Raw genomic sequence first — 72,089 nt, 5'->3', positions numbered from 1 at the left:
AGGGGTGGTAGGGTGGGTATGGTGGGAAGAATCACTATATTCCTAAAGTTGTATTTATGAAAAGCCTGAAGTTTGTATTCCTTAAATAAAAGGTTTCTGGGGGAAAAAATTCTCAAAAACTGTCCTTGAGAAGGCCAGCTAAAGGTATAAAGTAATCCAGCCCACCCCAGTCAACATGACCAGAGGATTGGATTTATAACTGCAAGATAAATGTAACTCCAACCAGGTCCTTTTTGCCTGGCTGGAAGCTAATATGCAGCTGGGCCTTTCCTTTGTTCTCCTTGGTCCCTATGCCCCTTTTATCTCCCCTTTGTCCTTTTAGAAGTTCTCTTACTAACTTACAAATGAAAAAGAACACTTTTAAAAGTTTTTTCTCCCCTGCCCCCATGCTAGCTTTTTAAATAAACCTGTACCCTTACATCTAAAAAAAAGGAAAGGAAAAGAGAGGAGAGGAGAAGAGAGGAGAAGGGAGGGGTAGGGGAGGAGAGGGAAGAGAAGGGAAAGAGGAAGGGAAGAAGGAAGGGGACATGCAGGAACTGATGGTCAGGATAAATATTACAGCCCCCTGGCAATTTTGTTTGCTTAAAATTATGTCTAAATGTGAGCAAAAAAAGAATGATCCAACAAAAGTGGCTAGTTTTCTAAGTTCACAATTGACAACAAATTTCCTCTGGTGCCAGGGGATCCTTGGCATTTCTTACTGAAGCACATAGCTCATGAAGGGCACTGAAGATGGTGATGTGAAAAGAGTCCCATCTTACTGCCATGGAGAGGAAAGAGAACCCCAAACAAAATAGAAAATTCCCTCGTGCTCCCTCTCACTCAGTCTCTCTCCACCCTCCCTAGGCAATCATCCCTCTAATTTCTGTCACCACAAGTTCGTTTTGCCAGTTCTGAACTTTATATAAATGGATTGATATAGTATATCGTCCTATGTCTGGTCGCTCTTGCTTAACATACTGTTACTTCAGTCTATCTGCTGGAGCTCAGGGATGATACCCCTGAGTGCGGTGGTTTGACATGGTGGACTGAAGAAAATCTCAGAACTGAGTCTCTGACCTCCTTCACCCCTTCTCTGATCCTGATTCTGATCATCATCTCTGATCCTCTTTCTGGAAGTGCAAGGAGTGGCCTTCTCTGAAGTTCTCTTATCTGACTTGAGGGAAGATAGCTTCTCAGAATGAATGCAGTTGCTAGGAAATCTATCCGGGAAGGATGAACCACCAGAGAAGAGCCTCGAAATCAAAGGCCACACTTAAGAGTCTGGGGGGACTTTGCACATATGTGTGTCTTACATAAACCTATGAGTAAATGTAGCTGCTACTTCTGAATTCTCTTTCCTCAGCCTCAAATTTTACCACTTTGATATAATGTGCTGAATATTCTCAGCAACCAAAAATTGTTGCCCATAAATATTTCTTGTGAGTGAGCTGATTTATTCTCATCTATTATATCCCTTTTAGTAGAATTTATACCTCTTTGGGAAATCAGTTGAAGCAAAAACATCTTCTTGCTAGACTGGGGCCATTCCTAGTAGAAGAGGCCAGATGGTGAAATCCATGTTTCTCAGAAGCCATCTTAACCTCGTGTGTGTGAGGGGTACCATACTTCATTCCTATTGCTCCCGGACTCGCGGAAGAATGACACTGGACCCTGCACTGTTCTCTTTCCCCGGCCCTTCCAGGGTTTGCTGCCAATCCCTCCCCCCCCCCGCCCCTGCGGAGGGGCGGCACACCGCCGGCCGGCTCTCTCAGGGGTTCCTCAGATGTTCCTCCTGCATGTTGTCTCTCTCCTCCTTTATAGTCCTCTTCCACCAATCCCAACTCTGCTGGTGTTCTCTCCCCACGCGCTGAGCACGCTGCTCTCCTCCAATCAAGGGCAGGATCAGCTCCTGCAGCTTGTTAGTCAAATTGGTGAGGCAGCTGTGTGGAAGTTGTTTACTCCCTCTCAGTGCCATATGGTGGGAGATCAGATGCATAGAGTTAGTCTTAGCAGTTCCAGTAGTTTAGTCTAGTCTCGGTAATCTCAGTATTTGTCCTCAGCATTTATTTGTCCACAGTCTTAGTACTTATTTGTCTCCCAGGCGATGGGCCCTGTCATGTTATGGGAGACAGGCCCTGCTCCCCACAATTCCTGATACATTTGGGTTTCTGTGTTTGCATTGAACTCCAGGTTTTCTTTGTTGGCTCTCAGTCTGGTCAGATGCTATGTTCTTGAGAAGTGGGGACCTACTTGTTACCAGAATGGCATCCCAGAGAGGAAACAGTGTTAATGAAGTATTCAATTAATATAAGACATGATTTATACCTGAAAAAAAAGACTTTGAAATTGCCCCAGAACTTGCCAATATGTGGTAGTCTTTCTGATATAGTTGTATGGCCTTCAGTTACAGTTCCCCAGTGCTCCACAATCTTGAAATCTTTCATGGGTTTAGTGTGTGGAGGGCAGGGGTGCTAAGTGGCTGTTCAAATCTTTTGTTTATTAAAAAATACTGGGATATGGGCAGGCATTTGGTGCAGCACTAAAGATACCATATGGGGTACCACATCCCATAGTTTAATGCCTGGTTCATGTCCCTACTCTGCTTTGAAATAAAGCTTCCTGCTAATTCACACCCTGTAAGGTTATGGCTCAAGTTCTTGGGTTCCTACCACCCACATGGGGGACCCAGGTAGAGTTCCTGGCTCCTGGCTTCAGACCCGTACTTAGCTGTTGCAGGCATTTGGGGAGTGAACTAGCAGATGGAGTATTCTGTGGGTCTCTGTCCCTGTCTCCTTTCTCTCTCCCTTTCTCTCTGCCTTCCAAATAAATATATTTGTAAAATTTGGTTTATTATATTCTTATATTTATTGTAGAATGTTTTTTAGATAAAATTCCTTGGTCAAACACAAATACTAAGAATATTTTCTCTCAGTCTGGGACTTGCCTTTTCATGTTCCTAGAGGTTTCTTTTGTTGAGCAAAATCTTTTCATTTTGATGAAGTGTGATTAATGTATTCTTTTATGATTACTGCTTTTTGTGTCCCAAGAAATCTTTGCCTGCCAATATATATATACTCTTGTGTTTTCTATGAGAAGTTTTATATTTTAACTGTAGGCTTATGGTTGACCTCAAATTATTTTATATGTGATATGAGATAGATATTGAGATTGATTTTTTTTTTTTTGGTGTTCATTTGGTTTTTGTTAGCACCATAAACTTTTCATTCTCCACAAATTGTTTAATTTCCAAGTAGTTGGGGCTTATCTAGATTTTTATTAGTAATGATTTCTAATTTAATATGGTAAAAAATCATTATCTAAGATTTCAAGGAGCCAGTGTTATGGCACAGTGGGTTAAGCTGTCACTCGAGACACTAGCATCTCATATTGGAGTGCCAGTTCAAGTCTGGCTGCTTTGATTCCAATCCAACTCACTATTAATGCACCTAGGAAGGCAGAAGAAGATGGCACAAGTACTTGGGACTCCTTCCACAACATGGAAGACCTAGATGGAGTTCCATGCTGCTGTCTGTTGCAGCCATTTAGGGAGTAAACCAGTAGATGAAAGATCTTTCTCCCTGTGTCTCTCTATCTCTGTCACACTGCCTTTAAAATAAATAAAATAAATCTTTAAATAACAGATTTTGAAATATATTTTTATTTACTTTAAGGCTGAGAATATGGCCTATCTTGGTGATTGTTCCCTTTGCATTTATAAATAATTTGTATTTTGAAGTTGTGACGTGTAGTGTTCTATAAATAATAATTAGATCAAGTTGTTTAATAGTTCTGTCAATTACTGAGAGAGGTGCATTAAAATCTGCAAGCATAACTGGACTTATCTACTTGTCCCTTTAGTTTTGTCAGCATTTGCTTCATGTAATTTGAAATTGTATTAGCTACACACACATTTATTATTGCTATGTCTTCCTGATAAAATGATTCCTTAATATGAGATGCTCATCTCTTTCACTAGTAATACTTCTTGCTTAGAAGTCTGCTTTGTCTGAGATTAACAGTGACACATAATTTTTACTTACTTATATCTATCATGTATCTTTGTCCATTCCATTACTTTGAATCCATCTATAGGTTTTTGCACTTAAAAGTATGTCCATTTTAGACAACATATAACATTTTCTTATATTTTTATGCAGTCTCTCTCTCTCTCTACTTTTTAATTGAGAGTTCATTTCATCTTTATTTAATGTAATTAGTTATATGATTGGATCTAAATCCATCATTTTCCTATGTGTTTTTTCTTTGTCCTTTCTGCTTTTTTCTCTATGTTTCTTCCTGCCTGCCTTTGTTTGGGTAAACTAAGTATGTTTAGTCTTCCATTTTAATTCACATAATTGTTGGCTATTCCTCTTTTTAAAACAAATCTTTTCTTAAAGATGTATTTATTTATTTTAGAGACCCTGTTTTCCTTTAAATTCTTTAGCACATTTGTCATAGCTGCTTTAAAGTTGTTGTCTGCCAGTACTGTAAATTGATCCCTTGGTATTTGTGGGGCATTTATTCCAGGGCCTAATACAGATACCAAAATCCCAGGATGCTCAAACCTCCTATATAAAATGATATATTATTTGCATATAACCTATGCATGTTGTCCCGTATACTTTAAATCACCTCTAGTTACTTTTAATACCTAGTGCAATGTAAATGTCATGAAAATCATTGTTATACTGTACTGTTTAGGGAATTGTACAAGAAAAACTGTGCATGTCCAGTACAATTGTAATTTTTTAAAGAATATTTTTAATTGGCCATTGATTGATTCCATGGCCAAAAAGAACTAAAGAATTTGGATTATCCTGGAGTCTGTTTCTTTTGAGTGCTTTTTCTCTTAACTTTGGATCACATTTTCCTATTTCTTTACATGTCTACTAATTTCTTGTAAACTGATATTATATATGATCCCTTCTAGAGGCTGCATAATGTCATCCTTTAGAGAACATTGATATTTGTTATAGCAGGCATTTAAATTGCTGGCTCAACACCTCAATTTGTGAAGGCTTAAGCTTACATTCTGTTAGAACAAGTTTGTTTTTGTTTTGTGCTTATCCTTGGGGTGAATTCCAAAGTCTTTCTTGCTGTAGCCTAGCTTCTTTTGGAACTTACGTGGAAAGTACAAGGTTTTTACCAAGTCCTTCTAACTCATTTGAATCGTATGCCACCTCTGTCTCCACTCAAGTGAACTTCCTGCCCAGCCTTTCAAATCCAGCTGGCCACTGGGCTCCTTGAAGCATGCACAGTTCAGAGTCTGCCAAAGGACTCATATCAGTGGATGTGCAGATTTAGAGGCTTCCAGTTCAAATGTCCTCCTTCAGCTCCCATCTACTGTCAGCCCAAACTGTCATCTGGCACTTTAAATCAATACACTGGACTCTTTGGCTTGAATTTTTTTTTGATTTTTTTTTTGATTTTTTATTCCCACCCCATAACGTCCCTCCCACCCGCAACCCTCCCCTTTCCCACTCCCTCTCCCCTTCCATTCACATGAGGATTCATTTTCGATTCTCTTTATATACAGAAGATCAGTTTAGTATACATTAAGTAAAGATTTCAACAGTTTGCTCCCACACAGAAACATAAAGTGAAAAATAATAGATGATTTTTTAAATGATGATGAAATCAGATCAGACCTATTGTCATGTTTAATCCCAGTGAGAGTCAAGTTGGGAATTGATAATTTCTTCTCTTTTTTTTTTTTTTTTTTTTTACAGAAGATCAGTTTAGTATACATTAAGTAAAGATTTCAACAGTTTGCACCCCCATAGGAACACAAAGTGAAATATACTGTTTGAGTACTCGTTATAGCATTAAGTCTCAATGTACAGCACATTAAGGACAGAGATCCTACATGAGGAGTAAGTGCACAGTGACTCCTGTTGTTGACTTTACAAATTGACACTCCTGTTAATGGCATCAGTAATCTCCCTATGCACCAGTCATGAGTTTCCAAGGCTATGGAAGCCCCTTGAGTTCTCCGACTCTTATCTTGTTTAGACAAGGTCATAGTCAAAGTGGAGGTTCTCTCCTCCCTTCAGAGAAAGGTACCTCCTTCTTTGAAGACCTGTTCTTTCCACTGGGATCTCACTCACAGAGATCTTTCATTTAGTTTTTTTTTGTTTTTTTTTTTGTTTGTTTGTTTGTTTTTTTTGCCAGAGTGTCTTGGCTTTCCATGCCTGAAATACTCTCATGGGCTTTTCACTTTGCTTAAATTTTGGTTGCCCTACATTTCATGGATAGCAGAGAGCTGCCAAAGTAAAACTATATAACGGAAGACCTTACCCAGTTATTTCAAGGATCAAATCCTCTGCACTTTTTACCTACTTTTGGTGGTTCTCACTGAATTACAAATGATGGGTTTTTATATTTTATGAGAAGTCTATCATTATTATCTATGGGTGGTTGGTATAAGAAAAGCTACTCTTCCATTGCCAGAACAAATGCCTTCCTATACTATTTTTAATGTTCACCTATCACAAAATGTCACATTGTACTGTAATTATGAATTTTAATTGTGCATTTCTCCCCCCAGACTTTGAATTCTTTGGGCATGCTCTACTTTATTCAAGTTCACTTGTCCTCAATAAATGTCGATTGTATAAAATAAGCCTAATAAAATTAACAAGTTTGATGAATGGTGTCAGGAAGGACCTGCCTCTTTAGCGACTCTCAGGAGAAACACTGGTCAATTATTAAAATGAAACTCTGATTTGAAACAGCAGAGATGGTGGCCATGACCCTCTTCATTCTTGCTGGAGAGAATAGGGAGAAAGAATAAAATATAAATCCAGCCCAAATATACATTTCCCTGTTGTGTGGAGTAGCAGTAGATTCCAAATCAGATAAATGGAGGTCATTGCCCCAGCTTCTGTTAGTTCTGATATAGTACCAATCAGTACTTGACAAAATGACAATTCCTGATTCTCAAAGGAAATATAAACAAGTAATTGTGGGATCTCTGAACCTTTTACTCAACATAACTCTTCCACATGTTCTGCCATTTGTATGGTGATGTTGCCTTACTGCAGGTTGTCTATGTGAGAAATGGACTCTATGCCTGTGTCAGTAACCTGCAAGTATTCACTCTACCATCAAGAGGCTTTGTACCCTAACCAGGCTTGTTTTTCGAAGGTGGGAGGAAATTCTATGTTCTTGTTTTCTAGAGATGATTAGCCGGAGATAAGCACAGCTAGAAGCAGTTTCACACTTCAGTTTCCTTTAAGTCACTTTTCAGCAGGATGGGAATACTATCTCTTTTATAAAAGTCATTTTTAAAATGATTTTAAAGCATGGATATTGAGGAGGCTAAAAATTTATGATTTATAACTGAAGAGTTATGAATGACAAAAATACAATTGGAACTACCTTAAGTTAAAAGGGATTTATTGGCTCAGATAATTAGGTTAATGGTGAACCTTCAGTCTCTCTCTCTCACTCTGCTTTTCTTTATGTACAGAAAGAGCTCCCCATTGAAGGGTGCAAAATGGAAATTCAATAAGGAGCTCCAGTGATTGCTTCCCCCAGAAAAAAAAAAAAACAATTTTAACAGCTATTCACACACCAAGCCATTTCTACAAGAGCTGAGAAAGCCAGTAAAATAGTGACAGAACAGCATAAACCAACAGAGGAAGAGGACAGACACACTGCTGTGGCCACCGACACTGACAGCTACAGTTTCTGCCTCACCTGTTTCCAGATGGGAATGTCATCTTGCTGAAAAAAAAGGTAAGAAGGCATTGCCACCCTCTCTGGCAATATGGAATAGCAGCCATGGCTCCAAGGAATTCCATAGTCCTTGTTGACGATAAATCCAGCCTGGAATGACATTCCTGTATTCTAGCAGGGAAGACAACTCCAAAGGTCAACTGGGCAGGGTGGCCCCAGAGCCCAGACCCACAAAGCACTCTCTACTGTGCAGTAGACAATGATGACAGGGTAGCTGGGATACACAGCCCTTAGGACTCTGGAAATAAGGAGGCACATCTCATCAGAATTAGGGACCATACTGTTTCCCACTGACTACCCTCCCCAGACCACTTGAAAAATAGTAGGTTGTAACTGGGTTCCCCTGTACCTGCCAAGTCTGACTACAAAGTCTCAGAGGTGCTGAAGTATAAGCCTTAGGCACTCCACTTAGCCCAGAAGCAACTTGACTCTCTGTGCTGAGCCTAACATAGTACAACACTATGGTTTGTTGGGATATCTGGCCCACAGGTTCTGCACTTGACACAGGCCTGGTGTGCCACTCAGGGTTCCAGACTCCATCTCCTTCCACAAAAGCTGTCAGAGTTTGCACTTGATCTTAGCCAAAAGGCCAAGAAGCAGTGTCAGAGTTTAAATACTGCTGTTGATTCGATGCTTAGGCCTGAGGTAACTGCACACAACCCAACCCAGTAAACATCACACAGACAGAAGCACAAGGCAGATTGTCCTGCTGTTATAGGGTCAAAGTTACTCTCACATATCCGACTCACTCAGACAGCATCTGTGGGCCCTAACTCTTCCACTCAACATTGTTACAACTCTTGAAAGAAAGAAATACCAGGTTACTTTTAAAGGAACTCCAATCATATTGATAGCAGATTTCTCAACAGAAACCCTAAAGGCTAGGAGAAAATGAAGAGATGTGGTCCAAATTCTAAAAGAAAAAAACTGCCAACACAGAATGCATTATGCAGTGAAGCTTTCATTCATAAATGAGGGTGAAATAAAGACCTTTTAAGAAAAGCAAGCCCCAAATGGTAGAGTTAGAAACGTGCCAGGGTATTCCAATTCAATCCCATCAAGGTGGCATGGACCAATGCCATCTCACTAACCAAAGTGATCAGTTTCAGTTCACAATTGATCATGATAGGATTAAGAGTCAAAGGGATCACATAAACAAGACTAGTGTCTGCTAATACTAACTGATAGAATTAAAAAGGAGAGAACAATCCAACATGGGAAGTGGGATACACAGCAGACTCATAGAATGGCAGGTGTCCTAAATAGCACTCTGGCCTCAGAATCAGCCCTTAAGGCATTTGGAACTGGCTGAAGAGCCCATGAGAGTATTTCAGGCATGGAAAGCCAAGACACTCTGGCAAAAAAAAAAAAAAAAAAAAAAAAAAAAAAAAAAAAAAAAAAAAAAAAAACCTAAATGAAAGATCTCTGTGAGTGAGATCCCAGTGGAAAGAATGGGCCATCAAAGAAGGAGATACCTTCCTCTGAAGGGAGGAGAGAACTTCCACTTTGACTATGGCCTTGTCTAAATAAGATAGGAGTTGGCGAACTCAAGAGGCTTCCATAGCCTTGGCAGCTCATGACAAGAGCCTCGGGTGATTACTGATGTCATAAACAAGAGTGTCAATTGTTAAGTCAACGACAGGAGTCACTGTGTACTTATTCCCCATGTAGGATCTCTGTCCTTAATGTGTTGTACTATGTGAATTAATGCTATAACTAGTACTCAAACAGTACTTTACACTTTGTGTTTCTGTGTGCATGCAAACTGTTGAAATATTTACTTAATATATACTAAATTGATCTTCTGTATATAAAGATAATTGAAAATGAATCTTGATGTGAATGGAATGGGAGAGGGAGCGGGAGATTGGAGGGTTGCAGGTGGGAGGGAAGTTATGGGGTGAAAAAGCCACTGTAATCCAAAAGCTATACTTTTGAAATTTATATTTATTAAATGAAAGTTAAAAAAAGAAAAAAAGAAAAGTAAAAATTGAAATAATTTGTCACCACCCAAGCCAGCCTTATAAATGATGCTTAAGGATGTACTACCTACAGAAACAGAGAAAGGCAACCAGCATGATGAAATAGTGTGAAGGCAGAAAACCTCCTAGTGAAAAAGCAAAGGGATTCAAAACAAACAATAGGAATCTTTGTAGAAAAATGGCAAGAGCAAGTTATCAATAATAACCAATTCATCAATAATAACCTTTAATGTAAATGGACTAAAATTCCTAATTAATAGATATAGACTGGCTGAATGGATTTTAAAATAAAAGCAAGACCCAACTGTATGCTGCCGATAAAAAACACACTTCACCAATAAATATACACACAGACCAAATGGAAAGGATGGAAACAGATATCTCATGCAAATGGAAATCAAAAGCAAGCACAAGTAGTTATGCTCATATAACACAAAATAGACTTTAAGACAAAACCTGTTAAAAGACACAAAGTTGATCACTATGTAATGATTGAGCAATCAATTCAACAAGAAGATTTGACTACTGTAAATTTATTTGCACCCAACACTGGGGCACCCAGTTTTAAATGACAAAGCTTAATGGATCTAAAGGAAGACAAAAGCTCCAATATAATAATACTTGGGGACTTTCATCAGATCAACCAGACAAAAATCAAAAAAGGAATAACAGAGCTCATGTGCACTATAGACCAAATGGACCTAATGAGCACCTACAGAACATTCCATCACCCAGCAGCAGAATACACAGTCTTCATTAGTGCATGGAACATTCTCTAGAATAGGCCATATACTAGGCTATAAAACCAGTTTCAGCAAGTTAAAAAGAAATGAAATCATATATCTTCTGACCACAATCAAATGAAACTGAAAATTAACAACAAAAGAAATTCTAGAAATTATGAAAACTGAGCAATATGCTCCTGAATGAACTGAGGGTTGTAGAAGAAATAAAAAGACATCAAAAATTTTCTTGAAGCTAACAAAGATGAAAATACAATATATGAAAATTTATGGGAGATAGACAAAGCAGTGTTAGGAGTAAAGTTTATAGCAGTAAGTGCTTACATCAAAAAACTGCAAAGCTATCAAATAATCTAACAGTGCATCTCAAGGACCTAGAAAAACATGAACAAATCAAATCCCAAATTAGTTTAAGGAAAGAAATAATAAAAAATTAGAGAAGAAATAAAGCAAATTAGATATCAAAAAACTAAGCAAGATATCAATGAAATTAAGAGCTAGTTTTTTTTTTTTTGAAAAAACTAACAAAACTGATGAACCATTGGCTCAATTACCAAGAAAAACAGGGAGAAGACTCAAATTAATAAAATCAGGGATGAAAAGGAATTACAGTTGATACCACAGAAGCACAAAGAATCATTAGGAATTATTATGAACAATTATATGCCAACAAATTGGAAACTCTAGAAGAAATAAGCAGATTTTGGAAACATATAATTTACCAAAATTGAGACACAAAGAGATAGAAAACCTGAATAGACCAATAACCAAGGCTGAGATTGAATCAATAATAAAGAGCCTCCCAACAAAGCAAAGCCCAAGACCAAATAGCTTCACTACTGAATTCTACCCAACTTTTAAGGAAGAACTAACACCAATTCTTCTCACACTATTCAAAACTATTGAAAGGGAGGGAACCCTTCTGAACTCATCCTTTGAGGTAGGCATTAGCTTCATTCCAAAACTAGACAAAGATAGACCAAAGAGTTACAGACCAGTGAACTTAGATGCAGAAATCCTCAGCAAAATACTAGCATTTGAATCAAACAGCACATCAAAAAAATCATTTACCCAGGCCAAATTTTGTTTATTCCAGGGATGTAGGTATGGTTCAACTTATAAAACCAATAAACATGACACATAACATCAATAAAATGAATGATAAATAGCATATTATTATCTCAATAGATGCAGAGGAAGCATTTGCTAAAATACAGCACTTTTATAGTAAAAAAACACTTTTGGCTGGCACCATAGCTCACTTGGCTAATCCTCTGCCTATGGCACCGGCACCCCAGGTTCTAGTCCCTGTTGGGGTGCCAGATTCTGTCCTGGTTGCTCCTCTTCCAGTCCAGCTCTCTGCTGTGGCCCAGGAAGGCAGTGGAGGATGGCCCAAGTGCTTGGGCCCTGCACCAACATGGGAAACCAGGAGAAGCACCTGGCTCCTGGCTTCAGATTGGCGTGGCATGCCAGCCATAGTATCCATTTCGGGGGTGAACCAACGGAAAAGGAAGGCCTTTCGCTCTGTCTCTCTCTCTCTCACTGTCTAGCTCTGCCTGTCCAAAAAAAAAAAAAAAAAAAAAAAAAACAACTTTTAAAAAGTAGGTATAGAAGGAACATACCTCAACACCATGGCAATACTTTAAAAAGCTACATCCAGCATCATATTTAATGGGGGAAAGGTGGAAGCATCTCCACTAAGATCCAGAACCAGACAATGTTCACTGTCACCACTATTATTCGATATAGTTCTGGAAGTTTTAGCCAGAGCCATTAGGCAAATACTAACGATGTTATGTTCAGAAAAAACTTACAAGATTAGTCCTGTTCATAGTAGCTACAAAAAAAAATTTAACTACCTTGAGATAAATTTAATTAGTGATATGAAAGAGCTCTGCAATGAAAATTACAAAGCAATAATGAAAGAAATAAGACACAAAATTGGAAAAATCTTCTATGTTCATGAATTGGAAGAATTAATACCATGAAAATGTCCATACTACCCAAAACAATTTACAGATTCAATGCAATCCCAATAAAGATTCCAAGGACATTCTTCACAGATCTAGAAAAAAAACAACCCTAAAATTCATATGGATACACAAAAGTGTACAAATAGCCAAAGCAACTTAAACAATAAAAACAAAGAAGCATCACAATACCAGATTTCAAGATATATGATTGGTCTATTCTAATCAAAACAACTGGGTACTGGCATAAAAATAGACATGTAGACCAATGGAACAAAATAGAAACTCAAGAAATTAGCCCACACATCTACAACCAACTAATGTTTGACAAATCTTAGAGAAAGAACAGTCTCCTCAACAAATGATATTGGGAAAATTGGATTTCTTACATGTACAAGTTTGAAACAAGACCCCTACCTTATACCCTTTGCAAAAATCAACTCAAAATGGAACAAAGATCTAAACCTAAGAACTGAAACCATCAAACTGCTAGAGGAAAACACAGGGGAAACAGTACAAGACATTAGCTTATACAAAGATTTCTTCAGTAAAATCCCAAAAGCACAGGTTATAAAAGAAAAAATAGACAAATGGAATTACTTAAAGCTAAGACACTTCTGCACAGCAAAGGAAAAAAACTGTATAAAGTGAAGAGACAATCAATAGAATAGGAGAAAATATTTGTAAACTATGCATCCAACAAATGATTAATATCCAGAATATATAAGTATCTCAAGAAGCAACAACCAAAAAAATCCCAATCCAGTTAAGAAATGGTCAAAGGATATGAACAGACATTTTTCAAAGGATATAATTCAAATGGCAACAGACACATGTAAAAATGCTCAGGATCACTAGCCTTCAGGGAAACACCACAATGAGGTATCACCTCACTCCAGTAAGAATGGCTATTATCCAAAAGTCAAAAAATAAAAAATAACTGGCAAGACAATGGGGAAAAAACTGGTACCCTAGTAAACTGTTAGTGAGAATGCAAATTGGTACAACCATCATGGAGAAGAGTGTGGACTTTCCTCAGAAAACTAAAAGTAGATCTCTATTACCCAGCTATCCCACTCCTGGGAATATATCCAAAGGAAGTGAAATCAGCGTATGAAAGAGTACCTGCACTCCCAAATTTATAGCAGCTCAATTCACAATAGTAAAGATATGGAATCAAACTAGATGTACATCAACTGATGCTTGAATACACATATATGCATGATGGAATATTATCCATAAAAATAATCAAATCCTGACATTTGCAACAAAATAGATGGAGCTGGATATCATTATGCTACATGAAATAAGGCAGACTCAGACCACATATTTTCTTATAAGTACCACGTGCTTACCAATTGTGCCACTGCAGCCACAACTACATATTTTGTTATTTGTGGAAGTTAATATAGACAGAGTATAAAAATTGTGTGAAAGTCACATCATTCGGTGTATAGTTAGAAACATTGCTTCACTGAATCATGCCGTGTACATGACAATAACACTTCTTTCCCCACATCATAGTCATTATGAAGTATCATTAATCTTGGTTTTCAAGAAAAAATAGTATATATTTATATGTATATAGTGTCATATGTCATAAGACATGAATGTGGCAAAACATTAAAAACTTGTTAAATTTTAAAATTAAAAGATAATAAACCTAAAAATAAAACAAAAAAGAAAGAGCTCCCCAAAGAGTGACAAAGATGACCACTGTACACCTATTAGCTTAGCAGCATCAGTAGGACTTTAGAGAGAACTCCTCTCTCTAATTATGACAGAAGTCACAGGAAAGCTTCATGTTGTGCTGGCCTGTGTTATACCTTGGAGCTGACTACATAGTTTGAAAGTTTGGCATGGACATAATGGTTAACTTTTGGAAGAAGGAGATGTGATCAGAGATAGCTATATAAGAGGATTGATGTGTTTAATTAAAAACCTGCAACCTCAAATCTTGTTTCTGTGGAAAATACTAGGAACATTTCTTAATTACTTGATTTACTAGGAAGCTATGTAGTAAAATACAATTCAATGAGACAAGTTATTTTTATGGTAAGAAAGCTTTTATTTAATGAATACAAATTTCATAGGTACAACTTTAGGATTATTGTGTTTCTTCTCCCCCATACTCGCCCTCCCACCCCTACTCCCATCCCACCTGCTATCCCCTCTCCCATCCCATTCCTCATTAAGATTCATTTTTAATTAACTTTATATACAGAAGACCAACTCTATACTAAGTAAAGATTTCAACAATTTGAACCCCCCCCCCCACACACAAAGTGTAAAGTACTGTTTGAGGACACATTTTAGAGTTAATTCTCATAGTACAACCCATTAAGGACAGAGGTCCTACATGGGGAGTAAGTGTACAGTGACTCCTTCTTCTTATTATTTATGACATCAGTGATCACCCGAGGCTCTTGCCATGAGCTGCCAACGCTATGGAAACCTTTTGAGTCCACAGACTCCGTCAGTATATAGACAAGGCCATACGCAAAGTGGAAGTTCTCTCCTCCTTTCAGAGAAAAGTATATTCTTCTCTGATGGTCCCTTCTTTCCACTGAGATCTCACTCACAGAGATCCTTCATTTAGGACTACTTTTTTGTGTCTTGGATTTCCATGCCTGAAATGCTCTCATGGGCTTATCAGGCAGACCAGAGTACCTTAAGGGCTGGTTCTGAGGTCAGAATGCTTTTTAGGATGTTTGTCATTCTATGTATCTGCTGTAAAGACTGCTTCCCATGTTGGAACATTCTCTCCTTTATAATTCTATCTATTGTTATTACCAGACACTTGATCTTATTTATGTGACCCCTTTGACACTTACTCCTATCTATATGATCAATTAAACAATTAATATGATCACTTTAACACGTAAGATGTTGTTATTACCACCAGCTTAATGGGATTTGGAGTCCCATGGCAAGTTTTTAGCTTTACCCTTAGGGGTAAGTCCATGTGAATGTGTGCAGAACTGTACAGCTCCTTCATTTCTTATTCCCACTCTTGTTTTTTGCTGGGATCTATTTTCAAATGACTTTATACAACTGTGATTAATTCTATGTTAAGTAAAGAGTTGAACCAATGGTATTAAGTAGGCAAAAAATAAAAATAATAAATAAAATAAAACTATTCCTCAACAATCAAGACAAAGCTATTCAAGCTTTGTTTCTCATAGTGTCAATTTCACTTCTACAGGTTTCCTTTTAGGTGCTCTGTTAGTTATCACAGATCAGGGAGAACATATGGTATTTGTCCCTTTGAGACTGGATAATTTCATTAAGTATGATGTTTTCCAGATTCATCTATTTTGTTGCAAATGACCAGGTTTCTTTTTTTAACCATTCTGTAGTACTCTATAGAGTACATAGCCCATAATTTCTTTATCCGGTCTTCAATTGATGGGCTTTTAGGTTGATCCCATGTCTTAGCTATTGTGAATTGAGCTGCAGTAAATATGGGGGTGCAGATAACTTGTTTATTTGCTGATTTCATTTCCGCTTGGTAAATTGTGAGTGCAATAGCTGGGTCATATGTTAGGACTATATTCAGATTTCTGAGGTATCTCCAAACTGTCTTCCATAGTGGCTTTACCAGTTTACATTCCCACCAACAGTGGATTAGGGTACTGTTTTCCCCACATCCTCTCCAGCATTTGTTATTTGTTGTTATTTGTTATTTGTATGAGAGCCACTCTAACTGGGGTGAGGTAAAACCTCATTGTGTTTTAGATTTGTATTTCCCTGAGAGCTAGTGATCCTGAGCATTTTTTCAAGTGTCTGTTGGCCATTTGGATTTCCTCTTTTGAGAAATGTCTGTTTAAGTCCTCTGCCCATTTCTTGACTGCATTATTTGTTTTGTTGTTGAGTTTCTTGATCACTTTATATATTCTGGTTATTAATCCTTTATCAGTTGCATGCTTTGCAAATAATTCTCCTAATCTGTTGGCTGCCTGCCTCTTCACTTTCCTGAATGTTTTTTTGTGGTACAGAAGATTCTCAATTTGATGTAATCCCATTTGTTAATTTTGGCTTTGATTGCCTTTGTCTTTCGGGTCTTTTCCAGCAACTTTTTACCTGTGCCAGTATCTTACTGGCTTTCCCCAATGCTCTCTAGTAATTTGATGGATCGTAGATTTAGGTCTTTAATCCATTTTGAATGGTTTTTGCGTAAGGTGTAAGATAGGGTCCCTGCTTCATACTTCTGCATGTGAAAATCCAGTTTTCCCAGCACCATTTGTTGAAGAGACTGTCCTTGCTCCAGGGAATGGTTTTAGCTCCTTGGTCATATATAAGTTGGCTATAGATGCTTGGATTGATTTTTGGCGTTTCTATTCTGTTCCATCAGTCTATCCATCTGTTTTTGTACCAGTACCATGCTATTTTGATTATAACTGCCTTGCAGTATGTCCTAAAATCTGGTATTGTGATGTCTCCAGCTTTGTTTTTATTGTATAAGATTGCTTTAGCTATTTGAGGTCTCCTGTGCTTCCAAATGAATTTCAAAGAGAAGAATGTCTTTGGTATTTTGATTGGTATTCCATTGAATATGTAAATCACTTTCAGAAGAATGGACATTTCGATGATATTGATTCTTCCAATCCATGAACATGGAAGTTTTTTCCATTTTTTTTGTCTTCTTCTATTTCTTTCTTTAATGTTTTGAAGTTCTTATCATAGAGAACTTTGACAACCTTGGTTAAGTTCATTCCAAGGTGGTTTTTTTTTTTTTTTTTTTTGTAGCTATGTGAATGAAATTGATCTCAGAAATTCTTTCTCAGCGGTGGCATTGTCTATGTATACAAAGGCTGTTGTTTTTTGTGTGTTGATTTTATATCCTGCTATTAAACTCGTATGAGTTTCAGTAGTCTCTTAGTGGAGTCTTTTTGGAGTCCCGTTCATATAGCATATATCATTTGCAAATAGGAATAGTTTGGCTTCATCTTTTCTGATTTGAATATCTTTGATTTCTTTTTCTTGAGGGAAGGATTTAGAAAGTAGGTTCTCTCCCCCCCCCAATACAATGAAAATCAATAAACTTTGAAAAACATTTAAAAAAATAAAATAGGTTCTTGTGTGGGTTACTTGCTATGACAGAAATACCTTAAGTAAGATAACATGAACAAGAATCCAGCACAAAGTTTTGTTGCTAGGGTCAAAATAAATCTAACAGCAAGCTCTACCTTGTCAGGTCTAAACATTATGTAAGACACTTTCCCAGCCTTGTCTTTGTGAGCATTCTGTGATCTTATGGAGGCTCAAATTTCCACAACTCTCACAGATGAGGAAATCTGTAGTGTGTTTCTGGCTTCATCCCAAAGGAAGGATAAAGGATGACAATTCCCTGGCTAAAGGAACTCAAAAGAGGACTTGACTAGATTAAAGTCACCTTCTCTGGGGCCAGTGGTCAGGCATTCTGCCTACATCAGGATCCTAGCATGTCTTATCTCCTCACTGGCTGCAGCTAAGGAGCAGGTATTCTGTGTGCCCTCTCCACACAGAGTTCCATAGGTTTCAGGAGATTTGAAGGTTCCTCCTTGATCTGATCTCAGTCATGAAAATCTCTGTAAAATCCAGGACTGAAAGAGCTGAGAAACTCTGTAGGAATTCATACCTTTGGTTTTCTGTAGGTGTGGGGTGCCAGGTCCTGGCCTTTTTAGAACTTGGGTGTCAGTACATATCTGCTTTGTTTCAATAGGTGGCAGTATGTCCTCTCCTTTAAAGGGTGTCTCTTAAAGGACGTATGTCGCTCCCCGTCTTCATGGAGGAACGACACAGGACCCTGCGCTGTTCTTTCGTCTGCTCGGCCCTCCCCGGGTTTGCTGCTGGTTCTTCCCGGGTTGGCTACTATCCCTTCCACCTCCGTGGAAGGGCAGTTCCCCCTGGCCACATTCCCCACTTCCGCAGGGGAGCGGCACACCGCCGGCCGGCTCTCTCGGGGGCTGCACAGGTGTTCCCCTTAGATGTTCCCCTTAGATGTTCCTGGTGCATGCCGTCTCTCTCCTCCTTTATAGTCCTCCTCCGCCAATCCCAACTCTGCTACCCACACGCCGAGCACGCTGCTCTCCTCCAATCAGGAGCAGGTCCTGCTGTTTATTGGCTGAACTGGAGGCAGCTGTGTAGAAGCTGTTTTCTTCTCTCCCAGCGCCATATTGTGGGAGAGCAGATGCATAGAATAAGTCTTAATTCCAGTAACTTAGTCTAGTCCGGATTGCTCCCCACAGACGTACTCATTGGAAGCCTTCTGCTGGCAGATGACAAAGGGACAATAATAATAAAGACAAATAGTAAATGTCTCCTATGGCCCTCTGTGAATATATTGTTCATGGTCCTGATCTTTTGACAGGATTACTTGAATTCATCAATAATAACTTTAGAACAAAAGTTGTATCAAGACACTTCTACTTCACACTCTGGCGTGATTTACTTCTCCCCTCATTAAGGACTCAGTATCCTGGGAAAGCAACGTAGAGCCCTATCCCACACTAATTTGTGATGGTTCTGTTTCCCTCTTTGCCATACCCTTTCCCTCTCTGCTTTCTTCAGTGTGACAAGTCCCAGTTGTCTCTCTGTTTACAGGATTGATTTATCCATCAACAGATGAAAATACTTTAATTCCTTTCACAATGGACTTTTTCCAAGGGGGCCTTTCAACAAATGGTTTGCCCCACTGAGTCAAACAAGAAAACAGATGTCTTACTAGAGGCTTGGTAACAGTGAACTGCTCTATATTCTCAGAAAAATGAATACTCTTGCCATGGGCAGTCTATTTTGTTTATAGGTGGGAGTGATCGCTTCCCTGGATAAAAGTGGGTTTTTGAGGAGGGGACAATAGGACCTTTTGATGTACAGGACTTAGGGTGCACAGCCCAAGTGTCATGTTCTCTCTCTTGAAGACTGCAATGTTGATTGTGACCAAGAAATGAAATAATCTACCTGAAATCATATAATATATCTGTGAGGTTATTCAACAAGCTCATGGAAAATGTGCATTATCTTTTAATCCCATTTCCCATGCATTTTTAAGTATACTCTTACATTATACATGATTTCATTTGCACAAATATAATAAAATTAATCTTTGCCCTAAGCTGCCTTCTTATTTTAAAAATAACCTTTTTCAAAGAAAAGCAACCCCTGTTAATATAGCAGACATGGCTGGTGTCCATGAAGATCTACTTGGATCTTTTTTACCAGGCTCTGTAGGCCATCTCCTTTTCTGTAAGCTGTAACAAGAGCTTGTGCTATTTGGAACACCCAGAGGATATTATTGGGCACAGTAGCTGCCTCACCAGTTTCTGGAAGTTGAGCATACAGGATCAGCTGGTGCAGGAGTACAAATGCCCAGTCCTTTTGCCTGTAGCTGGAGCTTCTCCAGGGCTCTATACACGATCAGGTTGAACCTGGGGGCTTCCCCTGAAATTGCTCTCTGGCTTGGGTTTCCCCATCTTGCTTTACTCACTCCCTTGCTTGTTTCTCTGGACACATTTCCTTAGCTAGTCTTCACCTAAATCCTTGACTCAAGCTCTGCTTTTCATCCTCAGGCTTTGTAGTCGCCTCACCACTATCCTAAAATTCCACAGCCAAGGGCACTTACCAGGTGGTGTCTCCCCTATTGTCTCTTAGCCAATCAATTTCCCTTTCCATAACCTTTTCCAGCTTTTGCATGTGTGTCATTCATCTCATAGAACTTTGTAGGAAGTACTTTTGCATTATTTATTTTCTTTTTTAAAAGATTCATTTATTTATTTGAAAGTCAGAGTTACACAGAAAGAGAAGGAGAGGCAGAGAGAGAGAGGTCTTCCATCCACTGGTTCACTCCCCAGTTGGCCACAATGGCCGGAGTTGTACCGATCAGAAGCCAGGAGCCAGGAGCTGCTTCTGGGGATCTTCTTGGGCATCTTCTACTGCTTTCCCAGGCTATAACAGAGAGCTGGCTCAGAAGTGGAGCAGCTGGGACTTGAACAAGCACCCATATGGGATGCTGGCACTGCAGGCAGCGGTTTTACCCACTACCTCACAGTGCTGGCCCCACATTATTTATTTTCAACTTTGTTTTGAATGAACATACATAGAAAAAATTACATAAGTCATAAATGTGCAACTCGGTGAATACCACCACCTCCTGGGTCAGGAAATGCACCTCTGTTGGACCTTGAGCAGCACCCTTTCATGTTCTTCTACAGTTGCTGCCCCCTCTTGAAAGATAGCCACCATTGGCCTCCTAATACTATCAGTTTTTTTTTATTTGGAAATGTTATATAAGTAGATCATAAGCTGAGTATTCTTTAATTTTTAGAATCTTTAGTTCAACAATATGCTTCTGAGAATAGGCCATATAGCTACGGCTCATTTATTTATTGCTGTGCTGAATTTCATTGTATGATAATTCCATTATTCCATCTTCTATTATTCCCTTTCAAAAAGAATGAAGTTAATCCTATTTAAAACATCTCCAAAGAGGCAGGCATTGTGCCATGGCAGATTAAGCTGCTGCAACTTGGGATGTCTGTATCCTATATATGAGTGCCTATTCAAGTCCCACGACTCTACTTCCAATCCAGCTCCCTACCAATGAACCTGGGAAGCAGCAGAGAGTGTGGCTCAGCTACTTGAGTTCCTTCCTCTCATTTGGGAAACCCAGATTGAGTTCCTGGCAACCTAGCTTTGGCCTGGCCCAGCCCTGGCTGTTGTGGCACTTCAGGAGAGAACTAGAAGATGGAAGATCTCTCTATCTTCCTCTCTCTTTGTTTTTCTACCTTTCAAATAAATAAATCTTTTGTTTATTTATGTATTAAGATTTATTTATTTATTTGTGAAGCAGAGTTACAAAAAGAAAGGAGAGACAGAGAGAAGTCTTCCATTCACTTTTTTACTCCCTAAATGGCCACAACAGCCAGGCTGGTCAGGCCAAAGCCAGCAGCCTGGAGCCTCTCCCAGGACTCCCTACACTTGATCTTAGCCAAAAGGCTGAGAAGGGATTCTCCCAGGACTCCTATATGGGTGCAGGGGCCCAGGGCCTTGGGCCATCTTCTGCTGCTTTCCCAGGTTCATTAGCAGGGAGCTGGATGGGAAGTGGAGCAGCTGGAACTCAAACCAGCGCCCATGTAGGATGCTGGCACTGCAAACAGTGGCTGAACCTGTTATGCCATGCCATGCCACAGTGCCAACCCCAATAAATAAATCATTTATTTAAAATCCCCCAATTGTCTTTTTGTTATAAACAGTATGTGCAACTTTTGCGTACTATCTTTGTGTAGGGGCCTCACAGAGAATTAAATTATTACAAAAAAAAAAAAAAAGGAAATGACTTTGAAAAGGACATGGATGCACTTATAATTTCATGGTACAGACTCTCTCTGTCTTGGTCATAATGTGTCATCACTGTCTTGATTCACTCCATGGCTCTGGGCTCTGACTACACCCTAGAATCACCCGAGAGGTTTATAAAACACCAATGCCCAGGCTCTCTCCTTAGACATTCTGATCTAATTTTAATGAATTACTCAGCCATATTTTTATAAGCTCCTCCAGATGACTGTAATGCATACCAAGGCTGAGAACCACTTGCCGATTTGTTGAAACTGGATAATTCATGTGAATTCAAGTTCATTTCAATACCATCTCAAAGAGATCTCTTTCAGACTTTTTAAAGGCAGATGGGATGATCATGTGGCTACCCCCAACCTTTGTATTATTCCCCATTTAACCCCACTAGGAGCAAGGGACAGACTTCATTAGGTGGAAGTCTTTATCCTATTTAAAATCTCTCTTCTTTGCACCAGCCCCTCAAAGGCCCTCTGCCTCCCTCTATCCCCCTTCCCTGCTGGGTTTCTCCACTAGTGCTCCATAGTATTTTACTATCTCATTTAGAATGAATGAATACAGGAAAGATAAAGTGAGAAAAAAATTAAAATAATTTGTAACTTGTGTGGGAAACCTTTTCAAAATAGTACTCCATTTTGGAAAAAGGTTTTAAAAAAAGGCTTCTTTAGAGACTCATTAATGGATATAGGGTGCTTTGAATTGTCTATCTTTGTAAGAGGGGAAGAGATATCATATGGAAGAGTTTGGGTTGTATAATTAAAGAACATCAACGTGTTTTATTTGCTGCTAAAAAAAAAACACTGTGAACAATAAAAACCCAAAAGTAGAAGTTTTCTCTAGAAAACTATTTTTACTAAAACTTCAATAAGTGGGAAAATGTTTCCATTTTTATCTTCCAAATTTCAGACTGCTGAGGGCCAATTTCAGAAATAAAGAAGAGATATGGTAACATCTGATAAAAGGATAAGGAAAATTTTGCCAAGAAATCCAGAGATCCGTGAGAAACCATTAGGGAAAAAATCAATAGCACACAATTTGCATAATAAAAAGGCAAATTATGTGTAAGAATTAAAGCCCTATGGGAGAACTCCAATGCCAGCCACTGCAGAAGCTTCCAGTTCTTTCTACAAATATTTAATCAGTATTTTCTTTGTTCAAGGCATCGGTATACAGCAATGAACAAAATATACAAAAATCCTGTCTACATGGAGCTTATGTTCTAGTGGAGGACAGAGACAATAAATACATAAGTGGTTTTAAAGCATATAAGTCAAGGGTGGTAACTTCTATGGAGAAAAATTACACAGAGGTGTTTGGGAGGGTTGTATTGCAATTTTAAACAGGGGGTAGAGAGGACCTGGTGTAGAAGAAGACAGTTGAGGAAGGTCATGAAGGAGATAGGGGAAAAGACCATGTGGGTATTTGGCAGGAGAGCTTTCCAAAAAGAAGGAACAAAAGTACAAATGGGGATGGGATTTCTGCCCAGCAATTAAGCTGCTGGGTGGGATGTGCATATCCCTTATTGGAATGCCTGTGTTCATGTCCTGGCCCTACTCCTAGTTCTGTCTGTCTGCTACTGCACAGCCTGGGAAGCAGCAGGTAAGGACTGAAATACTTGGGTTCCTGTCACCCATGTGGGAGATCTGGGTTGAGTTCCTGGTTTCTTATTTCAGCAGGTCCCAGCCTTGGCCACCGAAGAGAAGCAGAGAATAACCTAGTGGCTGGGAACTGAACATGTGTGTGTCTCTTGCTGTGTGTATCTGCCTCTCAAATAAATAAACATCTTTTAAGTATGAATTCCTTATGTGGGCATGTTCCTGGAATGCTGGAGAAAGGAAGAATGTCTGTGTGGTTGGAATTGAGTAAAAAGAGTGAAAATGAGGTTAGAAAAGTAGGGGTGGGAGGGGTACAACCATATGGCCCTTGTTTTAGCATTTGTGCTTTACCCAGAGTGATGTGGGAGACATTGGAAGGTTTTGTGCTTAGGGATTAAATAGTATGACTGGTTTTTAAAAGGAACATTATGATTGTATTGCTACAAATAGATTTTGTGGATAGTCAGGGACAAGGGCAGGACAACTCTTGAAGTGTCATGATCATTTGAGAATTATGGGGGCCTCAAACAAAGAGGAATCTGGGGGTAGTGAGAAGTAGTTTGATTCTAGAGATATTCTGGAAACAGTTTACTGGCTTTGGTAGTAATTGGATTAAGCATAAAAAAGAAAGATATGCTAAGGAGAACATTAGTGAACAAATCATGTGTTTGTTTTAGTTCAATTTTGCAAACATTTGTTTTCTAATATATGTTATTTACTGTAAATGAGAGTCTTCAAAAGGTTTATGGAAATATGTATTATTGAAAATTATTTATGGATTTTTAAAACTTCCCCCCACAAATAAATATATTTAAATTCAACGTCTCCATGAATTTTTTTAAGTAGTTTCACATACCAGCAAGATGTAGTTCCTTCTACCAAGAAGCTTACATTCTGGAAAAGGGATTACATGTAATATAAATCAATAAATTTCATAAATTATATTAAATCTAATAATCAGAGTATGCTCAAGCTCTGAAAGTGGAAAGGGGTTAACACTTTCACAAAGACAAACTAAGATAGTGATAGAAATCCTGAAGATGTGACTAAATTGAGTATTGATGGGCTCACAAAGATTTTCTGAGCACCAGGAGGGGATAGAGAAGTATATTCTAGGGAAAGAGAGGTTATTGCAAATTCAGAGTCACAGAGGAATGAAACAGCATGATGTGTTTAGGGACCAGAAAGCAGTTTGGAACTGGGAACCAGTTTGGATTGGCTAGAACGTGAAGTGCAAGGTGAAAATACACTGAGAGCTGAAGAGGAATAATTGATAACAGGTCTTCCCTGCTCTGCAATTGTCCTGGGCTTTCCTAAAGGGGAGCCAGTGAAAGATTTTTAAATAAGGGAAAATTGTGATCGGATTTAAGTTTTATAAAATATCATATGAGTGGTTACACAGAGGTCGACTGGAAGGAGTAGAAGATGAGAGAGACTAGAAACCTAATGGACATTATTGCAACCACTTAAACAAGAACTGAGAGCCGGAACTAAGCTGATGGGAATGGGAGTGAAAAAGATAGATTTAAAAGATAGAAATAAAAAGTCCCAGGGACCAATTGGCTATTTTAGTGAGGGAGAAAGCAGACTCTGGGAGGCTGGAGAGATGTGATGCCACTGGTTAATATTAAGCAATTCTTGAAAAAAGCAAATGTCATGGAAGTGTGGGAAATTGATGAGATAGATTCTGGCATGTTAAGGTGAAGGGCCTGGGATCAAAAATGGAAACCTCCAAGGAACTGGCCCTGGGAATTATCAGAGACCTTACTTTTAACTATAGATTTAGGAATCAGCCACATGGAGGGACATTTGAAACAATAGGAATACATTTGAGTGTCAAGAGAGAGGTTTAAAGTGAAGAGCTGACTAAGAACAAAAGACCCAGGAACATCAATTTCCAAGGAGGACAGTAAAGCAAAACAGTGATTCACCCTGAGAATGTATGGTCAGAGAGGTGAGACAATAAGCAAACAAAAAAGGAGCCTCCAAAGTTAAAGAAGAAAAAAGGAGGGAGCAGTCAAGGTTAGCAAAAGCCATGGTAATATCAAATAAGGTAAGGATATAGACATATCTGTGAATTTGTATTAGGAAATAATTGTTGATGGGCCAGTTTTAGTGAGTCAGTAATTGGGTATGGGGTAGGTAGAAATCAGATTTGAATCGTTTGATGAGTGGATAGGAGGTGAGAGACTGTAGACACATGTATAGACTATTCTTTCAATGAGCTTGGTGGTAAATATACAAACCCTCTGTTCAACAGAAAGTGAGGCCATGCCTTGACTCAATTCCAACCACACAGGCATTCTTCCTTTCTCCAGCATTCCAGGAACATGCCCACATAAGGAATTCATACTTAAAAGATGTTTATTTATTTAACTATAGTTAAGTGGAGGAGGTGTCTTATTCAAAGCTGTGGCAGATATTGAAATCCAAGTGAAGTTAGAACATGACTTTCCCAAACCACATAGGGGAGTTTGAAAGGGTCCTAGAGCATGAAGGACCAGAGCCAATGTCTGAGGCTGGATTAGGGGACCATGGACAAGACATCTAGGTCAGGAGTTTGTAGACAGATACTCAAAAAGAATGAGCAGGGAGCAGATGCTATTCAATATGCTATTGAATCTGTAGCTCAACAGCCCGATCAGGAATCCAAGTTCAGTGAGAAAAGAATTGCAACTAATACGCTAAGCATATGGAGAGAGATGCAGGCATGGGTTCAGGATGTCAGGACAGATATAGTAGAATCTAAGAGTAGCAGGAAGTACTTTCATATATGTGAAGATTTCACAGAGACGGGGGTAACTGATGATTAAAGGTTGGGGTCTGGCCATCGGTGAGGATGACAGGATGGAGTAGAAAGAAGATATAGATTCTCAGGCTGAAGTTGCAAAGCTGATGAAATCCTTTCTGTGGACACTGAAGTCATCTAGGATGGTGGCATAAGTTGGATTCCTCGGAAAGAACATGTCTAAGACCTCACTGAACATGGAAGAGTGACCAAGTGATGAAAATAAGAGGACAGAAAAAGCCAGGTAAGATCAACTTGAACCTAAAAGAGAGTTCTGCACATGAGTGGCATGTAGTGGTGGAAGTGACCATTGGGAAGAATATTTTCAATGCCTCCTTGACCTGCTGTACACTGGGAGAGCTACTACAAGAAGTAATATCCTTGAGTAGGGACAGGAAGTGGACAATTCCATTTCAGTAAAAGCAGGTTAGGAGAGAAGATCATCATCACCATACCCACAAAAAGTATATGCTCCCAGAAACTAAGGATTATCTTTTATTTTCTACTAGGACTATAGAATTAAGGATTTACAGGGAATCACAAAAGACAGTTGTACTGACTGGATAGTATTTAATATGATCACGTCTTAAATAAGAAGCCATGAACATAAACATTTAAAACCAAATATATAATAAATAATCATTAAGTTATAAGGTACAAAGTTCATATAAAAACTAAATTCTCAGATGCAAATGTAAATGCAACAGAGCAATAATATGGAATAATAATGCTACAATTTTATACAAGTGTCCAAGGAAGACACTTTTGGCTAAAAGTAAAAGTCATGATTAATTTTCCCTGAATTCCCATAACTCCCATGACCTACAACGATTTCCTGCCTGCCTGTCTTCCTGCCTTCTTTCCATCCTTCCTTCTTTCCTTTTTCTCTTGGAACATTTCTCTTGTTCTTGCAGTGAGCATTGCTACAAATACATGAAAATAATGTTGAGTAACAGAACATCAGACTCAGTAAAAAATAATACTCAGAATTATGGTCAGATGTTCCTATAAGAGTATCCTGAACTTTATATACTTATAGACATATAAAGCTCTAAAAAAAGAAGAAAAGCAGACTAGACTTTAGATTTTTAAGTCCAGCACCCTACAGATAATAAAATGGAAACCCAAAAAGTTTAATCACTTGACCATGACTTCACAGCCAACAATATTTCAGATCTCCTGTGTCACCATCCACAGATAAACAGTAATGTTCTAGGGATTATCCTTCTGTCAATTTTAAGAACTGGCTAAGTCTTGAACACTGAGCAGCAAAGATGGAGCAGTTCACATCTTCTTTCTTCATCTTGTTTATTCCAATGCATCGCATTTCCTGCAGTCTTGATGTGATCTTTACCTAAGTTTTTAAACTGTGTTTAATGAAGGTTCTTCACCAATGCCCCATTAAGTTATTTTTACTTTTAAGGTAGAGACCCTGAGAAAGAGGACTACAACAGAGATTTTTTAACAATAAGCACACCAAAATAAATATGCTATTTTAAATATAAAATCACAATGTCAAAGAAATCAACAGCTGTAAAGCCAGACAAGAAATACAGACTGCTTCCGTCCCAAGTCATCTTTGTGCCTGCTTTCAACTTTATCCCAAGAACCTGGGCTGGCACCATTTGATACTTAAGTGGACTTTAGATGCATATTATCACCATTAGATACATATTTACATGATTTCTTTGTAAGACCATACTGTAAGTTTTTTAAATCATTGAGATTTGATCACATAATTGAACTATATGTTCAATTTTCTCCTCAGAATATAAAGCATTTCCAATCCCACATCTTCTCATACACTCAGAGTCATTTTAACAATAACAGATTCTCAAATAGCTTATATATTCTAGTGAAAATTTTATTTTTCTAGAGTTTTTAAACTTTATATTTAAACAAACTCTGCTGGAGTTAATATGAAGTGGCGGTTAGAGCAGGTTGCTTGTTTTCACTAACCACAGGTGGAAGATTGGGATGTTTTGCAAAAGTCTGTTTTCAATTAGGATAAGAGTGCTGGTCCCTTGATTTGTCTCCTGATTTTGATTTTATATAGGTGAGGGAATTTGTCTTATCAAGAGCATACAAAGTGTCTAAAATACTAAACATGTTTTGAAATCCCTTGATACCAGCATTTCATTTTTAAAAGAAGGGAATAAAAAGGAAAGAAGAAAGAAGGAGACACACATATGGAGTTATTGGCTCATTCATGATACAATCACTATAACAATTTGAAAAGAGAGTTATAAAACTTTTTAAATTCTGTTTGGTTCCAGAAGACTATCTGATATATGCCCCTGTATAGCTCTTAATGGCTATTTCCACAAGCTTAAAATATTAGCTTATTCAGGGACTTACAGGTTGAGGGAAGGTAATCCTAAACCAACTTTTTAATACTCTATTGCCATTTCAAAAAGAAAAGACAAAGAGGCTATCCCATAAATACATTCATATCTATAGTATTTAAATATTTTGATAAGCCCAATAAAGAACCTTTTTTGTAACCATGTGGTAAAGTCATCCCCCAGTATGTAGTAAATTACATACTTAGATGTTAGACATTCTGAGATAAAACGTAAACTCTTCAGATAAAAGGTTTTAGACACTCAGTTTTCATTTCCTTAAAAGAATAAAGACTTTGACTTTTCATTTTGATCCTATACTTCTATATTTTCAACTTGAATGAAGGTATGCACCTTTTAAGGATAAACGTAATAAACCTCATTCTTGTGGTAATCAAGATCAAGATTTACTGTAAGATCAGTAAGTTCCTGAGCTGATTTTTAGGTAAAACTTTTGACTTTCTCCAACCAAGAAATGTCATAAGTTGGGAAGTAAGATAAAGGGTAAATTTCACAAGTCACAGAGATCCATACCATCAGAAATCAGGCTCTAAAATAAGTTCATAGGTTTTGCAAGTTGACCAACCACAGAGCATATGGATGGAACTGAAGTAGGATAGTAATTTGGGGAAAATTATCCTGACTTTCCACACTGACATGAGTTTTTTTTTTTCTTCCCTTCACTAATGTGTTGGACTCTTCTACTTGGAACACCAAGAAGCAAGTCTCATTATGGTATTAGAGTATGTAGAATAGTGTCCAGCTTCAAGTTAGACCCACAGGACTCCTCTTATCTCAGGTGTTCAAGGAGATGCTGATGAATCATCTGTGGAGACAGCACACTGTGAGTTACCCAAAGAGAAGACACAATGTAGACACAAAAAGGTGAAGTTGAAAATAAAACATAATTTAAGGTAGGTACCTTTTGAATAAGTGATTTCAGTCTTTCTAGGAATTCTTTAAGGTTTTTTTTCTCATATGAATAACACGAAGGACATGTCTAAAATAAAAAACAACATTTCTCTGTAAAGCTGTTTTTCTTATTTAATAAAATGTCCATTTATATTTCTCCCAGTTAGAGACATAGATTGTGTTCACTGAAAAACATTAGGGAAGTCCATAAAGTTGTTCAGAAAATAACAAAAGGAAAAATTCCTCATAATCTCATTCCCAGAGATAATCACTGCAGCGTTTTGATGTTTGTCCTCCTGGTGACTTGGTTTACTTTACACTGGTTGATAATTAGCTTTTTAAAAATATATTTAACAGATTTAAAGCTCTTCCTAAGTGTTAAATATTCTTCAAAAATATGATATGTAGTGGTGGTTGTGTTTTTCCACTGGGTTTGATTGATAACGTGAGTTACTCATTATATTGGGTATCAGCATGGCTCACAAGTTTGCGTATGAATAGATAGGAGGTTACCAGGGTCCCAAAAAACTAGGGACTATTGAAATTCCCCAAACTACTAGTGCTGGTCACCTGTTTAAACTCGATACTGACTTTGCTATGGTATGCACAGCAATATTCTTTTTTTTTTTTTTTTTTTTTTGACAGAGTGGACAGTGAGAGAGAGAGAGAGAAAGGTCTTCCTTTGCATTGGTTCACCCTCCAATGGCCGCCACGGCCAGCGCACCGTGCTGATCCGAAGCCAGGAGCCAGGTGCTTCTCCTGGTCTCCCATGGGGTGCAGGGCCCAAGCACTTGGGCCATCCTCCACTGCCTTCCCGGGCCATAGCAAAGAGCTGGCCCGGAAGAGGGGCAACCGGGACAGAATCCGGCGCCCCAACCGGGACTAGAACCCAGTGTGCTGGCGCCGCTAGGCGGAGGATTAGCCTGTTGAGCCGCGGCACCGGCCTCACAGCAATATTCTTTAAAAGAGGACAGTAAAGTGAGGTTTATGTCAGTTTCTCTAAGTTCTTGTCAGAAAACTAGAACATAGCTCCTATTAATAAGAATACATTATATATGACCGCTTAATCCTAATTATAATTGGATTCTTTCCCTAATTACTTCCTCACTTTGGGACGCTATATTGACATTCTAACTACCAAGGACACTTAGAAAATTCTAGTTGGGTTGCTGGGCACTTTCAAGTCTGTAGACTTAAAAGAAGTCACCCTACTTCTGGGGCAGACATTGGAAGCTCAGTGTGTGTGTGTGTGTGTGTGTGTGTGTGTATCTAATAGATAATAAGTTAATATACATTAATAAGATAATAATAAGTTGATAATAGTTAATAATTACAAATAAGGTAGATGACAAATGACAATCTTACTGGTCTGTGTTTCTGTGTTTTCTTTGACTTTGTGCTAGGTAGTTTCCTCTTCAGCTGTTTAATTAATGAGCTTATTCTCTTTCCATTGTCTCCTGCATTTGCTGGCTTGAGTTGGGCCTTCTGAAAACATGAAAAAGCTGACTGCTCACAGCCTTTCTGAAAGAAAGATAATTTGTAAATGTTAACAAAATTTATTGAGAAAGTTTATAAATCACCTTACAATCCTGTTTCTATATCATTGCAGATCGGATCACATTCATTTCAGCAGATAAGTGAAGTTTGATTTTACCTCTTACTTCGTCTTTGAGCTGAAGAGACAGAGGTGCCTCATCTTGGGGAGGAAGGGACATTTCTCTGCCTCACAGAGAAGAGAGAAGCTACCCTACTTTCTTACAGTCTTTTATGCCTAATGCCACACTGAGGGCCATTTTGAGGTCTAGGTGATGGGCAGAACCTTTGTGTTTTGCAAGGAAGAGGTAGTTTGCTTTAAAAATATATTTGCTGAATTATAAGGCTCTAAAATTACACTGTGACTGGTGGAAGCTTTGGGTAAATTATACTGTAGTCTAAGAATTTTTATTAATCGTTTGTTTTGTCTCTTTAAGTACAGAAGAGTGTCTATCAAAGACATGTTGTGACATGACATGACATGACATGACAGTACATGACAGTTCGGTGAGTGAATGCTCAGTATATATTTGCAGAGTGAATAGAGGAGGTGAGTTACAGCCCCCGCCCCCCTACTTTGGGAAAAGGAAGTGGGTACCTGCCTCTGATGGCATATTCTAAGATTCAGTACACTGGCCATTGACTACACCTGACAATCCCACAATCCCATTCACAGTCTCAGGTCAGTTGGGGATTCTGCCTGAACCAAGCTGTCAAGGAACAAAATCTGAGACTCGTTCAACCCGTGAAAGGGAAGACCATTTCTCAGATGGTAAAAGCAGTGTCTCAGAGAATGAACAAGAAGGCAGAACGAGCATCAGAAACTTGGCTTTTAGTTTGGTCAAATAACTAGTACATGGTGAATAAGCCAAAATCTTAGCCATCAAACTAAAAGGAACTAAAATTTATTGGAAGAATGAAATTTATACTGACTCACTGAAAACCTTTTAATGCTGATCTAAGAGCTTGTATCCAAGTTGTTGAATCCAAGCTACTTTTCTCTCAGTCAGTGTGTATAAGTCATGCTGTTTCCCCCCGAAGTTGCTGAGTATCTTTGTTTCACTAATGTGTATGGAAGCTGCTACCTTATAACCAACTGAAAACCTCAGTCCCTCCCAATCCCTACAAATGCTGTCCTATACATAACAAGCCTACCTGAATCTTCCCATGGACCACCTGCTGAAAATAGCATCTGGCGTGCTTTGCATTTTCCAACCCGTATGCTTACCCAACATGAATGTTGATTAATAACATGCATCTTTAAGACACAAACTCATCAGTCTTGCTTTGCATATACAGCCACAAGCCGAGAACCAGCTTATCTGGTTTCCTTATATCAGGGCAGCCTGCCTGTCACAGGGCAAGGTGGCGTCCTTTCCGTATGATTGCCAAAACGCTTATTTAATAGAAACTATTTATAAATGTTAATTATAGCACTTTTTTTCCTTGAAAACCACATGTTCATATTTGTTGAAATTTTTTTCTTTTCTCTTCTTTTTGACCACAACCGGCTTAACTTACTGGAAAAAAATAATATTCATATTTAAAGAGGTAAATTTTCCAGCTGAAACTGAAAACACTAACTGCTTCATCCGTGATGATCTGAGAAACCAGCATTTCTCACAGAGGCCCGTTTTGCTGAGTTAACATTTTCATGTGTATGTTGAAAGAAAATTGGGTTCCAAAGAAGTAAAAGGGCCCTACAGAAGCAACCAACGCCCTGGAAACAAAATTGCCAGGAATGGTCAAGACCAAGCTGCCTTGCTGAAAGCCTCTGAGTGGCAGCAGAATGTTACTATGAGTAACGCCCCTATGAGTATGGCTGCACGGCCTCTCCCACCCTTCTTGGTCACCTGTGTTAAAAGGCAAGAGTGTTTTGCTTTGTTTTGTTCTGCAAACAGCACTGTGTGATCTGGAAGACGAAAGTGCTGGATTTAGCTTTAGATGCACATCAAAGACAGCCTCAAAGAGGAAAAGAAGTGAAGAAGCTGTCCCTGCTAACTGCCAAGGCTGTATTGAAGAGAAGGAGTGGAGAGCTTAACCTTGGTCAGGCAGCCTCACGTGTTGTGTCACGCAGCTCACAGGTTCACGTATAACACTGTCTGGGAGCATATCCGTTGCTTTCCTTTGCTATGCCTCGGTCTTAGCAGACTCCCCGGGGCAAGGTTTTGTTTCCCCTATCCTTGACTACAAGAGAACCTGAGGAGTTTCCTGCCTCACGCTAGTGTTGCAGACTGGAGGGAGCAGTAAGGAAGTCAGGCATGTGTGTAAGAAACCCCACCTCTCCTTAACCAGAGAATGCATGACGTGCTGCTTTTTCTAGGGGGCACACTTGGCTTTGTTGTTTAGCAATTGAATATTTTAAATATTTGCTTTCTTCAAGCCTATGTTTAACCAGCTTACTTTTTTTTTTCTTTTGCAAAGAAAGCCCTGACCATTTACACTAGGAAGCCCTGCTAACTGGGCAAAATGTCCATTGTCTAACACACAAACTAGCTTTGTATCAGTGTTTCTCAACAGTGACTACATTGACATTTGGGATGGTCAAGTCTTTGCTGTCAGGGCTGTCCTGTGCCTTCTAGAATGTATAGCAGCCTCCCTGACCTCTGACTACCAGATGCCAGTAGCACCCTCACCACACCCGCAGTTATGACACCTGAAAGTTTGTCCAGACAATACCAAATGTTCTCTGCAGGGCAATCAGCCCCAGTTCAGATCCACTGGTTGTAGGACTTGGGGGTAGGGAATGGCTGGCAAGGCCATTTTGTAAAGACCTTAGATAATCACTAAATAACTGCAACACTTAAGTTATTTTCTCTTCATTAAACTTATTAAATCTCTTAACAAACCCTGATTTGATGGTAGCCCTGAAAACCTTGTTCTAATGGTAATGTGTCCTTGAACCCTTTTCTTTCCTCCTGAGTTTGCCTGCCAGTATAGCTTAAAGATTTTAGCTATACCATTACTCGTATCATAGGCAGCACTGCTTGATAGATTATCAGACAGATACAGTGCCGCTGAGACAAACTTCTGTCATTGTGATGTAAGATCAAAAAATATATCTTTCACTTTAGAAGTATATAAAGAAAGGCACATGGGGTCATTTCAAGTTAGAAAATGGGATATTTTCTTTCTTCTTTTGCAAGTTCAATTGCAATTATTTATTTTTTATTTTTTTAATTTTTTTGACAGGCAGAGTGGACAGTGAGAGAGAGAGACAGAGAGAAAGGTCTTCCTTTGCCATTGGTTCACCCTCCAATGGCCACCGCAGCCGGCACACCGTGCTGATCCAATGGCAGGAGCCAGGTACTTATCCTGATCTCCCATGGGGTGCAGGGCCCAAATACTCGGGCCATCCTCCACTGAACTCCCGGGCCACAGCAGAGAGCTGGCCTGGAAGAGGGCAACCGGGACAGAATCCGGGGCCCCGACCGGGACTAGAACCCAGTGTGCCGGCGCCACAAGGCGGAGGATTATCCTAGTGAGCTGCGGCTCTGGCCCTCAATTGCAATTAGACTTTAGTTAGGAAACTCTGGAAAAGACTCTAACCAGAGTGGTTATACAGGGTACTTGAGATGCTGAAAATCTATGCTTTGATGATTAGGCACCTTGATTAAGAAATATTCTTGGGGTCAGCATTGTGGATAGCGAGTAAAGCTGCTGCCTGCTGTGCTGGCATCCAATATGAGCACTAGTTTTTGTCCTGGCTGCTCCACTCATGATCTAGCTCCCTGCTCATGGCCTGGAAAAAGCAACAGAAGATGGCCCAAGTGCTTGGGCTACTGCACTCACAGGGGAGACTTGGGTGAAGCTCCTGGCTCCTGGCTTTGGCCTGCCCAGCCGTAGCCATAGGGGAGTGAATCAGCATGTGGAAGATCTCTCTCCCTCTATCTCTCCTCCTCTCTCTGTAACTCTTTCAAATAAGTATATAAATCCTTAAAAAGAGAGGGAGAGAAATAGTCTCACTTATTGGAAAAGTCTTTCCTACAAGCTGAATGTGCTACTTTCATTTTTAGATGCTGCTTATTAGAAAAGGACCTAGTAAATGAGAGCAGTTATGTTCAGAGCTAGAGAGTGAATTTTAGAGAAAAGCAATAGTTGTGACTCACTCACTTTCTAAACTTTTACACATAGTCATTTACAGTAATTGTTTTCTTTGCAATATATCTTCATAAGTCCCCCCCCTTTCTACAGTCCTAATTACGGGTAGCACTTTCATGGTTATCCTAATTTATGCAATTAAAGGACTATGACAATGAAAACATCTCCCCAGTTGCTTTTATACTCTGAGGGTACCAAATCAGAAGACCAGATTGAAGAAGCAACTAGGGAAAAAGATCAACAGACAGCACTCTTCAACTGTTTGCCAGGCCTCTCCTCCCAGGACTCTTGTGGATTTAAGTGACTCAAGAGATGGACTGAAATGTTGAAAATGGTTCTTTAAAGACCTCACTGAAGGCGAAAGACAAGACTCACTGAGGCCAAGGTACATTTGAATTGTATTCTGAAGGGGTGCTTTGATTACTATGCTACTATCCCTCCATGCTGTCCCTGCAGTCTAATTATTTCACTTTCTTTTTAGTTTGTTACTCAAGGGTGAACACTGCTTCTTCAGGGATATATCTATATTTCTTACATAAGATTGCAAAGAGGCCTCCAGAGCCTCCTACAGTCTCACTAGCTATTCATTATTCAAAACTGTTCATAATATAGATTGCTAGTTTTGTTATTCTGTCTCAACAATACTACTTAGTTGTACTCTTAGAGATATTTGAAGATAGATATTTATTTTATAAGGAATGTAATATAGCTTTTTATTGCTTTATTTGTTGGTAAATGAATATTTCATGAAAATACAAATAAAGTTTTACCAATTATGAAATCTCTAAATCATTGAAATTAAGTATATTCCTAAATTAAGTATATTCCTATTAAATATATTCCTAAATAATCATTCTAATGCCTTTCTTATTGGGATTAAAAACTTATATCAAATATATTTTTAAGAAATAAATTCAACTGTCTTACCTGTACATCTTGTGGAGCAGGTAGAAAATCAGGGTCCTACGAGCAAAAGAAAATTAGTTCTGAGTTATTTTTATAAGTTAAAAGTCTAGTTCCATGTTAACTGAAGAATATTAATTAAGTTTCATTGTGACAAGTATGGTCTTACCAAGTCATTCACATCACTTTGCAGCTGATCAACAATATCTAAAAGTTGATGCATTCTAATCATGTAACGATCTTGCCCTTTGGAGCTTGATTTATGGGCCACTGTCCCCAAGAAGATGACCATCAGACAGATGACTATCCTTTCCATGTTGCCAGCACTGGATCTCGTGAGAACAGCAGTGGGAAGACCTTGATCTCGTTTTCACTTCAGTTTGACTGTGAACAGGTTGTCAGTAAAGCTACCTATTTATTCATCCTTCAAGGAGAGGTAGAGCCCTCCCATTGCAGCCTGGAAATCTTTGTAAAATGGATCAATGTGAGTAACTCTTTTTTCTTTTCCACTGGCTAGGTATACGTGTGCATGTGCTAACGTGTGGGGGCAGGGATTGATGGAGTCAACGAAATATGCCCCATCTGCACCTTAGACAGGAAAAAGAGAGAGATGGGTGAATTCCAATTTTCAGCATGAATCAAGAAGTATGTGTGTGGTAAACAGTAGGTACTACAAGACTTCAAAGAAGTAAACAAAAACACTTTGATCTCTTTTTCTTTGCATCTCCTGGCATCTTACCTGATCTCTCTGACAGTCATAAGAGCACTTCAATAATGAGTAAAGTGGCAGCAAGTTCTTGCAGAACTTTTCCTGATAGTAATGACTGTGTCTTTTGACTGAAATAATCCAGTATTCCATCATAAAGTAAGAGGAAAAGCTACCTTTTAGGACATTTTAAATAAAGAGGGTATTTTTCTAACTAGCAGGAGTATTTTAGATTCTTACCAAATTTCAAGCTTTTAAAATAGAATCTGCTCCCAACTCACCAAAGCATTTTTAAATAAAATTGATGTTGGCTTCTGACATTTCACTTAACAATCTGATTTACAAATATCTTAGAGGATTCTAAAGGTGTTTATAGAAAATTCATCGAGATCTCCCTCTACCTTCATTAGAAAAAAAAAAAAAATTCTCTAACACCCGTGCCTTCTATATAATGTGTCAAGTAAATGAATATAAAGTGCTAATACTAATTCTTGCCCAAAGCAAAAAATATTTTCAAATAGCAACATAAAACCCATAATTGATGTTTTTCTCTTAGGGTAATGTTACTTATTTCTGTTAGATATGAATGCTCCGGTTATGAGCAGCACATTTCCAACTGCATCGATGGCCAGGCACAGATTAATTAAGGACTCAAAAGTCCAGAAATTCTTTCATAATTCTTCCCTCTTTTGCTTCTCTTGTCCCTGTAACTCTTCACCCATTTGAGAAAGTTGAATACAATGTTCTAACCAGAAAGAGTGTTATATCACACTCAGACTTTACAAATAAAATTCTTACTACAAGTTTTATTCATTAATTTATTTTTCATCTCTTTCATTATATGCTTATAGCTATGCTTTATTCTAGAATGTTATGTAGCCAAGATAAACTGGAGTTTGGACTTGATTTGCTGTGAAAATTGTAATCTTTTATCATGAAATATCTATTCAGGAGTATATAGGTCTGGCTTCATACCATAGATAAAAATTCTTACAATACAATCAAGACATTTTCCCTGTGACTATTAAATTCTATAGGAGAGAGTTCTGTGTAAATTCATGAATGCATTTGGAGTAAGCATTGCCCCTTACCACCTCAACATTGCCTGCAAGGTCTTTGTATCCACTTTCCTTATCTACCTAAATAGTGTGTGTCTATTTGAAGACTAACCACAGTGGTTAAGAGCTCAACTTCTAAAGAAAGTGCTTGAGTTCAAATCCAAGCTGTAACAACTAATAACACATGTGATACAACATGATATTGTAAAGAAAGATAAGTATAGAATATAATCATGGGGTTGTGATACGGATTGGATTAAATATTCCATGGAAAAGGGCTAGGTATAGCACATAATAAAATCCTAGGAGGTTTGCACACAGATCCTGGGTGAGGATGGAGAGAACTCGAAAAAGCCTAAAAAAGCTAAACTGACCCATGGAAGCAAGAATATGGGAAGGTCGGTGTTCAGCCAATCACATGGGCATGGCTGTACAGGTGATAAAAATGTTGAAAATATTTCATATTGCTTAGAGAGAATCACTGCTGTCAGCCCTGCCGTGCTCACCATGATGCCAGATATCCCAGAACCTCGCTGAGATCTCTCAACTCTCTCTACAATGCATCAACCAGCATACCAGGCATCTCCAGGCTTGTGGTCCAGTTATGTGACCTCAGAGAACCAGAACTCTTGCCTTAAGAGGTTTGTCAATCATTAAACATTTTGAAGAGTATCCCTGGTGTGGGAGACTAAATAGTGGTCTCCCCAAAGATGTCCACATCCCGATTCTTGGAACCTGTGAATGTTTACTTATGTGACAAAAGGCACCCTGCAGATGTAATTAAATTAAAAGTTTTGCAGTGAGGGGATTAGCCTTGGATTAGCCAAGAGGCCCAATGTAATCACAGGGTCCCTTCGAAGAGAAAGGCAGGAGGGTCAAAGTCAAAGAAGCAGATATAATGACAGAAGCAGAGATTGGAGTGATGTGAGGTCAGAAGTCACAGACAACAGGCAGCTTCCAGAAGCAGGGAGAGGCAAGGAACAGATTCTCCCCCTAAGATCCCCAGAGAGGAGACCTGCCCACGCCACACCAACCAGCCCAGAAAGCTTTTGTTACAGTTCTGACCTTCAGTACTCCAAGCTAACAAACTGCTGCTGTTGAAAGCCACTTCGTTTATGGTACTTTGTTAAAGCAGCAAGAGTAATATACCTGAACGTGCAATCTTTACTCTTGGAAAAAAGGGAGACAGAGTGGAAAAGAGAGGAAGCGGGGGTGAGAGAAGCAGTGAAGCCTGGAATTCAGTTGTGCCTTCCGTGGTTCAGGTAGAGAGGACAAGGAGGTGTAAAGTTTGGTGTAGCTGCCATGCAGGATGGGACTTGACAGATGAAAAGGTGTAAGGAGGACTTTTCAGGAAGTCTGGTGTACGTGCGGTAACAACTTTCTAACCCTGAGAAGCCTTCAGTGAGGATTGACAGGATGTTTCAGTGTTATGAAGCCTAGTTTACCTTCATCTGAATTTATCACTGTGTTGAGATGGCCTTCATGTGGGCACAAAGAAGCCCAGATTTCCTTGAGTCACATATGCACAGCACGTTATTCTATGCTTGAGAAACAGTAACCTGACTGCTATCCTTACAGCCTTGATTCGTTGGAGGCTTGACAGCTATTTATTCCTTAAATTAGAATTAGCTTCATAATCTGAACACAACTAGTCCTACTATAATGCTTGTTTGGAAAATGAGAATTTATCCTAAAATGGGATTAATAAATCAGAGAACAATGAGAATAACAAGGAATTGGGGTTTGTTTATTTGCAGTTTCATCTGCAAGAAATGTTACATGAGTGCAGAAAAATGTCCAGCTGAACTGAGCCATATAAATGCACAAAATCTCCAGCTGACTGAGCTCACCATGTGGGTAATGAGCACCATGTATTCATGTCTGGTGTCATAATTTTATATTTCTCCTTTGATACTTCTCAATAACTTACAAACTGCCCTCCTTCTAATATCCACTTCCATGAGAAAACTACAGGTATGTTTCTAGGTAAAATGCCATATTTTTATTAGTATTTCTGTATTTCTGAACCATTCAGTATGTCTAAAGATACTGTCTTTTTAAAATTAGTTTCCTATTTTCTTCCACTTTAATGTATTTATTTACTTATTGATTAGCAGAGAGAGAGAGAGAAAGACAGAGGGTTCCCATCCCCATTTTCAAGGGCCAGCACTGGGCCAGCCCAAAGCCAGAAACTGGGAACTGAATCCAGTTCTCCTACATGGTGGCAGGTTCCCAACTGCCTGAACCATCACTGCTGCCTTCCAGGGTCTGCACGGGGAGGAATCTGGAATTGGGAGCATAGCTAAGACTTGAACACAGGCACTCCACTATGGGATGTGGCCATTGTAATTGCTACACCAAACACCCACCTGTCTTCTTAGTATCACTGATAAAAATGTTTGAGTGTCGTACCCTTAACCTCAACTTCCCCATAAGCCTGTGGTTTTTCATTGTGTGATTTTTGTATAGGACAGTGATTTCTAGTAACATATGTCACATTATAGCAGAACCTATGGTTTTTACCTGCTACTGCAACACTTGAGCCTCATCAACAACTCATTGTATCCAGGTCAAAAATCAAGACTAGAAAGTGAAAAAGACTTTTTAAAATGTATTTCTTATTTCTGTACAAGGCACATCCATGCTAGATACTTAAAATTCTGGTGTTACTCCTTCCTTGGCTGTTTCCCATGGCACAGGGTGCTTCTTTTGGGCTCTGTGGATCCCCAGGATGCTATAAATATGCTTCAGTTGTCCTTAAACTTCCAGGATTTATTTGTGAACTTTTGTGTCTCTATTTTGGAAAGAGGGAAAGCTTCCATTTCATCAATTTCTCAAAGGCAATCTCATGCAACCACTGTTTTTTTCTTTTATTTTCCACTCTCCAGAGTCCTCTGTGAAGGGCCACATGGCCACGTTTCTTCAGCACAAGCACACAATTGTGCGGCTTGGAAATGTCTGCACAGGAGAAGCCATGCTGGTGTGGCAAACATGCCGCTCTGACTTAACTCCCACGTTGACTTGGAACCTGAGGGCGAGGTGTTGAGTTTTACTACATGTGTTCTTTCCAGGAATATAACTGAGGCTGTCACTATGAAACCTTACTCATCTACCCAAGGGGATTCATAGACATCTTCAATAATTTCCTCTAGTGGACCATGCCTATAGATAACACCTGGTCAGGACAGAGGCCAGGAACCTGAAGGAAAGCTTGCAGCCCTGGAGGACAGGCTGATGGTAAGAGCAATACAGAGAAGGAGTCGAAGTCTATGAATGAATAGTTGTGCATGAAGAAAGCCATGTTGGGTCTAAAATTGTGCTGGACACTATTTGTACCCGGTTGCCATGCCCTGTCTTCATAGTTCCTCCTTATGACCACCTTGGGTCCAATACTCCTTTCTGCTTTCACCTACTTTGGCCTCCATGGGTAGAATTAGATGTTCTCCATGGGAAACTCTGGAAGGAGAGGGCTCCAGGCTTAGAGTGATATTTAGTTATAACACATATCCCTCCTGCCCACTGATGGTATTCAGATGAGCAGCTTTGCTCTGAGCTGGTATAAACCTTATAGAGGTCTGAATCTAACTGAAAGAAAAATTCCCTGTGATAATTCATGGCAGTTCTGTCATTTCCAACAGTGGTCAGGTAGGTAGCAGAAGAAAACATCCTAATTCATTTTTCTTGAGGGAGAAAAATCAAGGAGGGTTCTCAAGGAGTTTCTGACATCTGCTATGTAAACCTGCCTTGAACTCTCCTTCCTATTATTCTCTTCTGCCTTTCCTCTGACTTCAGTGCATTCATTAATATCATTGGTTTGATTTCTTTTATACAACTTATGTGAAGGTAATGTGTATATATAACCCTGCTATATATAATGGCAATCCCTTCTGATATTCTAATTTAAAGACTCCAAATCACTATTGTGCATATCCATAATAATATTTCTTTCCATTCCAAGGTCCTATCTATCAGGATAATTACAAGAAAACCAAGGACTTCTGTAGACCAAAGGCTTGGTAACTCTTGTCCCAAGACAGAAAAACAAGGCCACTGTGTTCTCTAACTCTTATGTGTCCTCTTGGGTATCATTGGTGGCCCTGTGGCTTGGCGACCAGAGTGTTATAGTGGAGAGGCACTCGCTGTTGCTGCTCACCCTGCTAGTGGCTTTTCAGGTGGAGTGGGGACCTCTATTCTAGACGTGATTTGAAGCAGATCATTTTTGTGATATGCCAGGCCCAGGCTCTTTGGAACAAATCTCTTGGGTCACATTCACAGTCATTTTCTAGAGGCACAGTCCTGCTGCTTACATGCTGGGTCTCAAGCTGCCACATGGCCCTCTCCCCACATCTCAGTTCCAACATTCCCAGTCTTATCCTGTGGCACCCATCAGAGAGGCTAGAGATCAGATGTGACTTCATTTTAAGGCTACCAGACACAAAGGATGTAGAAAAAGAACTGGAAGGTCCACACTGTTCAAACTACTTCTACCGCAACCCCACACCACAAGCTGAGGTGAGGTCCGCCAGCCTCTCCTGGCCTCCTGTCTTAACATCTGTGGCCAGAGAAATCCTGCTCTCTCTGTACTCCAGGACTTCCCCCTGCTGCCTCCCTTAGGGAGATGAGTGGCTGTACATCTTCTGTCTTGGCCCTGTAATCCCTAACATGCAATCATAAAAATAAAACAGTCCAAAACTAGCCTACGTGGTATTCTCTTAAGTTGTCTTCTGAGCCTTCAGTTAACCCCCTGAGTGAGATACCTTCTGTCCATGTTTTCCCAAGGAGGAACAGCAGGATCTTGAAGAGAGGCATCTGTAGGCAGATGTGGCTATTTGCTTCTCATCAGGTAACAAAGGACCTAACAGAAGCTACTCCTGAAGGACAGAGGTTGATTTTGGCTCACAGTTTTGGAGGTTCACAGGCCCAGATCAGGCAGGCCTCATTGGTTTGGTCATCTGGTGTAGCCAAAGGAGATCTATGACAGAACATGTGTGGAGAAGTGATCACTTGGGGAGCCAGGAAACAGAGTCCAGCTCAGGCTAATATAACCAACCCTTTCACAAGAAGCACCTGCCAAAAGCCTGCAATGACCTAGGGACCTCCCACTTAGCCCACCTCATAAACATCATGATAGGATTAGGTATAATACCCCCTTAGTATTACCCGGGTGTCATGGTATAGCAGGTTAAACTGCTGCTTGGTATGCTGACATCCCATGTGAGAGTACCTAGTTTGAGTCCACGCTGCTCTATGCTTGTAGTCCAGCTTCCTGCTAATGGGTCTGGCAGGCAGCGGACAATGGCCTAAGTACTTGCATCCCTGCTATGCATATGGGAGACCTAGATGGAGTTTCTAACGCCTGCTTTTAATCTGGCCTAGTTCCAACTGTTGTGGGCATTTGGGGAGTGAACCAGCAGATGGAAGATTTCTCTCTATGTCTCTGCTTTACTCTCTTTCATTCTGTTTTTCAAATAAATAAATAAATCTTTAAAAAAAAAAACAGAATAGAGTCCAGCAAAAGTTTTAGAGCCATACCTATTCAAACCATAGCAGTGACCCACGTTATGAACTGGTTATTTCTGTTTCTATGAATTAAGATTCTTCTTGGACAATAACTTTTACTCATCCTTTTATTTACATATATCATAAAACAAAAATTCTAAAAATATATGATAATATTTCACCAAACACAATATAAAATTACTGCCTTCCCTAATTTTCATTTTCCATGGGTACTCTTGAGAATTTATTGTGTGTCATTTTAAACTATTTTCCTTACACATAGAGTAAAGATATATATATATAGAGAGAGAGAGAGAGATGTACATATTGAAGGAAAGAGAATTATATATTGAGATAGAGACACAAAAAACAAATAGGCATAGACATATACACATAAATAAGTGTGGGATTGGGGCCAGAGTTGTGGTATAGTAGGTGAAGCCGCTTCCTGCTGTGCTGGCATCCCGAATGGGCACTAGTTCACATCCCTGCTGCTCCACTTCCTATCCAGCTTCCCACTAAAGACCTGGGGAAGGCAGCAGAGGATGGCCCAGGTGTTTGGGCCCCTGCTGCTGGCTTTGACCTGGCCCAGCCCTGGCCATTGCAGCCATCTGGGGAGTGACTAGGGGGATAGAGGATCTCTCTCTCTCTGTCTCCCCCACCCTCTGTAACTCTGATTTTCAAATAAATAAATAAATAATTCTTAAAAAAAAGAAAAAGTGTGAGGTTTTTACAAAAATTGTAATCTTGCCATACATATTCTATAATACTTTTTCACTCAACCTGTATCAGGGACAGCAAACTGACCAGTATTTACACACAGTATTATCTCACTTAAATAATTGGCTTAATATTTGATTATATAGATATACCATAATTTATCCACTCATAACTTTTATTGATAAGCATTTAGATTGTTTCCAATTTTTGTGTCACAGTGCTTCAAGGAATCCTTAGGCATATATATGTTTAAGCATATGTGAAATATATTTCTTTAGGATTATCTCTAAAGATATATATTCTGAATTTCATGTTATTAATGGAAGGAAAGATCCTTTAAAATTTTTAATAGAAACTTCCAAATTTTGTTCTTACATGTCATTTCAAATTATGCTCCCACCAACAACACAAAGAATCCTTACCTTCTCCACTATGATAACTGTAGATCATGAATATTTAAAACATTTGCCAATATACAAGGACAAAAAGACTATCCTGTCATTGGCAACTTCTTTGATCTATAGTTAGATCTGGCATATTTTCATCAGTGTATTTCATTTTCTGTTAACAATTTTGTTCATATTCTTTGTCCTTCTTTTCAGTTATTTCTTATTTTCCTGTGCTATGGTTTGGATAGAGTCCAGGCGTATCACTCATGAGTTTATGTGTTGAAATTTAATCCCTGTTTTGAGGTATAGAGTGGAAGCAATCTGGTTATGGCATTTAGAGGTAGTGCATTTGGGAGGTGATTACAATTAGAAATGATCATAAGGGTACACCTCCTATGATTGAATACTGGTGGTTTTGTAAGAAAGAGACCAGAGCACACACACACGCGCACACATGCACACACACACACACACACCCTCCTTGTTTCTTGCTATATGAAGCCCTGCTTCACTTCGAGACTCTGCTAGCAAAGCCATCACCAGACGCAGGTTCTCAGCCTTGCACCAGAGCCATACACCAAGTAAACTTCCCTTCTTTATAAATTACCCAGACCCAGGTATTTCATTATAGTAACAGCAGCAACAACAAACCTAATACAGAAATTGGTACTAGGAGTGGGGTTGTTGCTAATTACATACGTGAAAATGTGGAAAGATTTTGGAACTGGGTGGTGGGCAGAGGTTGCAAAAATTTGGAGGAGCAGGCTAGAAAAAGTTGGTAATACTGGTAAGCAGAGCATTATGGGCAATTCTAATGAGGGCTCAGAAGAGGAAACTAGTCTCAGATGGAAATGAAGATCCTATTGGAAATTTGGCTAAAGGCCAACCTTGCTACAATGTGGCAAAGAACTTGGCTGTATTGTTTCCCTACCCTCAGACTTTGTGGAAAGCCCAAATAAGAATGATGGGCAAGGGGCTGGTGTTGTGGCACAGCAGTTAAGCCACAGCCTGCAATGCCAGCATCCCATGTGAGCACTGGTTCAAGTCCCAGCTGCTTCACTTCTGATTCAGCTCCCTATTAATGTGCCTGGGAAGGTAAGCAGAATATGGCCCAAGTGTTTGGGCCCTTGCCACCTCCATGGGTGACCCAAATAAAGTTCCTGACTCCTGGCTTCAGCCTGGCCCAACCCTGGTCATGTGACCTTCATTTGGCGAGTGAACCAACAGATGGAAGACATACACACACACACACACGCACACACCCATCTCTGTAACTCTGCTTTTCAAATATTTTAACAAGAATGATGGGAGGGGCCGGCGCTGTGGCCTAGAGAGTAAAGCCACCACCTGCAGTGCTGACATCCCATATGAGCACCAGTTCAAGACCTGGCTGCTCCACTTCCGATCTACTCTGCTGTGGCCTGGGAAAACAGTAGAAGATGGCCCAAGTCCTTGAGCCTCTGCACCTGTGTAGGAGACCTGAAAGAAACTCCTGGCTCCCGGCTTCAGATTGACCCAGCTCTGGCAATTGCAGCTATTTGGGGAGTGAACCAGTGGATGGAAGACTCGCTCTCACTCTCGCTCTCACGCTCTCTCTCTCTCTCAGCCTCTCTGTAATTCTGACTTTCAAGTAAATAAATAAATCATTTCAAAATAAAAGAATGATGGGATGGTTTGTTTGGCAGAAGAACTTTCATAACAGCAAAGCATTCAGACTACAGCATGAATATTATTGGCCAATTTCAATCATATTTTTAGAGTCTTGAGAAAAAGAAAAAGGAAGAGAGTAGAAAGATTTAGAAGATTCACAGTTTAGCCATTGGAGGAGTCGAAAAAGGCATATAAGGATCTGGCTGAAAATCATTTGTTATAAAGAATATTGTGGGTTAAAAGGAGCCAGTTGCTTTGCATTAGAACAGTTGGAAAAAGACACCTCAGAAATCTTCAAGGCTATTTCCCCACCCCACTCCAATCACAGACCCAGAGATCTTCCAGGGCAAAATTGTTTCAGTGAAGGACCCCCAGTGTGCCATACTCTGCCTCACAGCACAGGGCCATCTTGGAATTTATTTCCATGCTGTTAGCCAGTGAAGTACTCCATGACTTCAGCCTTAGTTGAAGCTGGCCCAGGTGAAGCTGGCAGCTTATGCCAGTGGCCGACTTTGGCATCCACATTATGCTCAGTTTGCTGTGCAGAATGCAAGAGTTAAAGGTTTGAAGCCTTCCCTGAAATCAGCCTTTAAACTGAGAAATACTTAAGACTCTTTTGCTGTTGTCAAAGGGGGATTGGATGGCTCTTTCTGACAAAATATGTCTGACCAATCACAACCTATGGCAATATTAATAATTATTCTAACAAACACTTAGGTAGCTTTGTTTACTAGACATTATCTCATCTACAGCAGCAATGTGAGACTTAACTACTATGTTAATCCCTCTTTACAGATGAAGCAGCCAAAGCACAGAGCAATTAAGTAACACGCTGGAGCGACTCGGGGAGCCGGCTCCCTGGGTCCCACCACTCCTCTTCTCAACCTGTGGGAACCTGCCTCCATTGCTAGTGTCATTGGATTCTAACAGAACAGCCCAGGCAGCTCATGAAACCCTACAAAGAGCCTCACCACCAGTGAAGATGTTTCTGACACATGGATTGGGGTAAGGAGGTAGGTCCTTCTGAAAAATTGTTTCAGAATTTCAATGTGTATCTTGTCTATGTTAAGTTAGCTTCCAGTATCATTTGGAATATCCAGTTGACTCTCTTTCATTGACTTTATCCAGTGACAGCTTGGCTGGTGTAAGGATTGATAATAATTTTTGAATATGTGATAGCCATAAAATAAGAGAGAAAAAAATGAATAAACTCCTGAAATAATTTGGGTCTTGAATAGCACAAGCAAAAACCACCAGAAAATCAGCTAACTTGAGGATTTAGAAGACAAGAATGTGGTTTAGTTGTTTACATTTATTTCATCAATTGTTGATCATTTTCCATGTTTTTCAATGCTTTTTGTGGTGATGAGAACATTCACGTTTTGCTCTAGCTATGTCCCTGAACTGTAAAATACACACTAAGGGGGAGAATCAGTGCAGAGGAAGAAAGGAAAATGAAGAGGACAAAAGAAACATAAAGAGAACTGACTCAAAGTAAATCTTCATGAAATTAAGAGGTGGATGATTGCATAATTTGGGATATTCACAGTCATCATAGGTCACGTCAGTGTATTTAGGTGAAGCTACCATGTGACTTCTGCCATCAGTATGTGCACCATCCAGACACCTTAATGACATGACAGGGATGAAAGGTTCTCTGACCCCTGACTTGATTTACCTAGCTCTCACAACCACTGCTCTGATCATTGTTGCTGTGTTAGGAGAATAATTGTTCATGGTGCTGGTGTTCAGGTCAACATTTAAAATGTCAGGAATGTCAGGATTAAGGTGGCAGAAGGAGGCCAACAGAATCTCCCAGAACAACTCCCAGCAGACCAGACTTACATGAGACACAAAACTGAGGACACCTCTCCCTCCTTCTCCAGATCTCTGCACTTCCTTCCTCTTCTGTTGCTCATTCACTCCGGATTTCTTCTCTTTCCCTTGCTTTGTTTTCCTCCATCCCAGTTTGTTTCTTGTTAAAATCTTTGAGACCAAAGCATATTTTAATTGCAATTATTAAATAAAGCTTTCTAGTTACTGCCTTATACATTTGTTTCAAGTAAATGAATTGAACACTACATTCTCTCAAAGGAAAGTCTCTGTTAAGTGATCTTTGGTATGTGATCTTTGGTATTGTTTTCTTTTGCCTTTCCTTGAGTCAATGATCCTTTTACAGAAAAACAATATTGCTTTCTCCTTGTTTATGGAAATGTAACTTAGGGGAAAGATGCAATTCTGCATAGTATCTGGGGAAAGGATAATTTGGGAAAATCTTAGGTTTATGTTCTGAGAGGAAAGGAGGAATTTTATTTAAAAAGCACTCTCTTAACTTTTGTTAATTTTCTGTGTTTCCAAAGCTCTCTGAGGTGCCTCAATTATTAACCTCTGTGAGAACCACCGTGTGACTAGCTCCTACATTGCACATAACACTTAGAAAACCTGAGTTACTCAAACACACCCAAACCCAGCAGGAACCACCAGGAAGAAACGCTTTGTATAATATTACATGGGATACCAAATAGAATAGTTACATATTCATTTATCTGCTAATTTTTATGTAGATAATTTAGGAAAAGAAGACTATATGGTATGTTTTTGCTTTCTATAGATTCATAATTGGTATATAATAATTGTTGAATTTATTTGGAGGGTAGAGGCTTTCTAGGAGCTCTAGGAAGAGCTTCAAGGAAAGGACACTGGAATAGAGTCCTGGAGAGAATAAAGCCTGTGTGCAATAACAGTTCAGCCTCCTTGATGTTATGTCCTAGAGCATTAGGCTGTGCTTGGGGATGGTCATGGGGTGACTTGATTAAGATGGAAGTAATGGTCTCAGTTACATGAGATGAGTTGGAAGGAGTAGGAACACTAAAGGGAGGAAAGTGAGAAAAGTACAATTGGAAGTGTGTTCTGTGCAATGTGCACATTAGGTAGATACTGAATGAGCCTACCTGGTAAGGTGATACGTGGCAAGGTTCAGAGGAATTACTTGACCAACAACTGTAGAGGGTTTAGTAGTCTCACTATCTAACTATGATAATAATGTGATGTTACTGCCCTAACAAGACTCCTTGGAGGGGTTGCCCTGCAGTTTAGGGGAAGGGAAGATTAACAATGCTCTGGATGCCTCCACCCTGCTTTAATCAGAGCAAATCCTCTTTTACCTGTTGTTCACATTGGATCCTGTGTGAGATTTCATTTGCAAACAAAAAAGTTTCTCAGGGAAGGTGTTGTGACCTACAGAGTTAAGCTACTGCCTGCAACACCAGCATCTCATATGGATGCCAGTTTGAGTCCCAGCTGCTCTGCTTCCAATCCAGCTCTCTGCTAATGGCCTAAGAAAAGCAACAAAAGATGCCCAAGTGCTTGTTCCCTTGCCACCCACATGGGAGACCTGGAAGAAGCTTATGGCTCCTAGCTTCAGCCTGGCTCTGTCTCAGCCATTGCAGCTACTTAGGGAGTGAACCAGCAGATGGAAGATTTCTCACTCCCTCTGTCTCTCCTCCTCTCTTTGTTACTCTGACTTTCTAATAAATAAATAGATGTTGCTATAGATTCGTTCTGAGAGGAGGAGAGTGGTGGGGGCAAGAGGCTTGGTGTCACCACGCAGACACCGGGAGTCGGAGTCGGGTGAAAGCGGGCCAGAGGTGAGCAGCCCACAGTCTTGTTTATTTCAGTTGGTACAGCAGCTTATATAGCCGAGGCAGCCACTCCGGTCAAGGGGCAGCTTATGCCCTAACCAATCACAGCCTGTTGCCAGGCAGGCTCCGTTGCCAGGTGGGTTTTGAAGCCATTCTGGAGTAACTGACGCTTGCTTGCCAGTGGCCATCTTGTCATGGCCTTCTCATTCCACCACATTTCTCCTTTTTGTTTGTTTTTGAGCAACAGGAGTCATGATCCTTGGCCATACCATTGTTAACCCCATTTCCATGTGGTCTCCTCATGTGGCTGTGCCTGTCTTGGGTTGTCCCCCAGAGGATCTTCCCCATCGTTGACTAACCAGCCCTCAAAATAGGAGACCACAGGAGTGCTTGCTCAGATGTGGGTAGGAATGAGGAACAATGGTAATCAGGAATGGCATGACCGCATGCAGACTCTGGACCGTTTGAGTGGCTGACCAGAGCTAGTGGGGTATAAAGCAGTAGCAGATAAATAGATAGATAGATAGATAAATGAATATTTTTTAAAAAAGTTTCTCTTCTAGAATACAAAATGTTTTGAAGAGACTCATCGAACCCCTAATTTGCAGAGCCCCAAGATGCTAGAGGCACCTGCCTATGTGAACTCCCCAAGGACAGACTACTGCAGGCCTCTGGCTCAGATGAGAAAGCACACTGTGGCACACAGGAGGCCTGGCAAGCTCCCTTTCACACTGTGGCTGTGAGTCACTAATAGATAATTCTCAGTTAACATTTAGTGGACACATACTATGTGTTAGCCATTATTCTTAGTTTTTTTTCTCCAGTATTTTTTAGTTATCACTGTATTTCATCAGTTCTTAGATATCATGTTCTTCTATGAGTATCACTAAATATATCACTAAAACCAGACCACTTTTTAAAGTCAATGACAACTTAAAAGTCAACAAAATACAACAAGCTACTTAGTCCTCACATTTGTGAAGTAAAGACTGTAGTCCATTTTAGAGAAGATGAAAAGGAGGCACAGGGAATTTAGGAAGTTTCTCCAAGATCACACCTGTAAGTGGTGATGTGATAGTGACTGCTAAGACTCCAAGATTGCTACTGATCAGTGAGAAGGTGGCCTGGAATCCTTCCTGTTGATGTCAGGAATGGGCATGATTAGGTACAGCAACTGTGATAATAGCAATAAATCACTGCACCACATAGATTTATGTTGAGAACAGGACACCGACGACTCACACTTCTGTACATTTTCTACCCATTTCTGTTCTCTGTAACTTCATTATTCATAGGAAAAATCGGGTCTCTAATGCAAAAGCTGACAAAACCAGTTTCCTTTAAATAATATAACATATATAAGTCCATTGAAACTGTTCCTTGAGGTGATGCATTAGGGGACTCTGCCTTTTTTCAGGAATTAAAAAAAAAAAAAAGAAATAAAAACCTTTCTTGTCCACATGAAAGTGGTGTTTGCCACCTCTGATATTAAATTTATTTGCCAAATACAAGGGTAAGCTTTAGGGGAATATTGTGCTTAGAGCTTTGACCATCCCAGTTGATTTCTACACAGATGTATAATATGTAAGACAGTTTTTCTGGCTGCATAACAGACAGGATAAGTGTTTCCAGCAAAGCAGGACCACCTATAATAGCTGAAGTTCACTAGAATACCATGGTGGAGAGGTGAAGAGAAAGTAAATTACTAGGTAAAGTCAGGTGTAGAATGTGTTGATTGTTAGAAACATGATTAAGAACAAGACCAGAAGAGGAGTTTGCTATACTTCCGCTTTGTGTGAGTATGGGGTGGGGGAAATACATGGTTTCCCTGTCACCTAGAGCCAGCAAATGGGCAAATGATTTGTATTCAGCATACGTCACCTAAGAGGTCTGTGGGTTAGGAACATGCTGAGTCAATCTGTTACTTGAGAATTGACATCACCTTGATAGTGGACTTCCCCAAAAATGGAATTCTGAGCAACCTCATATCCCTACTTGGGGAGGCCTGAGATTTCCTTTTTCCCCTGTCTGTGACAGTCCCAATCTAAGGTGTAAGATACAAACCTCGTTCCCTCCACCCACATTTTCCTTTACATAACAACAAAAAAGATTTTCCCTAAGGCTTGCTCACTGGCAGGTTGAATAGCATTCTGAAAATTAGGAGGTAAGGTGACAGAGCTGCTTTCAAGGAATTTTTTAAACTTTTTTTAAAAGGTTTTTTAAGTTGAGAATTCTTGAATGCATTATTCAGCATTTACCATAAAAATGTACCAATCTGAGAGAGAAAATGACTTGTTATTTAAAATAATTCTAGGAAGCATTACATCATCAAGAAGCATTTATTGTACCTGTGTGTATTTGATATTTCTCTAGATGGTATCAGGTCACTGCTCAGCGGAGACCTAAGTAAAACTGTAATTGCACACGTGCTTGAGAAAATGAAAGCATGCAGCAGGCCTTTACATGTGAAAATGACACTAAATCATGACCAGACCAATATGCGTGTGTGATTGTTTTTTAGTCACGCTGAGTTTTCGTCCCATAATATCTGTCATGTGTTTACTGCCTGTGACCTGTGTCCTGATTTTTAGATTATTAGCAAGAAGTAGTAGTCTTTACTCATAAAATAATTTTTAAAAAAGATTTCTTTATTTGAAAGGCAGAGTGACAGAGAAAGAGAGAGAGAGAGATCTTCCATTCACTGGTTCACCCCTAAATGCCTACAAAAGCTAGGGCAGGGCCAGTCTGAAACCTGGAGCCAGGAATTCCAAGTCTGCCACATGGGTGGCAGGGATCCAAGCACATGAGCTGTTATCCATTGCTTTCCCAGCCCCATTATCAGGAAGCTGGATAGAAGTGGAGCAACCAGGACTTGAATTGGCACTCACTTATGGAATGCCAGTTTTGCAGGTGGTGGCTTAAACTGCTGCACCACAACCATGATGCAGGCCCTATAAAATAGTTTTTGTCTTTGAGAGCGTGATAGTAATTTAAACCATGAGCAAGCACCGAGTATCAGACTATGAAGCTTCAGTACAAATAATCTAGACTTAACATGAATTTGGGAAAAGGCTTATGAATTGCACATTAGTGTAAAATACTACTAGCAAGATTTGGAAATCATGAAAATAGTTATTACTTCTGGATTCATCCATCTGAGAAGATTCATCGGGGGGATAAATATAGAACAAGAGCTTCAGTAATTTAATATGTTGGCATTCCTTTATGAGGGTGTGCACTAGAATGCATCTTGATAATAGAAAATTGAATTTCTCAGTTATTTTTTTCCTCTTGACCTTAGATAGGAGAACCTCAGATAAATGCCTCTTGCCATGGTATAATGTAAAGACCCTGACTGTCTTTTCGCGGCCTGGACAATGCATACCTCAGAAAGGCCCTTAATAAATATTTGCTACATGTACGATTGACTGGATTGATTGATTGATTGGCTGATGATTGCCATGAGCAGGAGGTTTGAATAGGCAGGTCAGAAAACCAATCACCAGCTCAACCCTGATTCCTGCAATTAGAATAAGATTTCTTAGGCACCAAAATGGGAGGAGACCACCACAGTCTATTAAGCCAGTCATGAAAAGAGGTAACACAGGTGCTAGAAAACAGATGATGGTGACTTCCCCTGCAGTTACATCCACCCGAAAAAGTGTGCAAGGGTACCATAGATAAATGAACTGTTTCCATTCATGAAGCAGGCACATTTGTTAATTAACAAAAAAGCGATCACTTGAGCAGGGCTAGGCAAACGCCTTGAGCGGTTTAAAAAAGTTTCCTGCAGAAAAGCATTTCTTTTGATGATAGCTTTAAAAATTAATTTGTGTAGTTTCTTTTTCAGTTGCTGCACTTGATCTGTATCGTGCAGCATTATTAGCATTTGTTAACAACAGAAGCAGTAAGGAAATTACTCACCACTCTTGTCAGACGGGGTTATTAGAGGCAGAGAGAGAGCAGTGGCCTCCGTTGAGGACTCAGTTCAGATTGCTGCAGTCAGCAGAGGTGTAGGCCACGGTGGGGGAGGATGTGAGAATGGAAGAAGCAATTGGCTTGCCTGGGTTTCTGGTGAAGCATTTAAATTTACAATGCAAGCCATCTAGCTTGGTGAGGACGATGGGTTTCTTTTGGTCTACAAGAGAAAGGTTGCTGAAGCATAAATTCAGATGAGGAAGAATACAGCTCCAAAAAGTCTTTGAATTTGGCTTTTGTGAAAGCCTGGCTTATAGAAATAAGGTGAGATCCCAGGCAAGCAGTTGTATGTACTGTTTTATTATTTAAAACTGTGTAACAATTGGATTGTGTCATCATTTCCCAGGGATGATTTGATGCCATGGATTTGGGCTCCAGTTACAAATTTGTGTATCCCATGTGCTTTGGTTCCTAGATGTCTATAGATAAGGAAGAATTCTTTATTCATTTAAAATTCATTCATTCGGGGTGGGTGTGATGTTGCAGTAGGTTAAGCTGCCTTTGGGACTTCTGCATCCCATGTCAGAATGCCTGGGACTGAGTGCTTCCTTTGCTTCTAACTCAGCATCATCTTCTAATGCAGCAGTACTTGGGTCCTTGCCACCCGCATGGGAGACCCAGGTGGTGTTCCTGACTCCTGGCTTCAGCCTGGCCCAGCCCTGGTGGTTGCAAACATCTGGGGAGTAAACCAGTGGTAGAAAGATCTTTCTCTCTCTCTCACTACCTATGTTTGTCCTGTCACTGGACCTTTCAAACAAATAAATAAATACACTTTAAAACATTCATTCAACAAATATTTACTGTGCACCAACTGGTCATACTTTTTCCCATGTTTTTTCCATTATGAGAGTACTTCAAAAGCTTCATGGAAGATAGAATTAAAAGATAAGTTTACTCTGGTGCAAAAATTTTTAAAGTCCATGCATACAAATAGTCCTCAAATAGTTCATGGTTATAAGCATTATGAAAAAACTGTGCATGGGTTTCAAAAAATGTTTGTCAGCAAAATAAATCTATTTCCCCTTTTGCACAAAGTTTTTAAAGTGCTCTTATATGTGTGAAACAATGCAATCCTCTTTTGCTTTGTTTTATTGGGCCAGACCTGCAAGTGTTTTAGCAAATGTCCTAACACATGTAGTGTTTCTCACAAAACGAAAAAACAAAACAGCTGCCTCTCTGTGCAAAAGAATTATTTTCAACAGTACCTCTTAACTCTGAGAGGAGGAAGACTCGTGCCAGGGCACAGGGCTTGGCGAGGGAAGAGCCCTCATCCCACCCTATCCTGCACATCACTTGGCATGACACCTAAGGCCTTCCTGTATGTGGAGGTCAGTCTTACATAGAGTCCCAAATGGTGGGGAGTGTTCCCTCAGTCCTCAAGGTATGAAAAAATCTCTGTACCATAGAGGTCTGCCTCTCAGTTGTCCATCTGCCAAATAGGGGAATGAACTAGAGTCATTTTTCTTTTCCTCAACAGTGAGTATTTTCTTATATGAGAGAGAGGCCAAGAGCAAGGGCTTAGGAAGGCTGCATGACTTCAATCCAGGCTCTTTGACTTAAGTGCAGTCTGGCTTTATAGAAGCTCTCTGAGCCTCAGTTCCATTTATAAAATGGAGATAATGGTTGTATTTAGTACTTAGTTCATAAAGTTATTCTGAAAATTAAGTGAGATAATGCATGAAAGCCTTTAGTGCAATGGCTAGAATTTAGTGAGTGCCTAATAGTCATTAGCTGTTGGGGCTGGCACTATGGCATAGCATGTAAAGCTGTAACCCACAATGCCTGCATTCCACATGGGTGCCAGTTCCAGTCCCAGCTGCTCCACTTCCAATGCAGCTCCCTGATAATGTGCCTAGGAAAGCAGCATAGGATAGCCCAAGTCCTTGGGCCCCTGCCACCCATGTGGGAGACCCAGATGAAACTCCTGGCTCCTGGCTTCCGCCTGGCTCAACCTTAGTTGGTAAGGCCATTTGGGAATTGCACCAGCAGATGGACGATCTCTCTCTCTCTCTGTGTGTGTGTGTGTGTGTGTGTGTACTCTGCCTTTCAAATAAAAGAAATAAATAAAAAGAAATCTTTTTAGAAATCATTAGATATCTTCATCCTTGATACAATGTAGTTAGTGAAAATGATTCTGTACCTCCAGAAAGTCAGGGGCAGCCAATTCCCATCTGCCATCTAACAGAGCTCCGGCAGCACACATCTCACTACCATTCAACAGCCTAGCCACATTTGCCGCTCACCCAAATACAACACCCTGAGGTCACTTGCCTATAGTAAATAAAAGTGTTTATTCTGCAATCCTTGACTAATCTACTCCTCTGCCTCCTGACATTAGTGTAACACCCCTGCACATTATTGATGTCTTTCTAGGGTAAAGTCAAATGGCAAATAGTTTTGGTTAAATCAAACGATTGGTATTTATTTTTACTGATACCTTAACCTGCTTCCAAACATGACCTCTAGAGATTACAAAATAATCCCTTGGGCTGGCGTTGTGGCATAGCAGGTTAAACTGCAGCTTGCAATGCTAGCATCCCATATGAGCACCAGTTCAAATTCCAGCTGCTCTACTTCCAATCCAACTCCTTGCTAATGCACCTGAGTGCTTAGATCATGCTTCCCACATGGCAGACCCAAATGGAGTTCCAGGCTCCTGGCTTCAGCCTGGCTGAGCCCTAACTGTTGCGGCCATTTGGGGAGTAAACCAGAGGATGGAAGATCTCTCTCTGTCTTTCTCCCTCTCTGTAACTCCACCTTTCAAATAAATAAATAAATAAATATTTAAAATAAAAAATAAAAAGGTTCCTTAATCGGGGGTGGGGAAACTTTTTTCTTCCTTTTGAATATTTATAACATAATTTGCAGGCCAGACAAAATTATCAGCTTAAAAATAAGCCTGATATAGATTTATTGAATGTTTAGTCCCATCTGTGGTTGCTTTGGCAGGGCCAGAACAAATGATTTCACATGCCTTATATAGCCTGGGGGCCAGATGTCCCCCCCCCCCAACCCCTGCATGAATTCCTAATATAACTAAAAAGAAGACAGTGTTCCAGCCTACTACCATTGCTGTGTAACCAACAACTCCAAAGCCTAGTGGTTAAGAACAATCATCATTATTATGTCTCATGAGTCTATGGACTGGCTTGATAGCTCTATTGATCTGTGGTAGGCTTGACTGATCCTGGCTGGGCTTGTTCTTGTATCTGCAGTGAGCAGTGTGTTGGCTATGGCTGGGAAGACTCCGTTCTCTTTATCTTGACTCTCCTGTGACAGTCATAATTTAAAATGACTTTTATGACTTGATACTACTTTGACAGTGTTAGCCTGGCCATTCTCAGACAGTGTTAGCAGGGGTCAAAGATAGAAAGTGAAAACAAGAAAATCCTTTGCTAAGCCTTTGTGCCAATCTTACTACTATGTCATTAGCCAAAAAAAAAAAAAAAAAAAAAAAAAAAAAAAAAAAAACCCCACATGATCAAGCCCAGAGTCACCATGAAAGGGTAGCTCCAAAGGCAGAGACCGAGGAAAGCATGGAAAATCAGGGCAATGATTGTATTGTATCACACACCGTAAGTAGTGTTTTTAAATGTTTCTAGCTTACAATTTCATCCAGTAGTGAGCTTAATCATTTCAGTATGCAGTCGCTATTACAGTTTATATACACACACTAGTTCTGTCTTTTTTAGTCACAGGAGCTGTCTTGAAAAGGAGTACCAAACCCAGAAATAAGTCACTAGTTTAACTAGATCATGTGTAAAAGCGTTCTGTCTTGTCTTCTACTTTCCTACATGGGGCAGTCAGGGTCTTCAGTCAGTGGCCATCACAAAGATGTAACTGGCACCGGCCCAGAGCAAAGCGACTTCTCTGAGCCCCAGGCAGCATCTTACGAGGTTTTGGTCTGGTAGATCCACAGCTTACCCTCAGAGCCCGTGTGCTCTGATAACGAACACTTTAGACACAGAGCAGAAAACAAGCAAGCAGAAGGCACTTAAGGAGTGGAAAAGGTTGAGTGCAATCATGATCAAGTTCCCTACATGAACTTCTTCTAATTTGTACTTTTAGAAATCAGTTAACAAAGTCATTCGAGCGTAGATTTTTTTTTCCAATGTGAATTTGTCCCTGTTGAGGTGAGACTGAAGCAATGAGGCGTGCAGTGTGACCACCTGCTAGGGAATGCCACTCCAGACAATGTGGCCGATAGGCTCCTCCTTTCATACACTGGCTATGTGCAGACCAGCTAAGAGGCAGAGGGCATCAAGGAGCTGATTCCAACCGGCTGGCAAAACCGTGCATGTTATGACCTATGAATTCTCCAAAGTGTATGTTTTCTATAAGAATTCTCATTTGGACCTTAGCTCTGGGACCTGCAAAAATATCCTCAAAACTGGTAGCTTCTAGTTTACTGTTTGTTCCAGTTACTCACACACAGAGGGTATCTGAAGACACTGTGTAGTCTTCTCTCACTTTTTAACCAGACTGTCTTAACATTTTCTTATAGGACCTAGTTTCCAACAGTACCGCCTATGTTCCCCCTTTTTTTTCCTCTAGACCTTGCAGCTCTTTGCCACACCTGCTCTTAAATGTGGTGACAGTAGGGCCTCGGGTAGAGTAAATTGGGACAGTTCCCAGGCCCTACATTTTTCCCCCTCAGACTTCCTCTTTCCCCACATTATGACAGGTGGCTAGGAAATGACTCAGGAGGTGGAGTGTGGAGGAACAAGAGGAGGTTCCAGAAGCAAGTGTGGGGGAAAAAAATAGTGAAGATTTCATACTCAGATAATTAGCTTGTCCTTGCTCACCAAGGCAGAGTGGCAGAGTTCTTCCGTCTTTCCATAGGCCTTTCAGGATAGATGTGTGTAATGATTCTTATTTCCTTCCAGGTTTATCCTTAATATTCACAGTAACAAGAAACAGCTTGTGAACCAAAAGCACCAGATGATGTGATTTGCCCTCAGCAGTCTCATTGCACCAACCACAATGACCCCAGGTGGTAACCTAAAGCTATTATGACTGCACTAGCGGCAAAACAAGCAAACAGCTTTGTAAGTTATTCTTCCAACATTGCAATCTGCTAAGTGTTTTGATCAGTACTCTAACACCAACTATATTCAGCTTTGAATTACTCTACTTCCTAGGTATTTTTCCCTTTGTTTCCCTTTGTTTCTTTTCTTAACTGCTTCTATCTTAGTGTATTCTCCCAAAAGTATCTGCTGTGGGTTGATCCAGTGCAGGTAGAGGAAGGCTATCCTTGTGGTATGCTTTACATACTTGACTCCAACATTATTTCATCCTGTTGTGTATAATTTGTTTCTAAAAGTACATTTTAGGTAAACACTAAGGAGCTAGGAACAGAAGTTTTCTCTGATTAAATATGCAGAGGGAAAGAATTAATCCAGACGGTCTGTAACTGTCTGCTAAGGTTTGACCATGATGTGGCCCCTGTATTCATGCAAGAGCTTAAACCTCAAAGTCTGGTGTTAACAGCATTGAGAGGGTAGATATTTATTACTGCTATGGTGCTCATAGGTGGAACCTTTGGAAAGTGATTGTATTGGATTAGGTCATTATAGTGGAGCCACATGATTTAATCTTTTATTTTTTTTTTATTTTTTGACAGGCAGAGTGGACAGTGAGAGAGAGAGACAGAGAGAAAGGTCTTCCTTTGCCGTTGGTTCACCCTCCAATGGCCGCCATGGCCAGCGTGCTGCGGCCGGTGTACCACGCTGATCCGATGGCAGGAGCCAGGTACTTATCCTGGTCTCCCATGGGGTGCAGGGCCCAAATACTTGGGCCATCCTCAACTGCACTCCCGGGCCACAGCAGAGAGCTGGCCTGGAAGAGGGGCGACTGGGACAGAATCCGGCGCCCTGACAGGGACTAGAACCCGGTGTGCTGGTGCCGCAAGGCAGAGGATTAGCCTAGTGAGCCACGGCGCCGGATACATGATTGAATCTTAATGGTTTTCTAAGAAGAGGGATAAGGACCAGACATATAAAGAAAGGAATACTCTTTGTTAATGTGTAGTGCTTTGTGCCACTTAAGGACCCAGCCAGCAAGAACCCCATCACTACAGGCTGATCTGCTGGGACTCTCTCAGTCTTGGACTGTGAATCTCCAGAACCATCAGCCAAAATTAATTTCTTTATAAAGCAGTCTGCCTCAGATGTTTCATCACAGTAATGAAAAGCTGACTTATATACTTTCCAGGAGTGTGTTTGTGACCATAGAGACTCTTCCCCATGAAACATGAATGGAACAAGTCCTACAGAATCTTCTCTGGGAACTTGGTCCAACCTGTCACAGGCACATCCCTAGAACAGATGTGGAGCATCTCTTCCAAGATGCTGCCAAGTAGATTGTGAAAAGAGAAGGCATGAAAATTGAGCTTCTGAGGTGAACACCTCACAGTTTATAGTTTGAGATGATGATGAGCGCCAGCAAAGGGAAATGAAAAGGGCTGTACACTGATAAGGGAGGAAAAACAAGAAGAGCAGAAGGCAAGAGAGGTGACCAATCCAACAGAATACTGATAGACTAAGTAAAATGTCCACAGAATGACCTGGATGTAACAAGGTAGAAGTTACTGGTGAACTTCAAAGAGGCTATTTCAGTGCGTTATTGAAAACAAAAACACAGTTAAAGGGTGGGTTTAACAGTAATGGAAGGAAAGAGAATAGAGAGAGCAGGAAGATATAATTATTTCAAAGAGCTTTGCTGTACATGGGACAGAGAAATGAAGTGGTAGAGAGGGTAAGCTGTCAAAACCATTTTTAAGAAAGAAAAATAATAGTCTGTTTTTATGCTAATGCAAAGGACTACTAGGAAATGTTATCATCCACAGGGAGAGTGGATGATAACAGAGGAATGGGCAGGGTGGGGGAAATGCTGCACGATGTCTTTGAGTGATTTAGTGATGCTGGGATCTAGTGCACAATTGGAGGACTTGCCCTTAGGAAAACAGTCCCCCCAGCATGACAGGAGGTTGATTATACAGACATGGATATGGGCAGGTGGGTAAATATGGTGGTGGGAACAGGAAGAAATTCTCTTCTGGATGTTTCTGTTTTCTCAGGAAAAAAAAAAAACGGGATCAGGGTCAACAGCTAAGAGTGAGATGGGGAAGGAAAAAAGGATGAGACTTGAAATAATCCTATGAGAGGGAGAATGAATGGACTAGGGAATTTAGTGAGATCATCAGGCAGTCCCATGGCCCACTTGAGGTTGATAATCATGAATTTTGAGGGAGATCAGTTGCTACAGATGCATGTATTCCTCCAACCAAGTTCAGCTGTGTGCATGTGAACACAGAGCAGGTGGAGAGGCAGATTTAACCATGGTGATACTTTAGTCAAGTGAAGACAATGAAATGAGAAACAAGTTATTTAAATGATACATGAAGAGTGATGTGATGACATGACAATGGAGTAAGGGAAAATTCATAGATCACAGGACTAGTAAGTTGCAAGTGATGGAGTGAAAGGTTACTGTGGTTAGAGACACTAGAATGGGTAAGTTGGAAAGACAGGAAGTATTGGTTGGAGGGCTGGATGCTTGGAATTGAGATTATAAATGGGCAAAAACAATTTATAATGACAAAGTCTAGCAGGATATGACCATGGATGTGAGCAGCAGAGCCTTTCTTCTTTGAAATAGGAGAACTGATAGGCCAGAGTATCATACGAGTTATGTGAACATTTAAATAACCAAGGATGGGCACGGACATTGTTCTAGGAAGTAGGTGAAAATTAGCTAAGAGCTAAATTTTCAAAGACTGAGGGAAAGAGACTTTGGCGGTGGTTGGGGTGGGGGCGGAATCCAGAAGACTGAACAAAGAGAAGTAGTTAGTGGGCTGGGCCTTTTGGTATACAGTTCAAAGCAGATTTAGTACTTTAGGATGAAGGGCACAAGAATAGTCTAGAATTAAAAACTAGCAATGAAGAGCAAGCTGCCGTATCCTCTTCTGTCTTCCTTATGCCTTGTATCCTTCCAATTAGGTATTTCATTCATTTTTTAAAGATTTATTTGAAATGCAAAGTGACAGAGAGAGAGGGAGAGACAGAGAGAAAGAGATCTTCCATCCATTGGTCCACTCCCTAAATGATTGCAACCAGCCCAGGCCAAAGCCAGGAACCTGGAGTGCCATCTGGGTCTCCTGTGAGGATGGCAGGTGCCCAAGACCTGGGGCCATCCTCCACTGCCTTCCCAGGCACATTAGCAGGGACCTACACCCAACAAAAGCTGAGCATCCAGGGCTCAAACTAGTGCTCCCATATGGGGATGCCAGCATCACGGGCGGCAGCTCAATCCACTGCGCCACAACACCAGCGCCCCAATTAGGTAACTTAGATGCATATTTCTTCTTGTTTTTCTTTTCTTATAGACTTTTCTCTTTGTATTCAACCACAAGAACTTATTCTCAGTCCTCACTGTACATTAGAATCACCTAAAGAGGTTTCTAAAGATTATAGCATGGGGCCAGCACTATGGCATAGCAGGTTAAGCCACTGCCTGCAGCTCTGTTTCCTAGATGAACACTGATTTGACTCTCAGCTGCTCTACTTCCAATCCAGCTCCCTGCTAATAGCCTGGGAAAAGCAGTGGAGGATTCCCAAATGCTTGGGCCCCCTGTACCCATGTAGGAGACCTGGAAGAAGCTCCTGACTTCTGGCTTCAACATGGTCCAGGCCTGGGTCTTGGGCCATTTGGGATGTGAACCAGCAGATGAAAGATTTCTGTCTCTCTCTGCCTCTCCCTATCTGTAAATCTACCTTTCAAATAAATAATCATCAAGTTTAAAATTAAATTATACCCTGCCCTGTTGATTTAATTTTTCAGGGATGAAGTACAGATGTTTGTGTATTATAAAGTTCCCCAGGTGAGTCCAATGAGCTCACTAGTTGAGAACCACTAGTCCTAGGGAAGAGTTTGAAAAGCTTTGTCTTTGTGAACTTATGCATTATCATGGAGAATGGTCCATACTTTTCATCATGACCTTGAAAATATTCCTCATCCACTAAGATTAACAGGAAACCCCTGGGGCAAGTGTTTTGGCAGAGCAGGTTGCCAGCATCCCAAATCCACTTCCCGCCTCCCTTCTGCTAAGGCATACCCTGGGAGGCAGCAGATGATGGCTTAAGTTCCTGGGTCCTGCCACTGGTTTGGGAGACCCAGATGGAGTTCCTGGCTCTTGACTTTGACCCAGCCTAGCCCCAACTGTTGCAAGCATTTGGGCAATAAACCAGCAGATGGGAGATCTTTTTATCCCTTTGCCTTTCAGTTAAATTTTTAACAGCATTAAAAAAAAAAAAAAAGTAAGCCCCTTACTTTTTCAATGAGAAAACCTTAATTGATTTTTAAAATTTCTTCATTGGGAATGGAGGAAGAAATGGGAAATGGAGGGGTTTGCTTGCTTGTTTGTTTTAAATCTGGAAAACAGAATACCAAATTAAATAAAACTTGCTGGTGCCTTTTCCCAATCATGCAGGTTTTGAAACCTCCATGAGTGGAAGCCATGGTGCTAGACAGCTACCGTGAGCATCCTGGATCGCTTCTGTCCTGCCTTCCCACCTCTGAAAACTGCAGACTGTGCTGGTGTAACTGGTTGGGGGTTCTCTGTCACCGCCGGTTTCTGCGTGGGAGTGTTGCACACACCAGGCTCACTTAGCACCTGCATTTTTTATTATGAAAACTGCACATCCACCATATGAGCATTACCTCAAATTGTATAATTTTCTCTCACAAAGTGGAAAAAAGAAGTTTCAGAATATGCATGCAACCTCTTCTGGCCTCCTATGGGAACAAGCAAAGAACAGGGTCGCTGAAGTCCGAGAGCCCAGAAGGCAGAGCCCCCTCCACAGCTGTGGCGTGGCGCCAGCCTGCTTGCCTCCTGTGCCCACCCTCTGGTTCCATCACTGCATGGCAGGGCTAGGCCAGCAGTGCACTCCATTTTGTAAATTCGCTCGCCTAATTAGCAAAACGCTTGCCAGTGTTCATTTGATGGTCCTGGTTCCTTCATCACGGGCCTTAGTCCCCTGACATGGAGGTGGGAAAGTCTTGGACTCGTGCACTCTAATGATAGCCTTCATCTCTATTTGGCTACTTTTCTCACTCAGTTGAGCATGTGAGATGCCCAAACCGAGCCCATGGCATTTCTAAGTAATTGGTGCGATCAGAAAGAAAATTCCTGAATTTATCTCCGTTAGCCATCTAACTGTCCATCTCTGCCCTAAGGAGCAATAACGCCCAACCCATCTGCACATACCAGAGAAAAATAAACATTGGTACACAGAACATGCCTGTGAATGCACTGGGTGAAAGTGTATGAGGCGTCTCCCTTCTGTCTCCTTTCTCTCCCTTTCTTTTTCAACCCCCTCCCCTTTCCTCTTTCTGCTCGTGGTCCTCTTTGTCAACCACACCTGCACACTTGACTCACACTCCCACATGTCAGCCACTGACTCACATTCTCGCAATCACCCACACAGTCCCTCACTGTGCACTCCTAACATGTCCATTTCAATCCAAATGCCCTGGCTTTATGCTCTTGCTTCATCTCAATGGCAGTGGCCTTTGGGTCTGCAGGCTTCTAAAAGAGTCCGGGGCAGCTGAACCAGCCACAAGACCGAATGGACTTTTGACCCTCTCCACTGCTCATTGGTGTTTGGAGCAACTTTTTGAGGAGCAGTGATGACACATAGAAATCCAAGGAAGTCAAGACAGTTCACTCTAAAGGGAAATTTGGAAATTAGCATCCCCTAGATCCTTCTGGTCAGTACTCTTGTTCAGCCCAAATAAGTCCCCATTTGCTTCAACAAAATTGTTGACACCATGTATAAAGTTAGAAGATCTCACAACTTCTTTTATGTAATGCTGGGTCTGCCTTCCAGCCAGGTGATAAATTGCTGGAAGTTCAATCCTGTTCCCCTTACACGGGGTAGGTATCCCCAGTGCCCCACAGTTCCCATCATTCCTCATTCATCGCAACTCACAGTGCTTGCCCTGCTCTTGTATGCATTTGTACTGGGCACCTGCTCTGTAACTATCACAAATGGACTACAAGGCCAACCTGATGGGAACCCAAACCCGGAGACAGAAAATACCCAGTTGATGGTTATGAAAACCCAAAAAGAAGGGTATCCAAGGAGTCTGTGATCTCCCAGGTTCTTTTGGTATAATAGAAAAAGCACACACTTTGGGAACAAGCACCCCTGGGTGTGGGTCTAAGCTTAGCTACTTGCTGATGGTTCACTTTGGGCAATTCATTGAGCTGCTGTGAACTTCAGTTTTCCTTTAGTTAAATTGGAGGAATGAATTGAAGCACTGTTGTGAGGATAAGAGATGATAGCCATAATGGAATACCTAGCACAATAGGTGCTAGCTAGGGTGTCTGCTTCCCCTCTCTTTTCTGGTGTGTGTGTGTATTTTTTTATATATTTATATATATATATATAATTTCAAGTACTACAATATGCATATACTAATGGGTACATATAAGCAGGGAATAGAGGGCGATGCCAGCAATATTTTCCAGTAGTGATGAAGCCAAACAAAGTCAAGGGGTCCCAGAGGTTTCTGGGTACTCCAAAGAATAAGGTGGGCGGCAGCACCTGAAATAGTGAATGACTTCTGGAAGTACTTAGAATCAGGACCTGAAACTCATCAAATGTTTTGTACCTACCTTCTGCTGAGAGACCAGGAGACAGAGGCCAAAATCTGAATTAGAGCAGTGGTAGTAGAGAAGGAAAGGATATGAGGTGATCTCCAAAAATGCCATGGAAAAAATTATACACAGACTTCAAAATTTTTTACATCAAAATAAACTTACCTTTTAATTCCGTTTCTCCATGAATGTTCCAAAGTCCCCTTGTATAGGAAGAATATCTGGAAAACATTAGAGTTGCATACCTACAGCTCCTGAAAAGACTCCCCTGGTGATTTTCCCAAGAATGGAAGAGACAGTTGGATTAATCTCGAGAACTCAGAGATCCAGGAACCCTCTCATTCCTAGCCTGGAACCGACTTTCCTCAGAGCTTCAACTCCAAAGTCGTAGACTCATCTGCCCTACTCAATTGGCCATTACAAAAAGAAATCATCTCTGAATGAATCTCTCCTTGGATACAGAAGGTCACCACTGTCCTGGTAGAAATAATGGCCTAAGATATTTGTCAGTGACCTATGCTCTATAGTTTCTTTGCAATACATTTGTATAATGCTTTAATATTTTAAAATTTTTATCTATTTAATAAACAGAGAAATACAGAGCTTCCATCACTGGTTCACTCCTCAAATGCCTGCAATGGTCAGCGCTGGGCCATGCAGGAGCCAGGAGGGAGGAGCTCAATCCAGACCTCCTCTGTAGGTGGCAGGGAACCAACTACTTAAGTCATCACTGCTGCCTGTCGGGATGCCCATTACTGAAAGTGAAATCTGGAGCAGAGCAGGGGTGGGACCAAGGCATTCTGATATGGGGTACAGGCATTCCAATCGATGTCTTAATCAGTGTGCCAAGTGCTCACCCCTGACATTTTTAGTGTTCTCCCTATGTGCCTCTCCTGTGTAGCCCCAACAATCCTAATTGATACAAAAGACTTACAGGATTTATAGCAGGATGACTCTGTGACCTTAAGGAGACCAAACTTGATTGTGCAGTTAGGGGGTAGGGGATGCAATGGAAGGAAGCTTCCCCCATCATTTTATTCCTCTTCTTAATGGGTAGGGAAAGTTTCTAGGAAGAAATAGCTGACCCAGTTTGAAATACATGACTTTCTTTCCAGATCCATTTTCAAAGTATAATGTCATGACTTCCAGGGCCGGCGCTGTGGCGCAGCGGGTTAATGCTCTGGCCTGAAGTGCCAGCATCCCATATGGGCCCTGGTTTGAGACTCGGCCGCTCCACTTCCAATCCAGCTCTCTGATGTGGCCTGGGAAAGCAGTAGAAGATGGCCCAAGTTCTTGGGCCCTGGCACCCGTGTGGGAGACCCGGAAGAAGCTCCTGGCTCCTGGTTTCCGATCGGCTCAGCTCCAGCCATTGCAACCACTGGGGAGTGAACCATCGGATGAAAGACCTCTCTCTCTCTCTCTCTCTCTCTCTCTCTCTCTGCCTCTCCTCCCTCTGTATAACTCTGACTTTCAAATAAATAAATCTTTAAATTAAAAAAAAAATGTCATGACTTCCTACTGCTTGTCAACTAGACTGTCTACCATGTTAACGCACTCCCAGACTGGGAAGGAGAGACTTGAGAGATGTGCCAGGAAGTGACACTGCATTCGGTCTAATCCTTGATCTAGAAATGCAGTTTTGGGGGCTGGTGCTGTGGTATAGCAGGCTAAGCCTCCACCTGCAGCGCCGGTATCTCATATGGGCACTGGTTCATATCCCAGCTACTCCTCTTCTGATCCAGCTCTCTGCTTATGGCCTGGGAAAACAAGGGAGGATGGCCCAAGTGCTTGGGCCCCTGCACCCACTTGGGAAACTTGGAAGAAGCTCCTGGCACCTGGCTTCAGATTGGCTCAGTTCTGGTTGTTACAGTCATTTGAGGAGTGAACCAACGGATGGAAGACCTCTCTCTGCATCTCTCCCTCTCTCTGTCTGTAATTCTGCATCGCAAATAAATAAGTAAATATTTTAAAAATGAAGTTTTGAGGCATAATTCACAACCATAGCATGAGTTTAAAGGTAATTTTCTGGTTAGGTATGACCCTACAAAGTGTAAGCATTTTCCAAATATGCAAGATAATTTACCAGTGTTATAACTTTGTTCCTAGAGTATCAGAAAAGTTGTTTGGTCAACCGATCATTATCTGAGAATTAACCTTTTTTTTTTATGTAGGGGAAAGCTACAAAACCAGAGAACAAATGGGTACATTCATGTCCACTAACCTCAGAAGACTTTTGAAAGCATTTGAATGAGGTGTGAATTGAGTTGAGATAGCACTGGGAAAGGCAAAATCTTTGTTATTTGACCTCTTCTTACCACCTCCACTGCTATATCCTGTCCAAGCCCTCTTCTATCAACTAGAGCATTGCAATCACCTCCCAAATGGTCTCCATGCTTCTACCCTCACCTCCTACAGTTTATTCAAAATCTTCAGCATCCAAAGGAATTCTTTTAAAAAATACGTCATATTATGTCTCTGCTCTGCTCAAACTCCCCCGTGGCTTGCTTTCTCTCAAGTCTTGTATGGCCAGTAGGGCCTCAGAGGATCTGACCTCCTCCACTGGGTCTCTAATCTCCCTCTCCTTCAGATACACTGGCCTCCTTGCTGCTCTTAAAGGAGCAGACACAGTGCCTGCATCACTTAGTCAGCAGTTCTACTCCTTCAAAAGTGTACAAATCTTAGCTTCTCTGTAAGGTGACCCTGACAGCCCTATGATGTGGCAAACCTCTACCTGCTCCCTGCTTCCTGATTTCCCTTACTCTGTCAACTTCTTTTTTCCATTGCAAGATGACCTGGACAATTTGCTTATAAGCTAGATTTGCTATTTATTTTCTGTATCTTCCAATTAGAATGTAAGCATGGGAGCATGTATTTTGACTTTCTGTACACTGATGAAACCAAAGAACCTCGACATGTGTTTCACATATAGTAAGTGCTTAGTAAATAGTTGTGGGGCTGGAGAGACTGCAAACTCAGGGAAGAATAGAGAAAATGGCAGAGGAAACTCCGTGCAAATTAGAGAGATACTATAGATCTACATGGAGGGTGTGGACTCACAAAACTCAGGACCCCAGCAGCACTAGCATTGGAGTGAGGTGAGACCAGACTACAGCAGCCTAAGCCACTGGTGATTAAGCTACAGGAAGAGCCTGTTGTTAAATCCGGCTTGGAGCCCTGTTGGGGGGCACTGTACCTGCCAACCTAGAGGAAAAGGGGGAGCACATTTCTCTCTCCTCAACCATCCAGCACCAGCATCCTATAACTAGCCAAGAGAGGGCGGTAGGGCTGGCACCATGGCTCACTTGGCTAATCCTCTGCCTGTGGCACTGGCACCCCGGGTTCTAGTCCCGGTTGCTCCTCTTCCAGTGCAGCTCTCTGCTGTGGCCCAGGAGGGCAGCAGAGGACGGCCCAAGTGCTTGGGTCCCTGTACCCGCATGGGAGACTGGGAGGAAGTGCCCGGCTCCTGGCTTCAGATCGGCGCAGCGCTAGCCATAGCGGCCATTAGGGGAACGAACCAACGGAAGGAAGACCTCTCTCTCACTGTCAATAACTCTCTCTCTCTCTCTGTCTCTCTCTCTCACTGTCTAACCCTGCCTGGCAAAAAAAAAAAAAAAAAAAAAAAAAAAACAATAAAGAAGACAACATGATGCCTTCAAAGGCACACGACAACACTTTAATACTAGAATTTGAAAATGAAGTGACTGAAGAAATGCTAGAAATGAAATTCAAAAAATTAATCTTAGGATTACTTAGAAGTAATCAGAATCAAATCCACAAATTAAAGAAATCCGTACGTGTCATAAATGAAAATTTCTCCCAGGAAATTGAGATTTTAAAGAGAAATCAAAGTGAAATATTGGAAATGCAGAATTCAGTAGATCAAATAAAAAATGCAGTGGAAAGCCTTAACAGCAAACTTGGTGAGGCAGAAGAAAGAATATCTGAGTTAGAAGACAAATCTCTGGAAATTTTACAGTCAGACCAAAAAAAAAAAATTAGAAAGCTAAAAACAGTGTTGGAGATCTATCAAATATTAGCAAATGACCCAACATACGGGTGTTAGGACTTCCTAGAGATGTGGAAAGAGAGAATGGGCGAGAAGGCCTTTTTAGTGAAATAATTACAGAAAACATCCCTAATTTGGAGAAAGAATGGGATGTCCTGGTACAGGAAGCACAAAACTTCTAATAGACATGATCGGAAAAGATCTTCACCATGACACATTGTAGTCAAACTCTCCACAATAAAACAGAAAGAAAAAGATTCTAAAATGTGCATGAGAGAAACACCATATTACTTTCAGAGGATCTCCAGTTAAACTCAGAGAGGACTTCTCATCAGAAACCCTACAGGCTAGGAGAGAATGGCAAGCTATATTCCAAATCTTAAGAAAAAAGAACTATCAACCCAGAATACTGTACCCTGCAAAGCTCTAATTTATGAATGAAGGTAAAAATAAAGACCTTCAACAATAGAAATTGAAAGAATCTGTCACTACTCATCCAACCTTACAAAAGATGCTTAAGGATGTACTACACATAGAAACACAGAAACATGGTCGTCGCTATGAAAGAAGGTGAAGGTAGAAAAATCTCCCAGTAAAAGTACAAAGGATATCCAAAGTAAACAATAGGAATATTCATGGAAAAATGACAGGGCCAAGTCATTACTTATTAATCATCACCTTGAATGTAAATGACCTTAACTTTCCAGTTAAAAGAGACAGACAGGCTGAATGGATTAAAAAGCAAAACTCTTTTATTTGTTGCTTATAAGAAACAATCTCACCAATAAAGACACACAGACTGAAAGTGAAAGGATGGAGAAAGATAGTTCATGCTAACAGAAACCAAAAAAGAGCTGGTGTTGCTATTCCTAATATCAGACAAAATGGACTTTAACACAAAAACTGTTAAAAGAGACGAAGAAAGGCACTATGCAATGATTGAAGGACCAGTTCAACAGGAATATGTGACTATAATAAATGTATATGCACCTAATTATGGGGCACTTGGCTATTTGAAGAAATGTTAATGGATCTAAAGGGAGATATAGACTCCAATATAATAGTAATGGGGGACTTCAATACCCCACTTTCAGCAATGGACAGATCAACCAGACAGAAAACAGCAAGGAAACAACAGTCAACACTACAGAGCAAATGGACCTAACAGATATCTACAGAACTTTTCATCCTACAGTTGCAGAATATACATTCTTCTCACCAGTGCATGGAATTTTCTCTAGGATTGACCACAGGCTAGGCAATAAAGCAAGTCTCAGCAAATTCAAAAAAATCAAAATCATATCATGCATCTTCTGTAACCACAATGGAATGAAACTGGAAATCAACAACTCAAGAATCTCTAGAACATATGCAAACGCATGGAGACTGAACATGTTCCTGAATGAAGAGTGATTCATAGAAGAAATCAAAAGAGAGATAAAAAAAACTGTTGAGGAACAGGGTTTTTTTTTTTTTTTCATACTATTTGTTGACTCTTTACTTAGTATGGAGTAAATCTTCTGTGTATAAAGTTAATTGAAAATAGATTTCAGTAAAAAGTAAGAATGGGAATAAGAGAGGAAGGAGGAAGAAGGGTGAGAGGGTGGGTATAGTGGGAAGAATCACTATGTTCCTAAAGTTGCATTTATGAAATGCATGAAATTTTTACACCTTAAATAAACAGTTTCTGGGGGGGGAGAAAACACAGAACAACCAACCCTCCCTCCCCCCAAAAAAACATAGAGTTACATTACCCCAAGAATAAAGATTTTGCTAATCCAGTCTTTAAAAAAAAACTTTTATGAACTAAAAAAAAAGTTGTGGGGCTGAACTGAATATTTGTGTCAGACAGTGAGATTCAACAACTCTAGTATAATGGACTTTATTGTGATACCTTCAGAAGCAAAAACAAATGTGCAGAAAGATAAAATAAGACATGGTTGTAGAAGGTATTGTCCAAATCTTTGATGAGATAAACCAGAATTAAGGTGCTGACAGCTTTTCTTTCCAGAGGTGATGAGTGTTATTCAGTGCCACCCCAAAATTGTAGCCACCTTGTTGCCTGAACAATGATAGAAGACACCATCTCAGAATATCAAGAATCAAAGTGTATTTCAGATGGGAAACTCAAGTACCAGCATCTGGTTCAATGACCTTTTGTACACACAGCACTTGAGGACACTGAATTTCCAATGATTCAGATGCACTCAGACCTTAATAACAACTGAATACACCCAACATGGCAGGTGCTTTGGGAGGCACTTTACCTGTCTCATTCTACCCTTCCAACAGACCAGAGAGCAGATATTATCATTTTGCAAGCAAGGAAACTGAGATACAGAAATACTGTCACAGATTGTAATTGGACTGGCCTGAACCAAGCTGCCTCCTCCTGGCTCTGATTTCTTTGGTGAACACATATGTATTTTTTAATGGAGGAAGTTTCTGTTGCTTACTGATTGTTATAATATGGACACTCTTACACACCCATCCAGAAAAGATTCTTTGCTTCAGGATGGATCGTATGCTCCCCTTTATTGTACACAAGGCAAATAAGGAGGAGAAAGACTGAGGTTAATACAGATCTAGATAGTAGAACTCTATTCAAAGAAGAAAGCATCAGAGCCTACTTGGCTTGACTTCAGGGGATACTTTTTGAAAATCTTGGAGATGGATTTTGGAGCTAATTTGGTATGAAGGCAATATTGAGAATAAGATGAAGAAAGAAGATCTAAAAGAAATTCAGCTATTTGAAGGGTGTTCCTCCATGACACTATTTGGAAACATTGTAGTAAAAGTTTGATCAGTGTTCACCTACTTTTCAGTTGCAAGAAGTTGTTTCCTTGAATGGAAGTC

The 72,089-nt window shown here is 40.3% G+C and overlaps 1 protein-coding gene and 1 long non-coding RNA gene across 2 annotated transcripts; one reads left to right on the top strand and one right to left on the bottom strand.

The window, feature by feature from the left end:
• Window positions 1-26,671: 26,671 nt before the first annotated feature.
• IL21 (interleukin 21) lies at window positions 26,672-36,252 on the bottom strand. Its single transcript, XM_089302544.1, has 5 exons — window positions 36,094-36,252; window positions 35,949-35,984; window positions 30,753-30,908; window positions 29,398-29,475; window positions 26,672-29,301 (listed from the first exon to the last, which is right to left on the bottom strand). Exons 1-5 carry the CDS (start codon window positions 36,238-36,240, stop codon window positions 29,266-29,268), a joined length of 453 nt encoding a protein of 150 aa, XP_089158670.1. The 5' UTR covers window positions 36,241-36,252; the 3' UTR covers window positions 26,672-29,265.
• A 16-nt stretch (window positions 36,253-36,268) lies between these two features.
• Window positions 36,269-40,243, top strand: LOC149125048 (uncharacterized). The gene is made up of 3 exons (XR_016212010.1): window positions 36,269-36,408; window positions 38,161-38,329; window positions 39,446-40,243. It is a non-coding gene; the product is annotated as an uncharacterized LOC149125048 (long non-coding RNA).
• The last annotated feature ends 31,846 nt before the right edge of the window (window positions 40,244-72,089 follow it).

Source organism: Oryctolagus cuniculus, chromosome 8, assembly GCF_051225735.1.
Source record: "Oryctolagus cuniculus isolate XC-2025 breed Fujian yellow rabbit chromosome 8, ASM5122573v1, whole genome shotgun sequence".
Classification (NCBI taxonomy): Eukaryota; Metazoa; Chordata; class Mammalia; order Lagomorpha; family Leporidae; genus Oryctolagus; species Oryctolagus cuniculus.
The sequence above is the reverse complement of the archived record's forward strand: the minus strand, read 5'-3'. Positions and strand labels throughout refer to the sequence as shown.

Bases quoted from the DNA above. Each gene is read 5' to 3' on its own strand.
- IL21 (XM_089302544.1), bottom strand. From the start codon at position 36,240: ATGGAAAGGATAGTCATCTGTCTGATGGTCATCTTCTTGGGGACAGTG. The intron at 35,985-36,093 runs GTAAGACCATAC...TTTTGCTCGTAG, and splicing joins AAAGTGATGTGAATGACTTG to GACCCTGATTTTCTACCTGC. The intron at 29,476-30,752 runs GTAAGATTGTCA...TTTTTATTTTAG, and splicing joins AAACACAGAAACACAGACCA to ACATGTCCTTCGTGTTATTC.